This window comes from Ochlerotatus camptorhynchus, unplaced genomic scaffold (assembly GCF_037179485.1).
Source record: "Ochlerotatus camptorhynchus isolate MF236.1 unplaced genomic scaffold, CSIRO-AGI_Acam_v1.1 ptg000180l, whole genome shotgun sequence".
Classification (NCBI taxonomy): domain Eukaryota; kingdom Metazoa; phylum Arthropoda; class Insecta; order Diptera; family Culicidae; genus Ochlerotatus; species Ochlerotatus camptorhynchus.
This window is the reverse complement of record NW_027040670.1, coordinates 1,960,234-2,032,322: the sequence shown is the minus strand read 5'-3', so window position 1 is coordinate 2,032,322 and position 72,089 is coordinate 1,960,234. Positions and strand designations below refer to the sequence as shown.

Below are 72,089 nucleotides of genomic sequence, written 5' to 3'. Positions count from 1 at the left end.
CCACCAACTGTTCAAAAAAGAGCTTAGTTTTCTGTTAATTGACATTTTATTTCATAATCATCCTTTTAGTCCTTGATCTTAAATTCAGTGGGGAACTTGTGTACATTTCGTCTCATGTTCCTATTTTTACATTAATATTTGATTGCAATTTAGGATCCAAATGTAAAAGACTATGTATTCGCATTTTTATGAGGTCCTGAATTTGACCAAATACGAAATCCAAAATAGGACCGAAATTATAGGTTACTTATACTGTATTTTAAATCAATATTAAGAAAAATGCACGATAGGATCTCTAAACAGTTAAACATTGTCTACGCTAACCATGCGGTCGTGTCTTGTGCACAGCCCCACACATTTCTACCACGATTGTGTTTGGAACGCATCAAAGTTTGTCTCTTTTCCCTCGTTAAATGCTGAACCAAAACCAAACCAACTTTTACCGAGAAAAATCCAAATCTAACGCATAAAATGCCGAAGATCCAATGCGTAGCGATTGAAAGCCCTCGCGACCCGCCACCCTAATTACAGACCTCACACGCAGTTTCGCCTTCGGAAACACTATAATTTGGACAACTCTCGTTTTATATCGTTTGAAAGCAGAAAACCGAAATTTCCATCAAACTTCATTATAAAGGTCGGTACCTCTCCATAAAGAGACAATAGCCAAATGTCTAGAAGACTGTCATCATCATTGGGTTTTGTGTCCACCGGGGGGAAAGGGAATTCAAATTGATTGCTTCTCATCGTCGTCGACAGACCCCGCATCTCAATCATACTGATTTGAACCGATTTTATTACGTGCCTACGTGTCGTCACACTTTGAATAGTTTCATCAGTAGAGGAAGGTACGTGATTCCCGCCCGAATACCAGCATTGGTCGAATCCCTGCGCATCGGACGACATGGAGCGACCAACCGAGCGAGAGTGGAAAAAGTGACAATTTATGTCCTGCAGTGTATAAATCTAGCCATGATTATGTCAGGAATGTCTTCACGCGCGGCTCATAGTCCGGAATTCCAGTAGCTCCGGAATTCCTTTTTTGCAATAAGCGACCATATGGGCGCGTTCCTTTCTGCAGTCGTCCCGGTGGAGGCTGGGCTCGGTGGCTAAGAATGAGACCATATATTTTGCGCTCAAATTGCCCCTGAGGGCATTAGTGTCAGTGCGCGGTGGCCGGTTGAATGATAGTAAGGAATATATTATCTCATTCTCGCTTTAATGGCCCGCCGTTTTTGCGTATTGCTCCCGGGCGGCATCATCGGCGGTGGTGTCGGAAGTCTACGAGGGCCTTCCCGGTATCACCGGGGTCTCGGCCATACCGATGATGATGACCGGCATCATCATCAAGACGATGGCAGCTGCTTTGCGGTTGCTGGCTTGCAGATCCCTGGTCCTATAACTGCTGGTCGGTACGACATGGAGAGCTCCCGTTTTGCGGATCGTTCATCAGATTGGATTATGCCGGCCGGCTGGTCAGTGCAAACCGGGGAGCGCTTGGATAAAACATAGAAAAGCTGTGAAAAATAACATAAGTTGAATATGATGGCTCGGCGGCTTGTGTTTTTCTGCGTAATTTATGAGGTATTTAGGAAATAATATCAAAATGCCATTCGTGGCCTTCGGGGTGAGGTCGGTCGTCGGTTTATTATATTACGATTTTGTAGCTGAAGAAGGTGCTGTAGAGTCATGGAGATGTTTCACGAGATGAGCTTTTATTGCTTTGGTTATTGATTAGGGCAAATGACGGCTTCGGCAATATATTTAAGCTATTATCGTAAGGAGGTGAAGGAAGTCCTAGTTCAATTCCCGGTCCGGTCTAGGAAATCTTTTTCCTAGGCATAGAGTATCGTTTTGCTTGTTCCACAGTATACAAATTCATGCAATGTTTGGCGTAGAAAGCTTGTAATTAATAACTGTGAATGTGCAATAAAACTAAGCTCTCGCAGAAGATGTGTAGAAAGTCAGGATCGAACAAGAAGATTTGGTGTTGAATGCGATTATTCACTCCACGCAATTTCTCAAATTCGCATTCGATTAATACTAATTGAATACCCTCGGTGTAACTCGAAAATCACATTCCATAAAAAAATAATCTGGATGTCCTTTGGAACTATCTTCAAAGCAGTGAAGAGAGGAGATTGACCGATTCTGTCGGGAGATAACCATCCAGTAAAAGTGTGAAGAAATTTCCGTGGTAACTTGAAAAAAAAAACTTTCAGAGAAAGTTGGTTTTCTATCAACATGAAGCTTTAGTGTGAAAATTTATTAGCTAGCGAAAATTCTGAAGAGGGTAGGTTCATAGTTCCGCTAGAGTACGGCAGTGTGGAAATTGAATAGAAGTTGAAAATGAGCGAAGACTTCCTAAGAACATCCACCTTTTTCTAATCGGATCTGTAACCTCTGAAATATTTTGAGTAAATGTAAATTTGTAATGTTTGAATTATATAAATACAAAAATTCAAATAAATAAATATAATTTCGCTTGAATCTCAAGAAAATTTTCGATGTAACCAAGGTGCTGCAGCTACAAGGCACATTCTATAGATTGCCCCTACGCATGTGATCTGGTGGTGCATCGTACGATCCTTTTGTGCAGATGGAATCTGGAATGCTATATAAGAGCTTTCGGCCCAAATGGACGCTCTCTGATACCTGGAATAGCGCAGAAGATAAGGGTGATAATTTCGGCAAGTGCGAATTGGTAGTGAAACGTTTTTTATCGGACCATCTTAAAGACAGTGTTTCTAAATTCGGCAAGAAACTAAAATTTAATTGCGTTTGCAATTGTGGGTTTGTTTATGGTAAACTTGTTACAGTACGTGTAGTTAGTAACTAGAAGGTCTACTTCCCAGTAGCCCTGGTCCTCCTTATGGTCTACGCTGAGGCCAGCAATTAAGTGAAGAGTTCAGTTGAAGAGTAAGTGAGCTGAGACGGACATTGCCCGTAAAGTATTCCGACTGTGATTGCAAGGTGTCGCAAGTGAGTAAAACCGGGATAATTCCTCTCGAAGTTGTGCACGCTTTGCTATCCACCGCTATCCAGGTCGCCAAAGGTCGTCCATCAACATACAATCAGCCACCACCAACAAATCCTCCGACTGAAATCGGAACCGGAAACAGCAGAAGAAGGTGTTCCCCAGGCCGGTTGGGACCCGATGAAGCTCAGCGTAGCCGATTCCGACTGGTTGGGAACTGGTACAGCAGCCAATGGTAACCTCGTGGTGACGGTATCACGACCAGCAGCGGGAAAATAATCGTATAGAGTGAGTCCATTCTTTTTACACCTTTCTCTCAAATGTAATTGTTTAAATAAATTGTGGTTGGAATTCTAAATTAATCGATAGTTGATTTGCTTTCCGTAAAATATTGCTTGTGGTACTTTTATTTTGTGCGCCAAAGAAATTGATTTCAGCTTCGTCAGCTTTCGGCATCAAAAGGGCCCGGCTAGCTAGTAAAGAAGTCCACAAATACGGTTGGAAATCTTCAATCAACGTCACTAAGTAGAATCGTATTCAACTGAAGCTGTTCCTTTACGAAGTGGTGTCTTTAATCGTTGTACTTGCTTCTGGCTGAATAGCCGATTTATTTTTCGGCTGCGAATACTAAATGAATTCAAGCCATAGAGTGCTTATCGTAGTCGGCATACCTTCCGAGGAGCCTTGGTGATGATGATGATAGTAGTCTACCACTCATTGTAACACGGAAACTAGTCCGATAGCTGTGGGCTCTCCTCACTGTTGAACTTGATTAAGTTTAATAACCTCTTATTGTCATCAGAAAATCGCTGTATGAAGGGCCAAAAACGAATGGATGAATTGATAGGCAATTCACCTATTCATTTCCTTGGGACAGTTAATAATATACTTCCAACAACATGATCAACCAATTGGTCAGAAAATGAGTCATCCAAAAGGAATATGCCACAATGAATGGGGAGAAGAGGTCGCCCTTTATCAACGAAATGTTAGCAACAGGGAGTCGACATCTTCAAATCTCTTCAATTGGGTGGTCCTCCTCGTCCCGAATTTTTTATATGTAAAAATATTGAATAGGGGAAATGGCTCTAATGTTGGTCTATGGATCTAAGATTGGGCCCATCGCTTACAATCTGCTATTCATAAATTTTATCTAGATGAACGCCTCATTGGGATGGTACTAATTGATATTTTGGTCGCTATTGAAAATTTAGTCGATTCCTGCAATTATGTATGGGCCCAAATTAGGGGCATTTAGGCCGAAATAACATCCATTTCCCCTACTATAATCAGATAATGAGAAGCATAACGTCTACCAAAAATATGCGAGTCGATTGAAATCTGCCGAAAATAAATGAGGTAGATGTATAGGTGAAAGATTTTTTCCCCTCTGTTCGGGACATAAAACCACTGCGACCAATAATTTGATCTAGTATATCCCGTGTTCTTAGTTTAGTGCATGTCGTATTAATCAATTACTATTGAGAAATGATGAAGTATTCGGTTTCGATACAGTTGTCATTCTTGCCTTCATCGCAAGGAATCTATTCTAATTTAAAGGTGAGCCCTCTTGTCAGTCTAAATTGGCTTCCTTAGCAACAAAATTAAGAAATGACACCGATAATGACCATGTGTCAGAACCCTAGTTGTTGCCACAGGAGTGAAAATCGCTCGTCGAAGTTTCGGACGTCTATATAGCAAACACCAGATTTGCTTTGGGTTAGCTTTTAGAGATTTTAGTCCTTTTAACGTGTTCGATTCACTCTGTAGCCTGTATGTTTGTTGTTCGTTTAGGATAATACAAATTCAATAGAAATAACAATTTTAATTATAACTTCTGACATTAGGTATTAACTTTATATTTAGAATACTCCTGACTATATTTTGCGCTATTGTTCACATTTAGCTTTTATTGTTCATTGCCCAGATTGACAGGTCAACTTAACGTCACCTTCTATACCATTTCGCTACGTTCCGTTTTGAAGCGGCGCTGCAGCACAAGATGTGTGTTGGCTAGGTGAACATTTTCGCGAACATTCCCCGACCCGTATTGCTTGGGACTTCCATCAGCTATACCTCCTTCTGCTACATCCAACACTGCCAGTTTGGTTACTGGCCGCCGGAACACACCACTGCATGTCTGCACATCAACGCATCGAACTCTTCCATCCTTCCCTGGATGTGTCTTAAGAACCTTGCCCCGAACCCAGCTGTTCCGTACAGCTTCATCCATGATGATCACTAAATCTCCCGCTCGCACTGGTTTGACTTCGTTGAACCATTTCGTGCGGCGACTGAGGGTAGGGAGATATTCCCTAATCCACCTTGTCCAAAACCTATCCAAACAAGCCTGAACGTGTCCCCAGTTGGTTCGGAGTGTAGCTGCAACGTCCACAGGCTGGTTTGCTGGTTGTACGACGCCACTGGAACTTAACATCAGAAAGTGGTTGGGAATGAGAGCTTCCTCATGTTCTGCGCTTACCGGAACATACGTAAATGGCCTGGAGTTGACCATCGCTTCTACTTCGACCAATACAGTGCCAAAGGATTCCTCGTCCGGTTTCCTGGAGGTGGAGAGAGTGCCTAGACCAACCTTGACGGACCGAACTAAGCGGATTGAACCGCCACGACGTATTCCGGTTGGTGAATGTGTTGGCCAATGAACTGTTGATTTGGGCTATCTCCCGCTTCAAATCGTTGCTTGCGCCCTGAAAGTTCGTGCCCTGATCGCTATAGATCTCTTGCGGAGCACCTCTTCTAGCGATAAACCGCCTCACCGCCATTTTGCAGGATTCTGTAGACAATGAGTTCACTACTTCAAGGTGGATGGCCCGTACCGTCTGGCAAACAAACAGAGCCACCCATCTCTTGGCACTTGCTCTGCCAATCCGGATAAAGAACGGTCCACAATAATCCATACCCACGAAGGTGAACGGTCGAATGTACGCTGCTAGCCTGCATTCTGGAAGCGATGCCATACGAGGAGGTTGAGGCGTGGCCTTTCGAACGACACACCACTTGCATGTCTTTGCTACTTTGCGGACAGCATTTCGCAAACTGGAGACATGGAACCTCTGTCTTACCTCGTTCACCACAGTCTCAGAGTTCCCATGACCGTATTGTCGATGATACCAGTTCAGGATAAGATCAGTGACGTAGTGGTTTTTTGGCAGAATAACCGGAAATCTAGCGGCGTACGTTGCGTAATGAGTGGCACCAATACGTCCATCCATCCGCAGCATTCCTGTTTCGTCCAACATCGGTGACAATTTGCAGAGTGGACTGGTTCTCTCGAGTCTGGGGGCTTGGTCCGGAAATCGTTGATGTTGTTCTTCAGCTGCGATCATCTCGTCGGGATACGTTTCCGTTTGTATCCAGCGAAAGAGTGTTTCTTCCGCGAACTGCAGCTCTTCCTGCGACAAGACTTCACCGGCTTCTATTTTTTCTCCACGCACCTTTCCAGAACAGTTAGCACAGAAACGGAGCATGTACGCAGTTACTCGCTGGAGTCTTTCCCACTTGGAGAAACGTCTGTAGTCGATCAACGGTTCCGTGATTTCACGATGGTGTGCGTGGATGACTCTTAAGTCCTCTGGTATGTTCGGTTCTGGTAGCTCGTTTCCTGGCCATTCCAATTCAGCCTTGTACAGGAACTCGGGACCCGTAAACCACCGAGAACCGTTTTTGAAGCATGGTCCTTCTCCCCATTTTGTTGCCTCGTCAGCCACGTTCAGCTTTCCCGGAACTTTCCGCCATTCGTCTACACTGGTTTCGCTCAGGATTTCACCGACTCTCACTGCGACAGACTGTCGATATCTACGTTGATCCGACTGGATCCATGACAAGACCGTGCTTGAATCACTCCAGATCATTCGACGTCGAATAGGTAATGTGTGGCTCTCTTGAACAGACTTCATCAGGCGACTGCCAAGAACTGCCGCTTGCAATTCCAGTCGTGGAATGGACAGTGGTTTCAACGGGGCTACCTTGGACTTTGCTGCCACCAATGCGCAGCGTACTTGTCCTTGATCGATGATACGGAAGTATGCCACGCAAGAAAACGCTACTAGACTTGCATCCACAAATACATGTAGTTCTATGTTGTCCAAGCCGGCACTGCTGTATCCTGGAAAGTAGCATCGCGGCACCGTTTCTCGATCCAGTCTTTTAATTGCTTGCACCCACTGACGCCATCGACTGCAGATTTCCTCCGGAATTCGTTGATCCCATCCTATCTTGCTTCTCCATATGTCTTGCACTAAACATTTTCCGTGAACAACGTATGCTGCTACTAGTCCCAGTGGATCAAAGACGCTCATGAAGACTCAAAGAACTTCTCACTTGGTCGGAATCGTATCGCCATCCAACAACTGCGCAACGTCTTCCCGCAAGCAAAGTTTGAAGGTGAATTCATCTTTGATGGGCTGCCATCGCATGCCGAGGACTCTTTCGATCCCTGTAGACTTGTCCGTCGCGAAGCTTTTGCATTCGCTTGCAGAGCTTTCCCCGACTCGTCGAACAACTTCTTCCGAATTTGACAACCAGTTACGGAGCTCGAACCCAGCCTTTGCATGAACTTGCTTAACGTCTGACGCTATTCGGATTGCCTCTTCTTCGGTGTCCCTACTGTCGAGGTAGTCATCGACGTAGTGGTTGTTGATTATTGCTTCGACGGCTTCTGGAAATTCTGTTCTGTACTCCTCTGCATTCCGGTTCTTTACGTACTGCGCCGAGCATGGTGAGCACGTTGAACCGAAAGTGGCAACATCGATCACGTAGACTTCGACTGGTAGTGATGGGTTATCATGCCATACGAAGCATTGCGATTGACGATCCCAGGCACGAATGAGAAGTTGGAAAAACATTTCCCTAACATCCCCTACCACAGCTATCTGTCGCTGTCGGAAACGGGTGTAGAACTGACTTGAGGGATGTTAGAAGATCGGGTCCTTTCAGAAGCATGGAGTTGAATGACACGCCTTCCACCTTCGCTGCCGCATCCCACACGATACGGATCTTTCCTGGTTTGTTTGGGTTGATAACCAATCCCAACGGAAGAAACCAGGTTCTGTGCGGATCAAAGTCTTCCAGTTCCTCCTGTGTCGCCTTATGTATGTACCCTTTGGCCTCCAGGTCAGCGATGTGTAACTTCACTTTGTTGTAAAGTTTCGGATCCGCAGACAGTTTACGCTCGAGACACTAAAGCCGCCGCTCTGCCATCGGGCGGCTTTCGGGAAACTCGATACAGTCATAACGCCATAACAAACCCGTTTCAAATCTTCCAGATGGTGTATGTCTGCGAATGATGTGATCGATTCGTATGGATGCAGCCAGGTCGAGTGATCGCACTGTATCACTTGAGGAGCCATGTCGGAGTAAGGCGAGAACCATACGGGCACTCATCGGTTAGAATGATTTCGCCTCAACCCATACTACTGCAAGGAAGAGAACCGAGATCCAACGACGATAAACAGAGAGAATCAGTCTGCTTCTACCACAGCTCGCGAACGGTCAACGGAGGGCGAACCTCCGCACGTATCAATTCAAATAAATGTTCGATGTGAATTAGCGTAAATATATGTCTTGTAGTTTTTCGTTCAAATAAAGTGTTATTAATTGTAACCGGTGTTAACGTGCATTGTGCCCCGAAGAAGTCCCCGAATTGTGCCCCGTAGAGTGTAATCCGGAACTCCAGGGATTGTTCAGCCAATGCCAGCGAAGTACCACCAACAGCAAACAGCTGGTCCAGCGATGCGACAAGGTCACCCAAGGACGAACATCGAAGGTATCCCAACATAATTTGGTCCTTCGAGCCGGATACTAGCCACCGGTGAGTCTGGTTGGGATACAAGCGAACACCGCCATTGCATGCCATCGAAGAAGTGCCTTTGTGTCCACCTGAAAGGATTTGCGCCATCACGGAAGGCCGTCATTATTCATCAAAGGACCTACGCCATCGCATACTGTCCTTTATCCCTACAAAGGGCATCTGCGCCATCATTGAACGCCGTCAATACATCGATCGCCATCACGACCGCTACTAGATTGGCGCCACCGCCTTGTGTATAAGGCCTCATTGCGCCATTGCATATTGGACCCAACTATTAATCAGCAATACTAATTGGCATGACGATTGCCATTTTCAACGATTGGGACTAGTGACACCGAAGCTACCAAGGATTAAACAACGATTTCCAGACGTTGGACAGGATTTGCAGGCCCACATAGTTCAACCTTAGTGTTGCTCTATCACCGGTCAGGTAGGTTGAACTAGTGTATGTCCGGCCGAAGCCTTTTTTCTCAGTTCTAACACCGACATTTCGACCTGTCTTTTTAACCATTCGGGAATCAATCGACTGGTGTGCCATCCGTTGAGTGAGCTGTTGAGTCATCATCATACGATTCCTTTGGTAACTGCTGATGACGGATTGGTAGTGAGGAATCCGTGAAACGCTAACGAGGAAGAACGACAAGCTACACCACGACGTCAACAAACCCTACGAGCTTGGACAACGGACATCGAACCTCTCGTCCAGGTAAATTTACATTTAGATATATGCCCGGCCGTAGCTGGTTCTATGTTGATGCTGCACCACAAAATAAATTTTACCTTTTCGATGAAATTTGGCTAAATTTCTTACGGACGCAATCCCTATGCTCAAGGGCTTCATTGGACGAAGCATTGAGTCGTTTTTGAGTTGTACAGTGCCATCTTTAGATTCTCCAGGTGAGGCTAAAGTATATGTCCTGCCGTCGCAGGCATTCTGTCGATATTACATAGCTGTTTTTCCGTTTGTTGCACTGGATATTCCGCTTTGAGACAACTTGCTACTCTGTTGCTGTACATGGAAGGTGTGTTCGAACTTGGCTGTTGGCGTTCTCTGTAATTCTCTAGGTGAGCTTTACGGTATATGTACAGCCGAAGTTTTGGGTCTTTGAATACTACATCCGCTCTTTTCTACCCTTTGGTCATTCACTGGATCGTTTTTGGAGTCTGAAGCTACTGACATTCGATAGAAAGCACAATCATTTTCGAGTTGGTTCTGATCGGTTGAGGGGCACCGCTGTTTGAGTCTCACAGGTGAGCTGAACAGTATATGTTCACCGAAGCGGACCAATTCTTGAAACTACATCCACGCTTTTCTCTCGCCTTTCGGAAAACATACTGCGTCGGCAAGATTCAACAATGGCAACCAAGGGATCAAGACAACTGAAGTCTCTCACGACGAAGCTCAGAGGCCTTCGCACTTCGTTCAGCAATATTAGACGGTTTGTTAGTGAGTTCAAGGAAGGGACAACAGCAAGTCAGATCAATGTTCGTATTGGTCGTCTCGATGAGTTGTGGGAATCCATTAATGAGACTTCTTGGGAGATAGAATCTCATGAAGATTTTGAAGACAACGAAGCATTTCATAAGGAACAGGAAGAGTTTGAAACCCGTTTCTACGATGTCAAATCTTTCCTGATGGATAAGGCGAACGAATTGCAAGAGATTCCCTCCCAAAATCAATCTATTCGGGGAGGCGATGCTACTTTGCATGGTGCGGTTGATCATGTCCGTCTTCCGCAAATAAAGCTTCAGAGTTTCGATGGGAACATAGATGAGTGGTTGAGCTTCAGAGACATCTACACTTCTCTGATTCATCACAAAACCGATTTGCCGCCAGTTGAGAAATTCCACTATCTCAAAGGATGTCTGGTAGGAGAGGCAAAGGCTCTGGTTGATCCACTACAGATCACTTCGAACAATTATCAGCTAGCATGGGATACGCTGCTAAAGCGTTACAATAATAGCAAACTCTTGAGGAAAAGACAAATCCAGGCGTTGCTAAAACTGCCGTCTCTCGTCAAGGAATCCGTTGATGAACTACACAAATTGGTGGAAGGATTCGATAGAGCTACTCGGAACTTAGATCAGGTACTCGAACCTGCTGATTACAAGGACTTGCTATTAGTGGAGCTCCTCAGTTCTCGTCTCGATCCAGCTACGCGACGAGGGTGGGAGGAATTTACGTCTACCAAGGAAAAGGATACATTTAAGGACTTAATGGATTTCCTCCAACGGCGAATCAAGATCCTTGAATCGCTACCAGTGAAATCGGAAGCCAAACGTGATTCTACATCACAGGAAAGGCGTAAACCTGTCTACCAGAAGGTTAGCCACAATGCTACTCAGTCCAACAGTGCACAATGTCCGTCCTGCTCAGAAACCCATGGATTACACATCTGTCCAGACTTCGTGAGGATGTCGTTATCCAGTAGGGAGTCTTTTCTGCGTAGTCATTCTCTTTGCCGAAACTGCCTAAAACGAGGTCATATCGCAAGAGATTGCTCATCGAGATATTCTTGCCGAAAGTGTAAGGCCAGACACCATACGATTATGTGTTTCAAGTCAGACGGAGTCAGCTCGAACCAGAGGTCATTCGGAAGTGGAGTTTCGGGTGAAGGCGCAAGGCAAAACGTAGCTGCTCAGAGCTCACAGGAGTTGAATGCTGCTTCTACAGAATCTGCATCGTCAAATATGGCAAAGGCTACGTCATCCCAGATGCTTTTGGCTACCGCTATTGTTATCATTGAGGACAGTCAAGGATCACGCTATCCAGCTCGTGCCCTACTCGACTCTGGTTCGGAATGTAATTTCATTTCGGAAGATTTGAGTAGGTTGATGAAGGTACCCAGCTACAAGGTCGATATTTCAATCCAAGGAGTTGGGCAGGCAAATACGAGGGTCACACGAAAGGTTCAAGCTACGGTCAAATCTCGGATTTCGTCATATTCGCGAACTATGGACTTCCTAGTACTGACAAGGGTGACTGCCTGTTTGCCTACTGCCTCGGTGCAGTATAGCAGATGGGGGATACCGGAAGGAATCGAACTTGCAGATCCAGAGTTTTTTCGATCAAGAAAGGTGGATTTGGTGTTAGGAATCCAGGCCTTCTTCAACTTCTTCCAATCTGGACGAGAGATTCCACTAGGTGACGGACTGCCTACACTCACTGAATCGGTGTTCGGATGGGTGATGTCCGGAGAAATCAATAGAGCAACTAAGGGTTCAAGATTCTCATGTAACCTCGCAGTCTCTGAAAATTTGGAGGAACTATTGTCACGGTTTTGGTCCTGCGAGGAAGTGGGTGCTGTCAACAATTATTCCCCAGAGGAAACGCGCTGCGAGGAGCAGTTTGAGCGTACTGTACGAAGGGAAGCAGATGGTCGATATACGGTGACTCTTCCTAAAAACGAGCGAATCTTGGAACAACTGGGGGAATCTAAGGAAATAGCGCTGAAACGTCTACAAGGTGTGGAAAGAAGACTGTCGAGGGATCCTAATCTCCAAAAACAATAGAACAGCTTCTTGGCAGAATATGCTGAGCTCGGTCATATGAGGGTAGTGAAGGATACGGACGAAGAGGTGGTGAAACGAGTCTTTCTACCCCATCATCCAGTTATCAAGGAGTCGAGTACCACAACCAAAGTCAGGGTGGTGTTTGATGCATCCTGCAAAACATCAACGGGCGTTTCCCTAAACGATGCGCTATTTGCAGGACCAATTGTGCAGCAAGAGCTGAGATCGATCATCCTACGAAGCAGGTTCCGCCAGGTTATGGTCGTTGCAGATGTGGAGAAAATGTTTCGGCAGATGTGGGTCACTCTGTTGGATACACCACTCCAATGCATCCTTTGGTTTGGACCGGATAACGAAATTGTTACGTACGAGCTGATTACGGTGACGTATGGTACGAAATCGGCACCATTCCTAGCTACTCGTACGCTCAAACAATTGGCAGATGATGAACGAGAGAGGTTTCCACTTGCTGCTCAAACCGTTTACGAGGACGTCTATATGGATGATGTGATCACCGGTGCGGATGATATTGAGTCAGCTATCGAGCTGCCACACCAGATCGATGCAATGTTGATAAGCGGAGGATTCAGGTTGAGGAAATGGGCGTCAAAAGCAGCGGAAGTGTTGAAGGACATTCCTAAGGAGGATTTGGCTCTACCCAGTGCACAAGGGATTGATTGGGACCGAGACGCAGAAGTCAAAACTTTGGGACTAACCTGGCTTCCCAATACAGATTGCTTCAAATTTCAATTCACCGTTCCACCAGTCGCTGATAATCAACATTTCACCAAACGAAGTGTACTAAGCATCGTTGCAAGATTGTTCGATCCGTTAGGACTGCTGGGTGCAGCAATTACGACAGCGAAGATATTTATGCAGCGGCTTTGGAGTCTGGAAGATGAGCAAAATCAAAAACTGAACTGGGACGACCGTTTACCGAAAACGGTGGGCGAGGAGTGGCGCAAATATCAACAACAGCTGCCGTTGCTGAATGAGTTGAGGATCCCACGATGTGTCGTCGCCTTTGAAGCAATATCTTTCGAATTCCACTGCTTTTCAGACGCATCGATGCTAGCCTACGGCGCTACTGTCTACGTACGCAGCGAAAACCGAGATGGGTCATTCATGGTGCACCTGTTGACATCAAAATCAAAGGTCGCACCAATTAAGGTACAATCACTACCGCGCTTAGAGCTGTGTGGAGCACTCCTATCCGCTCAGCTTTGGGAGAAAATATCGAATGCCCTGAAGATGGATGTCAAGGCTTATTTTTGGACAGATTCAACATGTGCGTTGCAATGGATCAGGTCTCCACCTGGAACGTGGACTACGTTTGTGGCGAATAGGGTGGCTAAAATCCAAGCGTTGACGGAGGATTACAGTTGGAACCATGTGTCAGGGAGCACTAATCCAGCGGATTTAATATCTCGTGGTATTCTACCAAACGATATCTCAAATAATGAACTTTGGTGGAATGGACCACACTGGTTGAAGGAGCCTAAGGATCAATGGTTATCGGACCCTATTCCACAGCAACATCCGCAAGAAGTGCGGAAGATAGCTGTATCATGCACCGCAGAGAAGGTTACGTCATTTATTTCGGACTATCTCGCTAAATTCTCGGACTACAATAAACTTCTTCGTTCCACTGCTTACTGGCTACGGCTGATCGGATTCCTAAAACGAAACAGTGAAGAAAGGAAAGGATTTCTAACTACAATTGAATTGCAAGAAGCAGAAAAATTGATTACCCGTCAGGTTCAGCAGGAACACTTCCCAAAGGAGATCAAGGCGTTGAAGGAAGGAAGCTCTGTAGCACGGAACTCCCCGTTACGATGGTTTAATCCAAGGATCACGGATGATAGTATCCTACGCGTGGGTGGAAGACTAGGTCATTCGAACGAGCCTCCGGCTGCAAAACACCCTATAGTACTTCCAGCAAATCACCATCTGACTGAGCTGATTCTACGCTGTTATCATCATAAATTGCTTCACGCTGGGCCTCAACTTCTTCTTGCTTCAGTAAGGCAACGTTTTTGGCCACTCGGTGGCAGAAATGTTGCTCGCAAAATTGTGCATCACTGCCAACGTTGCTTCCGAGCAAGACCTTCGTACATAGAGCAGCAAATGGGCGAACTTCCTACGGCTAGAGTTACTATTGCAAGACCATTTTCGAAGGCAGGAGTGGACTATTTTGGTCCTGTTTACATACGAGCTGGTAGACGTCAAGCAGCGATCAAAACGTATGTCGCGATCTTCGTCTGTATGAACACGAAGGCCGTTCACATGGAACATGTATCGGATCTCTCCACGGAATATTTCCTTCAAGCATTGCGACGATTCTTCGCCCGGCGAGGCAGATGCTCTGACATATATTCCGATAACGGAACCAACTTCGTTGGGGCTAAAAATAAAATGAATGAACTTTCCATACTACTGCGAGATCGTGATCATCGTGAGACTGTTACGAAGGAATGTACACAACAAGGAGTGCAGTGGCATTTCAACCCACCAAGTGCACCTCACTTCGGTGGCTTGTGGGAAGCTGCAGTACGTTCAGCAAAATATCACCTACTCCGAGTAATCGGAGATAATCCCGTCTCTGCAGAGGACTATCGCACTCTCCTAATCCAAGTTGAAGGTTGTCTAAATTCACGGCCACTAACAGCAATCTCGGATGACCCCACGGATTTGGAACCATTAACTCCTGCGCATTTCCTGATCGGAGGATCCATGCAAGCATTGCCAGAGCCCGACTATGGATCGGTACCGTTGAATCGACTTGATCGTTGGCAACTTGTACAACGTCAATTGCAAGATTTTTGGAAACGTTGGAGGACCGAATACTTGTCGCAACTGCAGGGCAGAACAAAACATTGGAAACCAGCCGTGGAGATAACAATAGACAGCTTAGTAGTAATTGTTGACAATCTACAACCACCAATGAAGTGGAAAAAGGGGCGAATTGTCGAACTTCACCCGGGAGCTGATGGCATCACTAGGGTAGTCACGGTGAAGACCACCACTGGAATAATTAAAAGACCAGTCACTAAAATCTGCTGCTTACCAATACAACACAATGCAGCATAGAAGTTCAGGATTGCTTCCCAGAATATCCAGTGCGTCGAAAGGGTTTTTTTTTTGTATATTTTCAGAAGCTACATAGAAACTTCAGGATGGGCGAGGATGTCTGCGAATGATGTGATCGATTCGTATGGATGCAGCCAGGTCGAGTGATCGCACTGTATCACTTGAGGAGCCATGTCGGAGTAAGGCGAGAACCATACCGGCACTCATCGGTTAGAATGATTTCGCCTCAACCCATACTACTGCAAGGAAGAGAACCGAGATCCAACGACGATAAACAGAGAGAATCAGTCTGCTTCTACCACAGCTCGCGAACGGTCAACGGAGGGCGAACCTCCGCACGTATCAATTCAAATAAATGTTCGATGTGAATTAGCGTAAATATATGTCTTGTAGTTTTTCGTTCAAATAAAGTGTTATTAATTGTAACCGGTGTTAACGTGCATTGTGCCCCGAAGAAGTCCCCGAATTGTGCCCCGTAGAGTGTAATCCGGAACTCCAGGGATTGTTCAGCCAATGCCAGCGAAGTACCACCAACAGCAAACAGCTGGTCCAGCGATGCGACAAGGTCACCCAAGGACGAACATCGAAGGTATCCCAACAGTGTACGAATCGTGGTTTTCTCCATCATTTCCCGTGCCCGACGATCATCATCTGCTTCGACTATCGGTGCGACCTTGACACCAGTACTCTCAACAGTGAAGAACTCCTCGACGAGCGTCAATAGAAGAACATTACAGAACAAAATGAAACCTATGATGTTTTGTAGTTTGAAAGCGTATCTTTCGAATGGACACTGTTTGGTTTGCCGGTTTTTGCCGGTTTTTATGGTGTGTCGACGTGAAAAATGCGTATTTTGACTATAATATTGTTTATAACTTTGACAGTTGTGTGTTTTGTGATTGCAAATAACTTTTTAGAACAAACCTTGTTGATAAAACCGCGTCCAAAAAAGTTATTTAAAAAAACTGTTTTTGGGGGGTCATTTAAAGAAAACGTTCGTTAACTCGTTACGCAATCGTTTAACGAAGTTGATGTCTTGAGCAAAGTTGTTTCATTTGACATAATCTACAACTTTGCTGAAGACACCAACATGATTTGAGCAAGTTTGTAAAATTTTAATTTTGCCCTGCCCTTCTAGGTGGATAGATCAGCAATATCTCAGCACCAAACGATATTCCTTTGAAAACTCTGCAACTCTTCTCAAGACACCATCCTTCTAAAATGTCGTTTTCATACCAAAAAATAAAAAACGCACGTTTTGGGGGGTTTTGAACCACTGTGTATTGTAATAAAAGGAGCTTGTTAGCCTAGTGGCAAACGTTTTTACTAACTGAGCAGAAGACCGTTGGTTCAATGCCAAGCTTCTTCGCGTTATAGGATCATTGGAATATCAATTCAGCTTATCGTCAACCAATACGAATCCTACTGCAAACCCAACCCTCTTACCCAATAACCCAGTGATTGCTCGTGGAAGTACAGAGGACTCCTCGGCTTCTATCAAAGCGAGTGTCACGTCAACACATTCTTACCCAATCTTTTCCTGACCTGCATTCCGACGCGGCCAGCGCTGGTATTGCCTAGTTTGAGATCACCAGTTTTTACACATTGAGGATGATTGCTAGTCCCAAGCATAGTCCATTGGTTCGCTGTTTAATTACAGCTGATCTGTAAATTTCAGAATCTAAGTAAGTTCACCAAGATCTTGAATTACGAATCTTTAAGTCCAGGAGATTTAAAGCTTTTCTAAGTCAATAATTTCAATCCCTTAAATTTATTTTGAACAGAATTTCATGGATTTTTTTAATCATATATATTTTGTGGAGTTTGCATGAACTTTCTGATTTGATAAAACATATTTTAATTACTCAAATACTTCATTTGTCTCTAATATATATAAATTAGAATGTTTATGAAATGACTGTTTAGGAAGGATCTTGCAATTTTATCTTAGTTTTAGAAATATTACAATCGATCTAAATTCGATTACTTTTATTAAAATTTGTATTCTAAGAATTTATATTTACAATCTGTATCGGAGATATCTATCTTTTTAGATACAAAATCTTGAAAACATGTGAGTTTGCGATCTCAAAACTTTTTTTGTTTCAACATTCAGAATGTTGAGAATTGAGCCTGGACATATATCTTGAACATTTTCCTAAACCCTAAAAGAATAAAAAAAAATCCGTGTGCACTTTACCATGTTTCAACTTCAGACTCCTAGAATTTAATTTTGGTTCCTATGTCTGAGATTTAACTGATGCTGAAATATTCAAAATCTATAAAAAAAAAAGCTATTTACAAAATTCATGGAATAACCTAACGCTGAGAATTTTCTAATGTTTGAGATACTTAAATTTATGACATTTGGACGCTATGTGATTTCATTACAAAAAGCATGAACAAACGATCATTGCTTGTTCAAAATCAGTAAGCTTTTAAGGCTCCCCCAATCGAGGTCCCAATCGATGTTATGAAATAAATTCAATAAAATTTATTGTTTCACAATGAAAATTTTAATTTAATTATTTAATAATAGTAAGTCGCAATGATATATTATTGGTCACAGAAATAATGTACCCAAAAACAAGTTGTCTTGTCGAAATTTTATTGAAAAGCATCTACGCAAGTTTTTATTTAGCAAATAAAAAATGCAACAGATGAATTTTCGAGCTACGCCAATGCACTTCTGCAGTGCTGGCAATGCGTTTAAGTCCTGATATTGAACGGATTTTCCAAGCATGGTTCTCTTGTACCTCTACAATATTGCAAAAGATAAATGCTTCATTCACTCGAAGATATTTCAGCTTCTAAACGATAACGCACAAATTTGTACAGAATTATAACATGCTCCATCATGGCTGCTTGAAATCGAAAGCGAATGACATTTCTAGTGCTACTATCAATACAAGCTAACATTTGAACACACTTTAATAAAAGTAGTTGATCAGTTGAGAATTTCATACTTGTTAAAACGGTGGCAGTTATTTTGAGTCACCCTTATAGAAAAATTTAGGTGAGCCACGATCTTGAAAACATGAACCTAACTTATGTGATTCTATAAGTGATTGATTTTAGATTTTGGTAGAATCTTCCTCGAACATATTTAATAAAGTTTTTAAATTGTTGCTGTTCAGTTGAGATCATTTGGGTGAGATCCAAACAGCAAAGACGTGAATACAAATCCCTATACGCCCTATACCAGACCCCAAACGTCCTTGGATGTGAATAAGTTGTTTTGCAAAATATGATTCGTACAGCTCCGCACAGAGTTCAAAGGTTAAGTATGATAAATAGGAGGCACTTTTCAAAGGCATCTCCACTCCACGCATCTGCTCACCTGTCGGCATGGCAAAAATTCATCAAACTGCACCCAAGCGCATGCACTTGCTGTGGCATGGTGGCATGATGAGTTAATTAAGATGTTGGAATGAAGTTGCAAGTCCTGACTGAGCTTGTTGTTGAAAAATGCTAAAAATTTACTGACACTCTCTCATTTACTTCAACCGAAGAAATCACTGCGTTGAGCGCTCCGGAACGTTTTACATTACAACGTGATATAATTTTTATCAGCAATTTCCTCACTCACCCGGAATGTGCTGTATTTTTCGCTCGAAATCATGTAACTTCCTTCTTAGCCATCGTTCTTCCAGCCACGAACTGCCTTTTCTACCCCCCCCCCCTTTGTTTCAGAACGAACAAAACCCTGCTCCGGTGTTATGTGTGATTCTTATCCTTAATTTATGTTTATTTTAACACATTTTCGTAACCAACAGAACTGAACCAGAAGCTCGGGGTAACAACTCCGAATCATGGAACCAACTGAGACCAATTGGTGATGCTCGTGCTTCTTCGTCTTGTTTTGTTTTTTGTTCGTCCTGTTCGTTATTTGCCCAAATCGAACACTCGCCATATGGGTGCTGACTTCGGTGGTGGTGGAAGCTGATTGCGATAAGCATCGGAACATGTTGGTTGCTTTTCTCGTTCTCGGTCGAATTCACGATCCGTTGGTATGAGCCTGTTGTTCTTGCCCTCTACTAAATCCAAGAATTACACATCCATGGGAGAGCAGATTCCCGTATTTGGGAGCACAGTTGTTCGTTTTGGGACTGACGATTTTCTGGATCGGTTGTTCGTCTCCTGTTATTATCCGTTCTGTATGTTTGTTTTTGGCTGTGGCAGTTCAGGAGGTCCTGATCTGGGGTGCTGTGTGTGAGAGAGAATAATACGATTAATCAATTTTTATTGGAAGAGAATTCAATGCGTACCGAAATAGGCGGTTAATACATATCTGATGTTCGCTGCAACGGTGGAATGAAAGAAGAAGCTATTCGTTACGCAACGTGTGTTATAAATGGGATTACTTTGGATTGCGAATAAATGACATTTTGTATAATTTGGTAGATGCAGAACGATGCATTAAGCATTAACGAATATGATGTTTGAAATGTGCAAACTGAAAGTTGAAATCATTGATTGAGCATGGAAGATTAAATCTTACTGAACACGATAGTGATCTAAGACAAAACAGCCATTCAAATCACATAGAAGAACACGATTGGCTGTACCATAATTTATACTTTATTAACGAATTCTGCCTCCGAAATGCGGAGCCCTGGGATGTCATGCTTAAAATGTGCTACTTCTGGTCCTGCCCCTTTCGCTTGAACTGCTGTCAAATATTAGTAGGTCTTCTCGATTGTTCCACGGTACCTAAATATTGCTATCTGACTCTAGGTTCTGCTAGATCTTTCACCGACAGGATCATCAGTGAAGCAAATGAACTGACTAGATTTACATTTTGTGAGGCAATCACAATGATACCCCATAACCAAGGAAGTCAAGAAATATTCCAACCTATAAAATTCCATGACAGGATCGGAAATAGAACCAATGGCCTTCTATGCCTAGATTATCGAGAAACCGTTAATAGAAAAATAGTAGGAACTTGAAGTTTGCAGCAATGTTTGAGGATTTGTCACAAATACTTGATATAATTTCGATCATTTGATTTCAAGTGGGAATAGACGGTGGAAGATGATCTAAGAAAGTCTCGTTCAAATTATTCGAGCAAAATTTTGACGTAGGACTACGTCTTTGCGAACTATACTGGGGTGTCAATCAAACAAATCTTTGACGAAATATTTTCAGCTTATTGCATGGTCATTTATGAATAAATTTTTATTTTTATCACACAATTTGATTCAGATTGGATGGAAGACTTGTTTGGTATAAAAATAATAGTTGTTTATCAACGGATATTTTTTGAAAATTGATCAAGTTTTTTTGCCGTAATCAACCAATTGCTCATAATGACTATCGAGAGAACCGAGAGACAAGGAGTGGTGCCACTTATACAGATTTATCTGTAATCATACAGATTTTATTAAATATTTTGATACAGCGATCTGTTATTACAGATTACAGATCTTTAGAAATTTTTTGATTTTTTATTTTTTTATTCTTCATTATATGTATTAATCCCGATAACTAATCTTTTCTTCTTTTGACGTAGACTTTGTCTTACGGGAAGGTACTGGGGCCGCTGGAGGTAAATCGAGAATCTAAAATTGCGATCACGAAAAGTTGTAAGGTTTTGAACGCTTATAACATTGCCATTTACAGATGAAACTAAAATCCAAATACACCAATCGAAAGAAAATAACTCCCAAAATCTGCTACAAAAAATGTTTTTTTTTTCAATTTTCCATTAAAAAAAACTGTTGAAAAATGAACATATAAAAAGTGATAATTGTATCACTGTTTTCATGAAAAAAACGTTCTCTCCAAACCCAGTCGTCATAATCGAGTACCATTTGGTTGCACATCGTGCTGCTTGAATCTGAAAAGTCATAAAACACCTCTGCTTTTGTGCCGCAACGCATTGTGCCGAAGAAAATTACTTGTTACTCGAAGAACAGTTTGGTTTTCGGAAAGGTCGTTCGACCGTCCACCAGCTGACTTGAGTAAGAAAAATTCCCAGACGGAACAAGTCTGTTTCGAGAACATCTGCCATGGCGTTGTTCAACGTTGAAAAAGCGTTCGACAATGTCTGGCATGCTGGCCTGGTATTCAAATTGCAGCAGTACGGTCTTCCAATCTTCCTAGTGAAGATAATAAACAACTATCCATCGGAGAGGACGTTCCGAGTTTCTCTGAATGGTATCACATCGGATGCTTTCAACATCGGTGCCGGGGTTCCACAAGGAAGCATCCTTGGCCCCATTCTATTCAACCTGTTCACCTCCGATATGCTGGCTCTCCCTTGTGGAATCCTGTATTGCAGCCGGAAGAAATCGGCCCAGCCCAGGAGACAGACTGACGCACGACTTATTCTCACGGTGGTTTGGGGAAAAAAGATGAAGAGACACGATGCAACAGTCTCTTGTGTCGTTGGTTGGTTCGGTGGAGGGTATGTGGTTGTGTGAGTGTGTTCCCTCAACTATTCTTTCAGCAAGGGGTGGAATCAAGGTGTATCCCACATCCCTGATGGTGGATTGTTGTCTCTGTTCGCAGATTACACATCCATCGTCTACAAGGGTAGGGTCATCGAAGCTCTGACTGCCAAACATCAGAGAGGCCTGGACGTCCTGATTGAATATTTCAACAGCTGGGAGATCCGTATCAACGCGGCAAAAACCCAGGTAATCACACTTTTAATCTCCCAGACTTGTCGGAGAATAATAAGATCTGCCTGAACGGCACAATGGTGGAATGGTCGAAAGAGGTAGTCTACCTCGTCTTAACACTAGACAGCAAGCTGATTTTCAGGGAGCACGTTGACAAAAGGAAAAACCAAGTGAAACATCTTAATAACATCACTGTATCCACTCATCAACAGGAGGTGTACTCTATCCCTGAAAAATAAGCTTGCTGTCTACAAACAAATCATTCTTCCCGTAATCGAGTATGGTATGCCAATCTGAAAGAGTTGCGCCAAATGCCGTCACCTCAAACTCCAAAGGATCCAGAACAAGATCCTTAGGATGATCCTAAACAGTCCCCCGTGAACTAGAAAATCTGAGATCCATCTCCTAGCTGGAATTCAGACATTAGAAGAACGGAGAGTTTTTATCCTGGAAAGGTTCCGAGACACACGTCTAAGATCAACTCATGAGATCATAAGTGATCACGTTAGATTAAGTTATACTCGTAGTTAGGTAGGTTATCACTTTTTTCAATTCAAACATAACACTCCCCCCCCCCCCACAAGGGGTGATCTGAAGATTAGTAGATAAACGTGAATACGTAAATTAGAATAACAAATTAAACAAAGATGAAGAGCCTTATATGCTAATCAATTAAAATGTAAAAACAATGTACAATCATATTTAACAGAAATAAACGTAATTTTAATACTATTACTGTCGCATCGCATTTTCGCTTCGGATGGCGGGTGAGCAGGTAGCAGCAGCAGAAGCAGTAAGAAGGCAGAGGTTCCTGTCAAACGCACAGCGTTCGAGTTTTGCACCTCAAGCCTTGCACGTCGTTTCCGTCGAGATCACTGGTTGCTGTGAGCGCCGTCGCATCGATGGCGCAAGCGCTTCAAAGTGGATCAACCTCCTTGCCTGAATGATAATGATCCCGCGTTCTACAAATCTCGATTACTTTTTCGAAAGGACATATCAGCTTTTGTAAACAACGCATTTTATCGTCAGTTTGGCGTAACTGATAGCTCGCCCACGCATACTAACACCACTATATCAGGTAGGGGAAAATTTCTCCTATCTGATGGTAGTGTCAGTATGCGTGAGTGAGCTACCAGTTACGCCAAATCAACGATCAAATGCGTTGTTTACGTCCCTTCGAAAAAGTAATCGAGAAATAATTCTTGGGCTGTGTCCCAATTGCCAAGTTAAATTTAACTCGTGGTAAAACGTGACATTTCGAAAGTTATTTTCAATGTTCGAAAATCCTGGAAATTTATCGGTTTTCAAACAGAACTCAGCCACGATTGCCAAAATTTAACTTCTAGTCGGTCAGAGATAACCACGCTCAGATGGCAGGGTTATTCGATAGCTCATCTGTCACTTTTAACTACGAGTTAAATTTAACTCGCCTTTTGGGACACAGCCTTGGCAATAAAATTAGGGACCATAAATGACGTAGTTTTTTTTTTACCTACTAACGCCCCTTCCCCCCTCGTAGCGTGTTATGCTATATCTAATACATGGCCGGTCACAACTTCTAAAACCCCTCTCCCCCCTCAACTACTACGTTATTTATGAAAGTTCCCTAAGCATTGGGCAACAGCGAAAATCAGTAGCACACACACAAAACGGGTGTAACGTTCTTGGTTACATTCGTTTCAGTGTCAGAAGCAAGTGAACATAGCCGGCGACGGCGCCGATCGAATTATGAATTTATTGTCATGATAGTATATAGGTAAACAAAGAACAGATGATTATTGAATGCTGTTTATTGTTATGATCTGATATAAATAGTTCCTGAAATAAAGATCACTGAGTTCATATTCTTTGCTCGACTGTTGAGCTGTTCAGTCCGTATTTTTCGCTCGAGATCTCGTTTAGATTTTGTTTCGCTTTGTGCTGTCGCGTTGCGCCGTGGAAGTGTCGCCACCTTCTCGCGTTCTGGCAAGTTTACTTGAACTTGCAAACACGAAACAAATGGTGCGTAAACGTGCCAATGAGTCAACAGCGGGCCCTTCAAAGAAGGTGCTAATCAAGCCCAGCGCGTCGCAGGATGACGCCGGAAAACGAGTACTGCAAGCCAACCAGTATGCAGTACTCCCGGAAGAAAATGGCGATGGTGACGCCGCTCCCGTTGCAAGAAAAGAGCGAATTCCCCCGCTTTTCACGCCAGTGAAGGATGTTGCCAAGCTGGGTGCCGAACTGGCAAAACACAAGCTGCTGCCTCGCTTCAAACTTTGCAGCATCGGTACCAAAATCATGTGCTCCAGCCTGGAGGAGTACAAACAAATAGGATGCTTCCTAAAGGAAAACAACGTGGACTTCTTCACGCATGATCTGCCATCGAGCAAGCCACTGAAGGCGGTTTTGCGTGGATTACCGTCGTTCGAGGCGGCTGCGGTTAAGTCCGAGCTGGAGCGGCTTGGGCTCCAACCTGAGGCCGTGTTCCAGATGAACCGCCGTTCCATCAACAATACCAGCTTCCGTGACCAGTTGTTCCTGGTGCACTTCACGAAAGGATCCACCAGTCTTGCGGCTCTGAGACCCAAAATCCGGGACCTGTTTCAGGTCATCATCAGTTGGGAGCATTACAAACCCCAACATCGTGATGTTACGCAGTGTACGAACTGCCTCTCCTATGGTCATGGCACCAAAAACTGCCATATGAAGACAAACTGCGGCAAGTGTGCTGGAACTCACTCAACTGCGTCCTGTGAGCAAGTTGATGACATAGAGCCAACGTGCGTCAACTGCGGTGGAAACCATCAAGCCTCCAATCGCGGATGTCCCAAGCGAGTGGAGTACATTAATATCCGTCGGAAGGCTACAATCAACAACCAGGTCGGTCGCCTCCGTAATCATCGTTCGCCTCCTGTACTCACGGAAGTCCAGTACCCAGCTCTCCAGCCCCGTCGACATGTTCCGAACCTAGCCCCGCTTCCGCTCAACAACCAACAAGCCAACCATGCGAGTATCCAAATGATTCCCAACAGTCGCTCGTGGCCGAGGTCATCATTGTCATGCGCACCTGCAAGACTCGATCTGAACAGCTACATGCTGCCCTGTCCCTTGTCACTAAGTATGGACCGTGAAGCCATCAAGATCGTAAATTGGAATGCTTGCTCCTTGAAGAACAAAAACATCGAGTTTGTTGACTTTCTCAACGAACGGCACATCGACATAGCCGTCATCACCGAGACTCACTTGAAGCCCGAGCTAAACGTCTTCCTTCCCGACTTTCGGCTCGTAAGGCTTCACCGCACCAGCTCCGGGGGAGGGGGAGTGGCCATCGCTGCGAGGCGGAACATCAGCTGCCGGCTACTACCAAGCTTCCAGCTGAAAATTATCGAAGCCATCGGAATTGAGGTGAGCACATCGCTTGGTCCAATCACCATCATCGCGGTCTACTGCCCCAAGCAAACCAACATTAGAGACGGCTTGGCCGCAGACCTCCGAAGAAACATCATCAAGCTAACACGACGGCGGCAAAATTTCGTCATCGCTGGCGACCTGAACGCCAAGCATCAAGCCTGGGGCAATAGTCGGCGAAATCAGAACGGCAAAATATTATACAACGATCTGCAGCAAGCCCACTACAATATTCTGTGTCCGGACACTCCCACCTGGTTGAGTCGATCCGGAGCTCATGCCACCATCGACATCTTCATCAGCAACATTGGCGATAACATCTCCCAACCTATCGCCTATCAGGAACTGAGCTCGGACCACTATCCGGTGGTGGCCGAAGTAGGTTCCTCGGCCAATAGGTTTCAAGTTTCCCGGCGAAACTACCATCGTGTCAACTGGCAGCAGTATCAGCGCTGTGTGGACACTGCAATCGATTACGACGTTCTACCGGAGTCGTACGAAGAAGTCGATCAGTGTCTGCAAGCCATCGAAGAGGCCATATCCCGTGCCAGGGAGCAGCACGTACCAGCATCCAGACAGGTGAGTCATACTCTGAACCTTGACAGCCCAACCAAAGATCTTATCAGGCTCCGTAACACCATCCGTAGGCAGTTCCAGCGTTCTGTTCTGCCCCACTTGAAGACCAATGTCAATAGGCTAACCAAAATTATCCAGGCCAGGATGGTGGAACTCAGAAATAACGATTTTACCAAAAAGATTCGCTCTCTCGCAGATTGTGCAAAACCATTTTGGAAGATGACCAAAACATGATGAAACATAAGTCGAGACCGATCCCTCCGCTTTCCTCTGTTGACCACTTAGATCCATCCCTACTGATAACTCCAGTTGAAAAGGCCAATGCTCTTGGCCAACATTTTGTGATTTCACATAATCTTGGTCAAACCATGGTGAGCCCCCATGGGCCTGCCGTACTGGAGGCAATGACTAGAGTCGCTGACACCCCCGTAGTAGTGCATGATCATAGTAGAATATCGGCTGATGAGGTGATAGCAGCTATTAGAAGTACTAAAAACATGAAGGCTGCGGGTATGGATGGTGTAGTCAACCTCGAGTTGAAAAACTTGAGTATTGACTTCTTCAACCATCTTACCATCATCTTCAACAAATGTTTGGAGCTTGGCTACTTCCCTGAATGCTGGAAGTTAGCCAAAGTGATTCCAATTCACAAACCTGGCAAAGATCCTACCAGTGCCAAAAGCAATCGCCCCATCAGCCTCTTGTCCTCCATCTCGAAGCTGTTCGAAAAGTTGATACTCAGCCGTCTGCTGGTGATAATAACATCTTTCTCAAAGAGCAATTCGGGTTTAGGAAAGGCCACTCTACCATCCACCAACTCGCACGGGTTACTAACATCATCAAGCGGAACAAGTCCGTTTCCAATACATCTGCCATGGCATTGTTGGACGTCGAGAAGGCGTTCGACAATGTCTGGCAGGATGGTCTAGTGTACAAGCTGCATCGATACAACTTTCCGATCTACCTCGTGAAGATCATCAAAAACTACTTGTCGGGCAGATCATTCCAGGTCTACTTGAACAATGTCTCCTCTGATACGTTCAACGTTGATGCAGGGGTTCCTCAAGGCAGCCTGCTTGGGTCTATCCTATTCAACATTTTCACGTCAGACGTTCCTCCCCTGCCGGGTGGTGGTATCCTGTATATGTTCGCAGATGACACCTCCATCATCTATAAGGGTCGAGTGATCCGTGCTCTGGCAAGTAAACTACAATCAGGCCTGGATGTTTTGTCCGACTATTTTAAGAGCTGGAAGATTTGTATCAATGCAGCTAAAACACAAACCATTCTGTTTCCACATTCGTATTCACCTCGGCTTGTTCCGCCTGCTAACGTCAAGATCCATCTTGATAGCACTCCCATTGAATGGTCGAGTGAAGTAGTCTTCCTTGGTCTCACCCTCGATAACAAATTGCTATTCCGATCCCATGTGGACAAGACATCCACCAAGTGTAACATCTTGATCAGGTCGCTCTACCCTCTGATAAACAGGAAGTCCACCCTGTCCCTCAAAAACAAGCTTGCTGTCCACAAGCAAATCATTCTGCCGGCTATTGAGTATGGTATGCCAATCTGGGAGAGTTGTGCTAAGTGCCACCACTTAAAGCTTCAGAGGATCCAAAACAAGATCCTCAGAATGATCCTTAACAGTCCCCCGCGAACTCGTAATTCTGAGATTCACCACCTGGCCGGTCTTCAAACACTCGAGGAGCGAAAGACTTCCACGCTGGAAAGGTTCAGAGTCGCCTGTCTGCGATCAAACCACCAGATCATTCATGATTTGGCAACCTAGTTTAAGTAGTTAGGTGCTCAAGTAGGTAGGCTATCAAATTTTTAAATTCAAACCAAAACAATCCCACTAAGGGTATCCTGTAAATTAGCGCTAAACGCAATCATCACATTAGAATAACCAATTGACTAGAACAAAGATGAAGAGCCAAAGGCTAACCAATTGAAATGTTAAATCAAATGTTGAAACATAAAAACCCAGAAAATAAACGTAAATTTTACTACTACTAAGATCACTGAGTTCAGTTTGATACCAGTGACAACCGTAAACAGTCCTGTTTTAAAGTTATTCAAACAGTAGTGATCACAACAATTTGACGACGAGGAGAAAGTAGGGAAAGGTTGCGTGCGGATTAGTGGCCTAAAAGTTGGCAATTTGCGATTGGTGGCAAGAAGAAAATTAGGACTGTCGTTATTTATTGAACCCGGGATCAGAAGGGATCCGTAAAACAAGAGTGGATTACCATTTTCTACAGTACCGGTTGATAGAAGCGAACGCCGATGTATTATTGTAATGACATTGTGAAAGATAGTGATTGAAAAATAGAAGTTTGAGTTGGTGAACTTATGTGCATAGGTTAATTTTGGAGTCCCAGTCGAGAGACTAGCTGTTAGTAGAACCATTGTTGGCAATATCAGAAATCAATTGATATTTTTTCGCTCTCATGCGCTCGCAATATCACGCGTGATATTGGAACAAAATATCATGCTTGATATTGATTTTACAAGCTCTTTTGATATTGCGAGACTATTCACAACGTGCAAAAATTAAGCTAAGAGTTGACTCGACACAAAAATGATTGCATTGCACATCGTTTTCTTTGAAAGAGAAAGTATAGTTTGCTATCTCTTTTTAATCTTCACCGATGGCAGACGCGAAGGGACTGCTGCAAGCCGTTATGGAAGTTTCGGTTGCAATCCACAGTTTGGTGAGATTTGCAGTTGGTGAGTTTTGTTAACTTGATATTTTGAGCTGCAATATCACAGCTTGCTAAATCAACTGCAGTTGTTTGCTTGTTGATTTTTGTCTACGAAAATCAAGAGTGATCTTGGGCGTTTGTGAGATTTGATTTTTTGATATTTTCCCAACACTGAGTAGAACCGGCTGCAGCAAGGTAAACGGACAACGGCTGGCTGCTATTGGATTGTATCGGACGGACCTGGAGGAAGTTTCTGCAGCGAAATTCAATGCACGTGATTTTTTTCCTTTGCTATTTAAAAAAAAAATGGTGATTAAAAGTTCGCACATAATTTTTGATTCGGTGCAGCCAAAAAGGCGTTGATTGGCACAATCGATCCATACATGCCCGGCACCAGTTTTTAAAATTTTGTAGAGTTGATTGAATATTTCTTCAAATGATAGGGTAGAGCGCTACTTCGTCGTAATCGCCTATTTCCGTTCTATCGATCAGAAAACATCATTCATATCAATGATTTCACCATGCACAAATCAATAATAAGGTTGATCCGATGCGTTAGTTCATTAGCTACAACATAAATCCTGTTAGAGCGCATTGTATGAATATTTACGCTCATTGTTCTCAAAACAAAAGAAGTGCTCCTCGTGAATCCCCTTTTTCTACGTTTATCCGTAGGACGAAGAAAATCTTATGGCGTTTCAATGCATTAGGACGGAATTGAAACTCGTAGAACGAATTTAGAATCAAGAAGCAGTATTAGATTTTAAACAATATCTCAACAATTTGTGACTCTTTTTCAAATCTAATGGAAAGGTGACTAAATTTAGAAGTCATCTTTGACAGAAATGTTCCATTTTTTGTTTTAACTCATTCAGAAAAAAAGGTAAAGCGCGGGTTGTGCTTAGTAGGACGGAAATTACATCAAAACCCTATTGCGGAAGACAAAAATGAGCAGTGCAGGACTAACGATTTTTGAGGAGTTAAAGCTTTTATACCCGGCTACAGATCTAAAGACGTTAAAGTATGTGGACATAACGAACAAGCTTAAGGATTGCTTTGACAAAATCGATTCGGAAATAATGCTACGATACAAATTTCGTTGTAGTAAACAAAATTCTACTGAGAGTGGTGAAAATTTCGTTTTAGCGGTGAAGGTTTTGGCCAAATCCTGTGATTTTGGCGCGTTTCGTGACTCTGCTATTCGCGATCAGTTGGTTTTCGGAGTGTACAATAGAAAATTAAAAGAAGAGGACCTCAGCTGATCGTGAAAGGATTATCAAAAGTTTCGAAATGGCGAACAGTAACACACAGTACATACATTTAGAAACAGGAGTAAACTCGGTCAGACACCGTCTCGGTAATAGGCTATCTAGGATCGATGGACGGGATCGTAGTCGGAGTAAATCTAGGGATTCTCGTACACATTACAGGAGGTTTGGTCAAGGTCAGGCCAACGAAACTCGAGCCGAGGCAGATACGCCAATTTTGTCTGTCATTTTTGCAGGAAGCGCGGGCACATTCAAAAGAATTGTTATCGTTTTCTGGAAGGTCAAAGGGATTCTGTTAAGTTCGTGAAGGAGGAAACACATGTTAACAATGTTCACGACTATTTCAAAAGGCTTCGAATTGATTATAGTTCTGACACCGAGGAAGAAGGTGATTATCCCTGTCTTATGATTTCTACTATTAGAAAAGTAAGCAAACCTTGTCTACTCGAAGTCAAAATAGAAGGAAAAATGTGTGTAAGGGAGGTCGACAGTGGTTCGGCCGTTTCTGTAACAAGCAGAACAGAATTTATGGAGACATATCATGGTGTCACTTTGAGAAATAGTAACAGAAAACTAATTGTGATCAACGGATCAAATTTAGAAATTTTTGGAAAAGCATTTGTATCAGTCTCATTGAATGGATTTGTAGCAAAATTTGATTTTGAACGGGGAGCATCAGTTCACTTCTCTTATTGGTAGAAACTGACTGGATGTATTTTTCAACGGTTGGAGAGATAACTTTATACGACTGTCAAAGTCTTTAAGCTTGTGTGGAGTAAGCAGTATTGGGGAATATCAAGAACAAACTTTGAGCATCATAAAACATCATAATTCTAACATTTTTAACAGAGATTTTTCGACACCTATCATTGGTTTTGAAGCGGAGTTGGTATATTAAAAGATGATCAACCAATTTTTAGAGAACCGTATGAAGTACCCTACCGACAAAGAGATAAAGTGTTGAACCATTTGACTTTGCTAGAAAAAGACAAAATAATTACTCCCATCAAAACCAGTTTATGGGCTTCCCCAGTTGTGGTGATCATCAAAAAAGATGGCGATATCAGGCTAGTTATAGACTGCAAAGTATCTCTAAACAAGGTTTTGATAACACCTATCCTTTGCCAGTAGCTCAGGATTTGTTTGCATCCCTGGCTGGCTGTAATGATTTTTGTTCCCTTGATTTAGCTACGGCTTAAACACAACTGCAGTTGTAAGAAAATTAAAAAAAAAATATTATCAATACAATAAAGGGCTTTTCATGAGTGATGTCACAACCATCCAAGATTTGTGCCCTAGAAATCTTGAAGTGATAGGGAATATCAGCCATCATGACGGTCATTGTTGGACGCTTCAATGAATCACACGAAGAAAGCCTTACTTATTGTAATTTAGGAGCCAAATGTAATAGAATATGTATTCGCAGTTTTATGAGGTCCTCAATTTAATCAAGTTTTACTAAGTAGAATATCCTAAATATGTACATAGAACCGAAATCATAGGTTACTTCTACTGAATTTTAAATAAATATCTAGAAAAAAGCATGAGAATGTCACTACTCAGCTAAACGTAGTCTACGTCAACCATATGGTCATGTCTTGTGCACAACCCCACCAATTTGTTTATTCAATTTTTTTAATCGACTCCAAAAATCTACGGCAATGAGTGGTTCAGTAGATTTATGGTGTGCTTAAAATCGATTAACAAAAGTGATTAATCGAACCAAAATAATCGATCTTCCATGTTTCGAAAAAAAAATCACCCATTACTAGTGCAAATTATATTCATAATCTTATCCATCACGGCATCATATGTTACTCAAACGGGTGAAAATGCCGACCATTTCAACTTACCCCGATCATGTTAAGTTTAAACAAAAATCTCAATAAACCTGAAGCTTGCAGAAAATGGTCAAATTAACTGCTACTTACCAAAAAAGTTCATACTATATAATCAAGTTAATCGAGACTGAAATCATTCCATCAGTCAACGAGCCTTCCCAAACAATAGCCACCGTAATTAGCCCATTTTTCTACGCAACCCCACACACAGAGTTTGAAAGTTGCCCACCGCTCCACTCTCCACATTTGTCACACCAGGAAAAATGCACCCCAGGCACAACCCAAAAATCAATCTTCTACCTTTGCCAAAATTGCGCTAATCTGTCATCATCTGATTTCTTCCAAAATTGAAACTGACGATGCCTTCCGGACGCAATCAGCAGTCTCTGTGGTCGGTCGACTAGACCAATCCGCAGCGCGCCGTCGCCGGTAGCATTAATCCCATCGTGGGTAGCGACCAACCGACAGAGAAACAAAAAAAAAACAACAACATCTGGGGCCCAGCAGCGTGTTAAACACAACCCGCCACCGGAACCGAAATTAAGTTATCATTCCAAATTACATCGAACGAAATCATCTCAGGGCCCGGGTCGATTTTCGTCATTTGGCGACCCACACCCCATTTCCTCTCTGTCCGCGCCGCAAGTTCCGAATCTCCCGGGTGGCTAATTGATGTTTCTCGTGGTGAGTCACTGATTCGATGCTTGATTAGAGCATGGTAGGTATGTCGGTAGTTGGTAATGTTTGTTTTGTGCGGTTTCTCAAGGTTCTACTTTCATCTCTCCGGTCGAGGAAACAAGCAACCGACAAATAAGTCATATAATCATCATTAAAACAGGTCAAAAAATTGAAACAGAGACCTATCCACCGGCCGTCAACAATCCAAAGATGCCTCCGCTTTGACTTGAGCCGAAAGGTTAATAGAAAAAAAAATGGAAACAGAACGGACAAGATGTAGGAAATTAAAGTTGCATTTGCACACACAGGTTGAAGTTTCCCATCGCTTCCCTCTATTTCGCGGTCTGTGCCGGATCGTTCCTCAAAGAATACATATATCTTCTCACTGCTTCCACTTCGAGCCATGTTCCAACATGCCGTATGGCTAACTGTTTTCAAATAGCTGGAATTCTTCGATCAATTGAAATATCAAAATCCAATAAATTAAATTATATTATTTGCATGTTCCCTACGGTTGGCTCATCGTTTGTTGGCATCAGGCTGTGCCGAGTACCGGCTCCTCAACAAATCCTAGCCTGAACACGAGAAGTGCATCTTCCCTATTGACCTGCAATTGGGTCGTTATCGGTTGGTCGCCGTGTACTCTGTACCCACTTTCCGGGATGGGCTTTCGTCGGGTCGCTTGTTCATATCGATAGCGACCTACTCATGAAACCTGTGTGCCTCTGGACAGTACGATATGCAGAATAAGTCCTCGCCTGACAGAACAATGGGGAATGGGAAATTCCAGCCCATTGGGCCGAATAATGGTCGGTGGTGGTAAGTGGAAATCATTTTGCTTTCAAGATTAATGTCTGACAAATTTTCTGAATTGTTTGTATGAAATTGAGCGGTGAAAGGTATCCAAGTGTGGTGGTTGAAATTTTTAGAACTGGTTTTGAATAGACCAAATTCTGCCAAATCTCCCTATTATTCATGAATAGCACTTCAATTCTTACTTAAGGGGGGAAACACAAGTAATTTTTTTTTTTTTATCGATTTTTTATATATTACTTTATTTTTTTTTAACTCTACGTACACGAGGAAGGAGTAATCTATGGCCCCAGTATCGCCGATGAACCGTAAGTTCCAGAAATCATGTTTTTACACAACCCAAAACTTTAAACGCGTTTTTCTCGAAACGGTGATTTCCAAATTGGCGGGAAAGATAACTCAAAAATTTCTCATTCAAATGACTTGAAACCTGGCGCATTTTAAAGGAAATAGATGTTTACTCTATGCCACTGAAATCATGAAAAAATTAACAATAAATAATGTTCAGGTCTGCCTAAAGTGGAAAAAACAGCGAAAAATCACTTTTTTTTCAGATATTTTTTTCTAAATTGTTGAATTGTTTTTTTTTTTGGGTTTTAGAGGTTCACATAGAACAAAAATCTTTTCTGAATAAGGTCCAATTGATAAAAGTAAGTTTTGTCCATTTTTCAGGTCTCTAGAACACCCGCCAATTACCAATCCCCACCGGAGGCAACCTCCTTCCGATGTGACCCCAAGGAGCCACAGAGGTCACACACCAATGAAAAAAATCTCAAATGTAGAGGAAGATTTAAGAAATTTAATGCAAAAAACACCAAACCTCAAAATTCCGAAAATCGTCGAGTTTTTGTGTTACTTGTATTTCCCCCCTTACTCCAAACATCCTTTAACCACTTAACATTCCTTAAACAAACTTTTTTTCGAAGGCCGCAAAGACAATATTAAAAAACGTTGGATTTTTAATAAATCTAGGTCAATTTAACTTGTTTCTGAAAAAAATATATATAAATATAAATAAACATCAGATATCTTGAAGTCTGGTGATTTTATACGATAAATGAGGGGATGAAAGTGTAGAGTCGATGGTTCCGTTAGAGTACGGTAGTGTGAAAATTGTATATACACTCAAAAAAGTAGTGTAAATTTCTGTTCAATATGATGCACATAAATGGAGTGGCACAAATCATAAACGTTTACATTGTATATCATGTAAAGTTCTGAATGTTGTATACAAAAGCCCATCTTTGTAAACAACATTGTTTGCAAGTTGCTCGGTTGCGTGAAATGAAATACAAGTCTACGTGAAGGAATGTTTACTTCACAATTAAAAATCAGAATTTTGAACTGTGTAGAGAATAGAAAGCGAGCAAAGGTAATTTTGAGGAAGGCACGAATCGGGATGATCATCTCCTTTAACAAACTCCCCTGTTGGGGAAGGATGGTGAGGAGTATCTCCCCCGCCACCACTGGCAAAATATCAATATGATCCAAAACTTCTTAAATAAAATATTAATAATAATAATCAATATGATCCATATGTTATGTAAAATTTAGCAACACAATTGTAAAAATGTACCGCTAAAATTCTAAATAATGAGCATTAAAATTGTACGAATTACCCATAAACATAACGCAATTGATCCATAGCACATTCAGCAGTGAACCTTAAACTAAAGAAAATAATCCACAAAAAATCAAGTTTGCGCACTTAAAAATATAGCCATGTTTGGATTAATGAAAGCCACTTCCTCATGGCAGTCGCGTTTTGGATAGCTTGAAGCTGAAATAGGTTTTATTAAACTAATATAAAATCTAACCCAATCTTAATGCTTATAATAAAACCTATTTCAGCTTCAAGCAGGCCAAGCAGAACAACATCGGATATAACCTCAAAATGTCAGAGGGATCAACACCACCGTCGAGTGAAGATCAGAACAGCGATAAAAAATTGTACGCTTTGTGAAGGCCATGACCACGTAGATGATATGGTCTAGTGTGATGTCTGCAATTTCTGGATCTATTATATTTGTGCTAGTAAGAAAACAGCTGTAAAGGAGATTCCGTAGACGTGCTCGAAGTGCACAAATATGCTGAAGGTGCCAAAAGGAACCAAGAAGTATGTCCCAAAGAAACCACATAGCAGAAAGAATAGTACGAGGAGAGATGCCGGATCCGAATCTGGAAAAGGAAGTACCAATGAGGTCAGCCTGAAGCAATCCCAGACCACTTGCAGCAGGAGAAAAGCGCAAAGGAAAAATCACTGGAGGAAGATAAATTCCTCCATGAAAAGTGATAGGAGGCTGAGCGGGAGATTTTTCAAATCAAGAGTTATCTTCCGTCACTCTTTCAACAAAGATTTTGCTAGATTTAGGATTAGGGATTCAATTATTTTTTAGTTAGGTACGCAAACGATGTATGATGAGCTACTCACAAGTTACTTAGGGTAAATCAAGTATAAATATAACGTTTAGGAACAAATGGTAGGTTACCAGATTTTAGGATCAAATTGTAGTATCTAGATTAAGCAAATATAGGGTTATGAAATTCAATTTTTTTTTCACGAATTCCACCTCCAACTAACCTACCTCATTAGCTTGTTCACAACAAATCACTATAATTTAATTAAACGATAGGTATAGTAACAAATTTAGGCAATTAACTTAATTTAGCTGTAAAACGTGTTGGAGATGGTTTGGAATTGTAATTTCTTATCCTCTTTTTTTCTCGTTCTTTCTCCAACCTATCGTAACTCACAGTTCCGTTGAACCAAACCTGACGTCTGCTATTTCTGACAGCGACCGTTACCGTAGCTCTTTGAATCTTCAGGGTTATCCCGATATTCCGAACAGCCATGATTCATAAATTAGACGTGTATTATTCACGTTTTGGACACTATATTATTAATTTTGATCCATAAACCATGAAAAATTGCTCCATTACTGCGTAACTACTTAGATTTACTGTTAATGTTAATTTTATGGATCATACCTACACACTTCGAAAATCCTAATTTTACACGTGACGGAATCCATCTATGACATAAAGCATGACACGTAAACAAACATGTCATGTAAAATTAAGTGCTCCGAGACTGAAAAGTTTGTTACTCGACGAAACGTACGCTTTATTGAGCTGAATTTCGTGTCTAACATGACTTAATTTTATGTCAAAATTGACGCTCGTATAAGTTAGTCTTAGAGCACCTAAATTTACATGAATTTTTCTAAGTGTGTACGGTAGGTGTTCCAGTTATTGGTAGACGTTCCTATTATGATGTGTTCCAATTATAATCTATGGAATATACATATGTTTTTCATGTTTTGGACCCTTTTTTTTAAATTTGATGCATAAACCTTGGAAAATTGCTACATAACTGCGTAGCTACTCAGGTAGCTCCTTTCCCTTAAGAACCCTCATTACATTTTGTGAATTTTTGGCCACTTTCATCCATTCTTTCTTCAACTCCAGCTAGTTCTTAAACACCTTCGACGATTTTAGAACTTTGGCCTTCATTATGGCCCAAAATCTTTCCACCGGACGAATCTCTGGTGAATTTGGGGGTTGGCGGTTTTTTGTACAATAGCAACGTTATTGTCTCTGTATCAATCCAACGTCGAACGCGCGTAATGGCATGATGCCATGTCCGGCCAAAATAATGTCTCGCTTCCGTGGAACCGCAGGAAGGGCAACAGATGCTTCTGGAGGCACTCGGTGCGGTAAATTTCGCTGTTGATGGTACCTATTACTCAGTTTACCGCATTGGCATATGGCCTGCCAGAGCAAGTATTTTTTGGCGAATTTGTTCACTTTCTACTTCCTTATGTCTTCCGGAACATCAAACCGTGATTCGGCAACGTAGAACTCCAGCCCCGGTATCTGCTTTGCGTCTGCCTTGATGTAGGTTTCGTCATCCATAACCACACACACATCGGTTCCTTTAACCACTCTCGATACAGCTTCCTTGGGCGGGATTTGGCCGCCGTGTTTTGTTGATCACGCCGGTTCGGTGCCTTCCGGACCTTGAATACAAGAGGCCCAGCTCGTTTCATGGTTTGCTGAACGAACCAGGCGGAACACTTTGCCTTCAGAGCCGAGTCGCGAATCGAAAGGTTCGGATTACGCTTGAAATAATCCAACACCTTCCGGGCCTTCACAGGGTCAGCTGTCTTCGATTTTCTTCCACTTCCAGCCCGCCGCTCGGTCGTCTGGGATTCCTTAAACGATTTTACCACCTGAAACACAGTTTTATGGGTGATTCCCAGTTGTCTTCCGATCCATCTCATGGTCGCAGTCGGATTCACCGTAATAACAATTTTCATCAATTTTTACCCACGGATAAAAAAGTTACACACGGATAAAAATGGTGATTTTTTTTTCGAGTACAAGCCTTAAACGTCATTACGATTTAATTTTAGATTTGAATTTAGGGATTTTTTCAATAAAATATTTTTATTCTGAAAATTATAGAATCTTTTTTCCAGCATAACTTTGCATAAAGCCGTTGGTCCCCAGCCCATGAGTTGCTGGGTCCATAGGTAGGATACAGATGTGGGAGCTGCCTCCCTGGCGTCAGTAGCATTGGTACTCAGTAAGGAAAACAAGATCGACGGAAAAGAAATCAAGGAAAAAAATGGCTGTTTATTAATTGATTTCGAAGCGGCACCGGTGGTGTAGCGGTTAGCGTGATTACCTCTCACTCCAGCAGGCCTGGGTTCAATTCCAGTCAGCGCCACCGGGATGTTCTGAAGCATAACATCTCTGATCACGCCTTCCTTGGGATGGGAAATAAAGCCGTTAGTCCCCGGTTCATGAGTTGAAAGCAAATCAAGGAAAAAAAATTGATTTCGATGCCGGTAATTTTCTGATATGATTAATCGGCTGCTTTATGGGTAACACTGCATCTTGCACTTATGACATAGTAGCCCGGGTTGTTTGCCCTATTTTTTGCACCAAGTACACCAATGTTGCCTAATGAGCAGTTGATGGATCATGTCAGAAGAACATCATCATCGTAATCAATTAACCACTAATTATTCTGATGTTCAATTAAAATATGTTCTTCAACAAAAATGTAGCTGGAGAAATTATACATAAATACAGATAGCTAAGTTTTTCGTAGATCATAAAAGTGAAAGTCTAGAACGATGTGCACCAGTGTCTGTTTTTATCAGCAAGAAGCAGCGTTTCAACCCAGTGTAGATGAATTCCCGAGCAGAGAATGAAAAGAAAATGAAAACTAATTTTGATATTTTGATATAAGCGTTTGTGATAACATATTTTGCCTACCGTGTGGTCGAGTTAACAGTCATCATAATAAAAATGAGATCTAAATGGTATATAAAGGAAAACAAATCATGTTTTTTGATAAAAAAAATCCATGTATGCGTTTTGATATCAGTAATTTCGTTAATTGTAAACAAAATAAGTAATCAATATGTTATTATAACTATGGTAGGAAAACAAAAAATTAAAAAAAAAAACTAAATTAGTTATTCTTTTGCTTTCATGATATCAAATTTAGTAATCTGAATGTTTTGAAATCGATTGGTTGATATCAAGATTGAACATCAAAAAAATTTATCAATAAGTTTTCATTTATTCAAAATAAAAACAAACCTATATTTCAATCAGTTCTATTAACATCTATATTTTATTTATTTGTAAATTTAATTCGCAGGTATATTAGGATCAATAAATGTTGTAAAATATAACTGATCATAATCCAAGCTGAGCATTGCATTAGGTCTTAAGTAACATTGGTAGATTCTCTTCGTTACAAGCAATTTACTCGGAATGAATTTGCGGAGTTTTCAATATTTTTAAATTTGAGCTTTCAAAATTGTCTTAAAAATAAACAAAACAATTTTTATAATAAGTCTTCATGCAGAACAAATCAAAACTTCCAGCTACAAATTTAAATTCCGTTAGTTTGTCAATTTTGTTTAATGTAGAAAGTTATTTATATATTTACATTATTAAGTGATCAATTGCCTCCGGATTACTGAATCTGTTTTGGACATTCCCTGGAACTCAAATTGGAAATTTTATATTATAAATAAGTTACACATAATTATTTTATTTTTTTTCCTTAATTTGTTTTCCATCGATCTTGTTTTCCGTAGCAATACTAAAAACGCCAGGGAGGCAGCTTCCACACCTAGACCCTACCTATCGACCCATCAACTCATGGACCGGGGACCAACGGCTTTACTTCCCAACCGAAGAAAGGCGTGATCAGAGATGTTATGCCTCAGAACATCCCGGCGGCGTTCACTGGGATTGAACCCAGGCCTGCTGGGGTAAGAGGCAATCATGCTTACCACTATACCACAAGCGCCACAATATAGACAGAGCTACTTCTGTCACCATTATCGGATGAGCAGACGATGATAGAGATTTTCTTCAACATCTATTCGATTTTTTTGTCATGACAGAACGTGACAGTGTTGTAAACATCGCAATTACTAGCTCGTTTATTAATTTTATTGTTGCTTGTATCGCGGAAATCCTAAAAATATATTCACTTTACCGATTAAATGCTATTGCTAGTCTTGATTCATCTAATTCAGACAGAACAAACCAAATTTGTTAAAATTTGACATCGTCGTTGGGGATTTCAATGCACATCGGGAAAACAGTGGGGAACAGGGGGTTGTGATACACCATACAAACTTGACCCATCCCCAATGATTATCCAAACTGGTTTGGTGACAATTTTTTAAATGAAGGGGATTAGGCCAGATACCAACAACTTGAACACAATGTTTAAGTAAATTTAAAAGCATCTTTTGGATACTTTTGCGATTAATTTTATTTGTTAACACCAATAGCTTGGAAAGGGTATCATGTAAAACATCCATAAGTTAGTTTAATTCTAGGTTAACTTCAGTGAAACACTAAAATTATAAATTAGATATAGATATTTTTCAAAATCAATCAATAGTAATTGCAATTCAATGCACATCATTATCGACATACAATTATCATTATCACATATTTAGCTTTGCACTTATTTCGCATACCCCGTGCGATATAAAATGTCAGCCAGTTTAATCGGAAAGAAGCATCCGCCGAATCAGTTTTTTTTTGCACAAGTTTTTCATAAATCCTAAATGAAGGTTACATTTATTTTCTTACTACTTGCAGCCTTTTTCATGCGTTAGGGGAAAAGGGGACGTCAATAATTTGTGGAAATTCAAAAGCTGTTCTTTTTTTCGTCTAAAACCGAAATTCTGTCAATGAAAATGCGTTCACTGTGTTCCGGTAGGCAAGTAGAATGCAATGAACACATTTTCATGAACGTAATTTTGGTTTTGAACGAAAAAATTGCTTTTGAATTTTTGAAAATTAATGACGTCCCCTTTCACCATAATATTTCAACCGACAACGGTGGATGCAGCTCTGCAGAGCATTATTAACTACGGTGATCAGACAACTGTCAGCAAGGATCTGGGAAATCCTCGTTTGGTCATGACCACGGATGAAGCGGATTCGGAAGAAGAATTAATGGACCTTACTTCGAGGAACGCAGTGGAAAAAGTGGTGGCCACGGAAAAGGCAAAGGCAAAGGAAAGAATAAAAAGGACGGCTCCTGAAAAATAAGTGACAAGGGTTAGTAAGGGTAAAGATAACATCAAGGGAACATCACAGCAAATGAAATAATTAGAATAAAAATAATAAAAAAGTTTGAGTAAAACGAAAAACCGTTTGAAACCCCATTCGAAAGATATAAAAGATGAGAAAATGCCTTTTCAGCATCATGTTAAACCATCAACCGATTCGATCCCCTTGAATATCTCATCCCACCAAACTAGAAAAAAGCTCAGTTCAATTATTTAGGCTTCATTAATAAATCGAAACACGGGTGTTTAACCCACTCGTGCAGCATAAATACTCCACCTACAACATGTAACATGCTACATTTCTTGCTGCAAATTGAACTCCTCCGGAAAACTCACGGCACACGGAGAGCAAGGTGAGTGGATACCAACAGCGAAGTTCGCGTGGAGAAACCTGGCAAAAATAATGCAATAATAATTAACCTTTAGTCATCCACTTCAATATATCTTCCATCGATAAGATGGTCGTCTTCTACCTTCACTGTGCTCTATGGGGATTGTGCACACACGAAACAAAAATCCGATCTCATTTCGTGCGTTGCACCGACCACGGCCGGCGTGTTCCGAGCGATACCGTGCAGCAGTGGGTTGCCCCGGACATTCGCCAGCAGGTTTGGAGCTGAATCAAAGAAAGCAAATGTTACGATTTTTCATATCGCTCCGTTTGGCTTGGCGAGCGTTCCGGACTGCGGTGGTCAGAATCATCGATCGGTACCTACTACCTTCGGGAAAGACCTCGAAACGAAAGTAAAAATATTGATCAACCGCCCACGGCGTTTTGAGGGCCGAACCAGAAGGCGGGAGTAATTATATCTTGCGGACTAATTCAATCCTGTGGGAAGATTTGCGATTTGTTTGGTTTTCCTCTGTCTCTCGCTGTTGGAGCGATTTTTTCTTCTTGTTTTGCCCGATCTCATTGTGAGCCGATGCGTGTCGATGAAACGGAGAAGCCCGATGAAATCGATCTCCGATTGTGGGCGGCTCGAGCCTTCGTCATAGGCGTGTGCAGGTGGGGGAGTAACGGATTGTCGATTGAAATTGCAATCGAATACCTTGAAGCGATTTAGCGTGATAGGAATTTGTAATGAAAGTTTCGTGAAAGAGTTACAGGAGTCTTGTTATTAATAATTAAATTTGTCATGCTTTAAGATGCTTAAGTTGGATAATAGGGTATATTGGTGAGCTTAGACATAGCGTTCTACCAACCAATTGATTGGTCAACAGAAGTATACCCAACTGAACTGGGAATATATCCATATCCATCATTTTTTCATCAACATTTCAAAAGGTCGAATGTAAACATGTAACACCATTAAGAAGAGAAATATTTCATCTACCAGTTGCAATAGTTGGTTTGCAGGAGTGAGTTTTTATGCGAGAAATCGGTGGTTGAAGTCATTTTTTATAAAAACAGTTTCGTCCTAAAGAATTGTCGGCACCGATTTGATCTGCCATTTCTAAAGTATTCGGTCACCTTAGGTTTTGGTACTCTAAATAAACTGCACTTGTGAAGGTATAGTCGGGAAACTCGTCGAACATGTTTTGCAAGCTTTGTGCAGGTCCATGATCTCTTCGACGTAGAATCTACCTGTAGAAATTTGCCGTTTCGGATCCAGCCTTCAATGTAATAATGGACAAATGTGGTTGTACTAACAGGTGAAGCTCTTCGAATCGAGTCCAATTCTCCATAATACGAAGCCAGATTGTTTAAAAAAGTTACCCCGCAGCGAAATATGTAACGTTGAGTAGTAATCTTACGACGTACACGCAGAAGTGCAGAGGGTCGACGTGAATTACTTCCATGTTGGGCATCTGCTTGCTTTTACCTTTCTATGGTAGAACAACATTTTAACAACAATCAGCATCGCTGAAACTCACACCAAACGGATTCTGCTCCTCTTTCATTGGATTTTTTTGGGCTGAAATAGGCTTAAAGTTAAATTCGAAAGAAAAAAAAATTGCTTTAGACTCCTCGATAGAGCATTTCGATAAAGGTCTCATATGAAAGGGAAGAACGTAAGCTTTCATTCTGTGCCTGTTTTCGCTATACTGATTTTGTTATAATAATGTTTTCTTTCAGAGCCATATTTAGGATTTTCATTTGGCATATTTAGAATTTATGGCAGCTATATTAGATAAGATTTTTTCGAAGATATTAGTTTCTCATAAGCATACTTTCCACCAATTTAAAAACTAAGCACCAGGCCTGTCATGGTAGTTACTAATGGTTGCTCCATGAGTAATGAGCTCTGAAAAGGAATTTGTTATTTAAAACTAATTTTGCGCAAACATTTATATGTTTCTACACGTGTTTCTCTAATAAAACACTGTGCACCAGGGAAATTTTGGACGCCCATTCATTCCTGTATGCTTATATGACCAAATTGCGCTGTAAACATACACACTTAGAAACAACTAATTTTACACGTGACGCAAAGATGAGACGTAAACAAACATGTTATGTAAAATTAAGTGCTCCGAGACTGAAAATTTCGTTGCTCGACTAAAAGTACGTTTCATTTAGCTATATTTTGCGTCTGTTATGACTCAAATTTATGCCAAAATTGACGCTCGTATATGTCACTCTCAGAGCACCTAAATTTACATGATTTTTTCTATGTGTGTACCTAACATAACATTGATTTAATTAGTGCCCTAAAATGAGGAATTAAATTATTACAAATTATTACAAGGCATGAACGTGTTCTGCACTCGTCAGATATATCATTTGTGCGCGTATAGAACTTAAAAAAAAACATCCAAGAGCTACAGGAAAGTCCAGAGCATTGAGAACTTCAATGCAGTTTCATGCGCTTCATGAAAAATTTACGTACTTTGGATATCACATAATTTCACAGTTCCGTTAATTTCATGAACATTTCTGCAAGTTTTATAAAAAATTTCAGAAAACTTTCGGTAAGTTCAAAGCACTTCGGAAAATTTCAGATAACTTCAGGGCAGTTCCATGAAAATTCTGAAAATTGTGGAAACTTTAGAGAAATTCTGAAAACTTCAGGAAAAGATTCAAAACTTCAGTTTCTTGCGATCCACTTCAGACAAGTTTCAGGAACTATCAAGAACGAATTCCCTGTCAAGAAAATTTTGGGAACTTTAATTAAAATCTAAATACCTAGGGAAAATTTTTAAAACTTTATGTTAGTTGCTTTAACATAAAAGAGATCGCAGAAACCTTCAAAAAGTTCTGATCTTTAAATAAAAAACCTTATAATTTAATGGAAGTAAAGAAAACTTCAGAGTTATGGCAAAGGAAAACTTTTAGAACTTCAGTGGAGATCAAAGAGCTTGATGACCAGGGCTCTACATTTTCGAAGTTCTAAAATGAATTCTAATTTTGTTTCTTTTATACAACGTGTTCAATGCATCATTTCTAAAACGTCTAGCTATATTATCAGCACTAAACGTCGAGCCAGCCCACGGCTGAAAGTCTCCATAATAAAGATATAAAAAAAAAAAAAAAAAACTAACGTCGATGCTTTCAATGAATGTAACGTCGATTATCGAGTTGAGCCGAAACTTCATTATTGCTTTCAATCCCTTTCGCCGACACTCTGTCGCTGCTATTTCGATTTGTTTAATATGCGATATGTCCCGTTTTCGTTACTTTTGACGTCTGATTACGTCTTTGGGCAACATATTGGGGGTGTAATTTAAAAAAAAAACCAAAATCGACCGCATTACCAAAGGAGGTCAGGTATTGACCACTTATAACTCTGTCAATAGCAGATGGATTTTAATTCTAAACGAGCCAAACGATTGGAAATTTATCTACCAATCTGCTAAAATGAACACTTTCTTAATTTTCAATAGGTCACTATTGAAAAATACAGAAATGTCCAACTGTTTGATCGTAATGGTGATCAAAATTATCACCAATTGCCTGCAAAAAGCGCTTTCCCTAACAAAGATTTAAAAATCGAATTCGATGCGGTATCACCACCGTGTGTGGTGGTGTTCGGTCGTCAGTGTCAGCAGCAGCAGCAGCAGTAGTGCTTTCGGCGTGTGGCGTTGAACATTGTTCTCCAGTACACAACGAAAGACAGCCTGTAAGCAGCATGCACATGAGCATCCATAGAAGGAGGAAGAAGCCGCACCGCTATGGATCAAAATCAGTTTCTTCGTGAGTCGCTGTGGGTCATCTATGCCAAGCGCGACACTCTTGCTCCAAACAACATACAGCTCGCCAGCCTCATCCGTGTTGAACACCCTAATAGCTCAGCATTACTCATATAAATAATAAAGAGTCTTTTTTGGGCATTTTTAAGCTGAGCATTGCATTAGGTCCTAAGTAATATTGATCGATTCTCTTCGTTGACTTTCTCTTTCGTTAATAACTTTAGCACATAACCATTTCTTTTTCTGTTTGTTGTAATAGATGCTAGATGAAACCTTCTATAATCGATAAGTGTGCTGAAAATACCTGGGAATGTTGACGAAGATAATCTGTCAATGTTACTTAGGACCAAATGCAAAGTTCAGCTTGATTTGTCAAGGTCATCAATCGAATGTCAGTTCCCATATGTTGAAATTTAACATACCATATATTTTTAAGGCAACATTGGGGGTGCAATTTCAGAATCCAAAGTCGGTCGCGGCATGAAAGTGGTCTGATTTTAATCTAGAGATGATGGATTTTAATTCTGAATACGCAAATCAATAGGAAATTTTTTAGGAATCTGTTAAAATTAAGGATTAATCATTTTTAAAATGTCACAATTGAAATTGCACAGATGTGCAAGTGTTGGTATGATCATAAAATGGTAACCGATTGCCTGCAAAAAGCGCTTCCCTAACACAGATTTCAAAATTGAATTTCATCCGGTCTCAACAAACGCTGTTCATTTAATCACCGCGTGTGGTAAGTGGTGGTGTTCTCCAGTACACAACGAAAGGCTCCCCGCAAGAATCTAACTATCAAGGCTGCCCTGAACCACTGACCGGATTCAGTTGCTCGTCGTGTTTCTGTGATTGATGTGTTTTCTCTAATAGTTATTTCATTTCCGCACCGCTATCATCTCCAAGAACATCGAAGACAAATTTCTACAGCATTGTTCTTAACTGGCTTCCAAGCTTCCAACCCATCAATCCTTTTCAGGACCACAAATGACAGATAAAAGAGTTAACTGATAAAAGAGCTTGTATCCAAGACATACCGTCCAGGATTGACTTGTACTACATGCACCTCACAAACAGAATTCTCAAATTGCATCCGAATTTCAACCTATCGAACTTTTTTATGATAACGAGTTAAGAAATCAATTTAATATATGTATACTATACTTTTGCTGTGACATCAAAACTACCCTTCGTAATCCTAAGTCAAATCCACGTTCGTGTCTTGGATACAGCCTCTTACTTTTTTTTAGATAAATATGTGGATGGATGATAAATTAAACAAATTACGTGTAATCTTCAAGTGTTTTCACATGAGAAATGTGAAGGGGGAGTTTGTATTACCTTATCGGATAGCTCAGCAGTGAATAACGGATAATTCCAGCCCTCAACATCAACGGATGAATTGGCTCCAATCACACAATAGGTTCCATGCACATCACAATGTCTTCAATTGTAGGATGTTTCCTCCAGCATTCGAACAGCGAAGTTGGGAATTTCCATAACCAGGTTAGCAATTTTTAACTCGGTAATGTAAATATGCCATTTATTTATAACACATGATGGAACATGCAAACTAGTTTATTCACTTAACTCTACTAGAGTAAGCAATGTATTTGGCTTAAAAACTACTACATTATACAATACAAGAAACGAATTAGTCGTGTGTCTTCTGCCCGTGTGTCTCGGTGACTAGGTGGATGCAAACTGATCGTCGGTCCGTATCTTGCAGTCCAACAGACCTTCATAGATTTAAAAACCTCAGGTAAACTACACCGTTCGGCAAAATTCATGTAAATTTCTGCGAGAAATAGCGCACATAAAATTAACGCTAGATTTGGCAAAAATTTACGCGATATTTCGTGTAAATTTTAGCGCAATGTCGCATAAATTAGCTATATTGTATGCAAGCTTGTAAACGATTTCGCTGTTTATGCCAAGTTTAGCTCAACATTAAACGAAGGGAGATTTTACGCGATAGTTAAAATTCAGAATTTTTTCTGTGTAGGTCTGGAGATCGTCAGGGGGCTCAGAGATCTTAAGCCACAATAACTTCAGATACCTTTTGATTTTCGAAAACGTTAAAAGATCTGTGAAGGTTAAATTCGATAAATTCAGGGCAGCACCATGAACATTAGTAGAATTTTGAGAAAGTTTATGAAGTTCCAATCATTTTAAGGAATTGTTTTGTCATTGTTTAGGAACATTATGGATTTGCAGATAATTTCAAGATTTTTAGGATAGTTGAATTAATTGCAGGGCAAAGAACTTCAGAAGATTAGTGAGCACTTTAGGATAGCTTTGAGAATATCAGAAAGTTCAGTGAACGTCAGTACAGATCAGTAAATTTCAAAACAATTCAAGGACCTTTACACACGTCCCAAGAAATTTTGAAAATTTACGAAGACTTTTGCAATGTTCTGAGGTCTTCAGGTTTATCTAGAGAACTACAAAGATGTTTAATAATTTTTAAGCAGTTTCATTAGATTCTGGAATGTTCTAAGTATTAGGGGAACATCAGAAAACTTAAGATCAATTCCATTAATTAAATGTAGGAACTTTCAAGAAGTTCCAAGAAATCATGGAACATTCCGAGAATTTCATGAATGCTCCGAAAATGGCAAGGAATTTGCAGGTCTTCAGGGAAGATCGATCAACAGTTGGAAAATGTGTGAATTTTAGAGAAATTCCAAGAACTTCTTGAAAATTCAAAGAACTGGGGAAGTCTAAATATTTTAAAGGAAATTTTATGAGCTTCAAGGAAGTATCAAGAACATCAGGAAAACTGTGAGAGCTTCAGATTAGATCAATGGATTTAAAAGCGAGGCAAGGACAATTGTGGAAACTTGTTAAAAGTTTTAAGTAATTCAGGGTTCTCTAGACAATATAATTGAAGTTCAGAGATCTTAAGTGCAATCTCAATTATTTCAGGGAATCATCGAAAACTTTAGGAAATTCTTGACATTTGAGGAAGTTTATTGATCTTAAAGTATTAGTCATTCTGGTTCAGCAATTCGGTAATCAAGAAATGTTACTGTAATGTTTTCGTTTGCGGCAAATGGCAGAATAATCCCGCCTGACATTATTCTTGCACGTAAAAGATTAGACCTTGAAACCTTGCGATGCTTTCCCAGTGACTGGGGACTGGGGAAATCGGAGAATGGATGGATGGATACGCATAACTTTGTGCTCTACATCAAAAAAATATTGCATCCAGCTCTCGTCAAGAGTAATACTACATTTCCCATAATATACTTTGTAGATGGTCATAGTTCCCATGTCGCGTTGGAGGCCGCAGATATGTGCCAGCAATTGGGGATAGTGTTAATCGCCTTATACCCCAATGCGACACGCATTTTACAACCTGCTGATGTGGCTATCTTTGGTCCATTGAAAAGCAGCTGGGGAAAAGTAGTGGATCTATGGCGATCCAACCATCCAACCGAACGGATGTCGCTAGCTACATTTGGACAATTGCTCCAAGAAGCAATGAATAAAGCATTGAAACAATCGACTATCATGAATGGATTTTCGGCGTGTGGATTATATCCCTTTAATCCAGATGCCATTAACTATTCTAAATGCATCGGAAAAAGTTCAGATGCTAATCCATATGATCTTGAAATCACCAACGGAATGGTAGAAAGCGACCAGGTAACAGTTTTTGAGAGTCCGATAAATGTTGCATTTGATGACCCTGTCGACTGTACTGTAGCTGAAGACAACGTGACCGAGAAACACTTACTAGTGCCAGAAAACGTGATGAAAACTTCTATCCGAATGTTAGGACCCTCGAGACTCATTCGCTATCAATCAGGACAAGGAGATCTTTCGGAAGAAGATAGAATATTGTCATATGTCTATAACAACATACTGATCATAAGCGAATATCCTACTGATATTATGTATCCAGAAGGTGACATAAACTACGGTTCTCAGAGTCTGGTTGAAACGACCTACGATGTGTTGGACATTCAACAAACATTTGCTCAAATGGAAGAAGAGACGGTCGAAGGTATGCTTGATGCACAAAGTAATCAAGTTGATTGCAACATGAGCTACATTGATGAAGCTGGAGAAACAAATTCACATGAAATGGAGTATACTACATGTGCTGAAGATGGAATCCCCCAAGATGGAGGAAGTGGTAACGATAGTAATGGTATTGATTGATGTAATGTTGTCCTTATACAAATTTATCGGTTCCTTCGCTCAATTTCTATAACAAACAATTTTTCTTATCTTATCTAGATGTCATACCCAAAATTGTGGATGTCACGAATACAAGAAGCCAACAGCAGAGACTTTTTTACAACACCACCCACTCCAAAACGCAACCCGAAACATCGCAACTTTAAAAACCGCACTGATTCAATTCTGACTGCAGCCGAATGCATACAAGCACTGCGTTTGGCTGAGATCAGCAAGGAAGAAGCATTGGCGTTAAGAGTAAAAAAATCTGAACTGAGAGAAGCTCGGAAGAAGGAGAAAGATAAAAAAGCTGAGGAAATTAAATTAAGAAAAATTAATCGAGAGAAAGCGAAAGAAGAGAAGGATAAACAGAAACAAGAAAACGCGGAAAAAAAGAAAGATAGGATCAGAAAAGAAAAAAAGCAATCAAATTCCACGACTGATTTGATAAAATGACTCAACTATAGAGGAAAATTTGTACTCCTTGATTTTTTTATATTTAAAAATAACTGATCTTCAGAAGTGTATTCAACTATCGGAAAATAAATGATAATAACAACAAACCCTATTCGATCCATTGAGTTTTATTCGACAAAAAGCTGTGTGTGTGCGTATGTGAGAGAGTGTGTGATTGCGGGAGTGGGTGTGTATGTGTATTTATGTGTGTCTGCTAGCTTCAACTGGCAACATATGATGAAAATCAGCGAAAATATTGATTTTTTAACAACAACTGCTATAGACAATCTTTATTCATCTAGATGAATAAATTCCATATTTTTCATATCACCTTGAAGACGTTTTGAAATAATGTATGCAGAATCAAAAAAAAAAAAAAAAAATGGGCGTTATAGGGTAAAGAATGGAAAGGACAATGTCGTTATCAACAACCAAGAAATTATTAATGACCTCCTCACCCTCCCGGGCCACACCGGATTTTTTTTTTTTTTGCATAAACTGATTAGCCCATTGTCTGTGTCTCAACAATTAAGCAAAGCTTATTGTCCTAATTCTTCAAACCGTGTATATAATAAAAATCTAAATATGTCTCAAATAAGAGTTAGTCACACCAAGAAAACAAAAGCATGCAAACCTCACATGATATGGTTGCACTATTTCTGGAAACGTAGATGTACAGAACTGCTTTTTCGGGTAATCTAGACTAACGGATTTATTATTTATGAATTTTCTCAACCGCCTTTTCAATTATTATTACATCCTTTTTAGCCGATGTGTTTATCGATATTCCGTTTATTGTTGTCTTCAGATTTGACATTTCTACATCATATGTTTCACACAGCAAGTGAAGTTTTATTGTAAACATTGAACGATGTTTTGTGTAAGCCGAAGACAATCTAGATAGGCCGAGTTTACAACCCATAGGCCGAATTTAGGCGCTGGAGAGTTATTACGTTTTTCGATTTTTTAAGGTAAGAAAGATTAATTCAAACTGATAGTTACCTATAAAGCAACAGGTTTTTAAATTTAGAATAATCCTGTGTATAGATATGTGTGATTTGGTAAAAACTAAACTATCAGATACCGTCATGAAATTTGCTTATGCTTAATAGGCCCAAAATGGGATACTTAACCCTACCTATGAAAATCAAAACTCGTTGAGGTACCAAATTTTCAATAATCATTAAAATTTCAATTTAAAAGTTTATCATACTTTTTATAATCTCCTTATACTTATTGCCAAGAGTAAATAATGTATAGAAAACAGTATGAGACCATTGATTAAAAAAACAGCATACGTCAAATAAAGATCCAGCTCATAAAAGCAGATAACTAAATCACAACATATCAAATCGATCAAAGGTAAAATTTGAATACGCAATCCGGGAAGCCACGATCCAATAGAGAAACTGTCAAAAATGTAAAGAAGCAAATCTGTCCATCCTGAATGGAGGTAACGTGCGAAGACTTTAATTCAATTAGACCACGCTAAACGCACCTTGAAACTTTTCACCGCCTGTCATTTAATTTGGATCGTGCTCTGATAGAATTCCCCCCGTCGTGTGTCCATCCGAAGCATGTTTAGCGTACAAAGCAAAGCAAAGCCCAATTGTGGGTAGTTTCTTTCCACTTTGTCTCGCTGACTGACAGATCAACTTTTCTGTTTCATCTTTTTCACCTTCCTCCGTCCATGCACCGTGTGATCGCGTTGCTGTAGATGCCTCGAAATAATATCGAACACAGCGTGCTGGTTCGCATCCTCAGCTCGCTCTCATCCATCACTCACTCGTTCACTCACAAGTCCCAGTAGAGCACGCGTAGATTCCTCGGCTGCCGGCGTTCCCCCGAAGAATAGGGGGGAAATAATCAAATTAATAGCGATTCGAAGAATTGGAAACGGTAATTTTCGGAGCAATTTTGATTTAATCGAGTCACATCGCTTTTTCGGGTGATGGATTCGTAGATGGGCTCTTGTTATTATTTAAATATTCCCGGGGTCATTAAACGCGTCGCCATCGTCGTTGGAATTCCTGACAATTTGTGCATATTTGATCACGACCCTCGCAAAACACACGATCTGAAATGTTTTGTCATATTTCAATTAAATGATGCCCCATTAGGAGCAGTCATAAAGCAAACAGTATAAACGTTTTAGCCTCTTTCTGCGTATCGCCGGAGAGCGGGCGGGAGTGATAAAAGACATTAATATTGTCTCCACTTGTTCTTCTGCATCCGTGGGTTTTGCCGAGCATATTTCCCCCTAGGGGGGAGAGGGGATGATGATCGTCTTGTGTGGTCGTTTTGTGATTGTCGTTTGGGTTATCTAAGCAGCAATGTGCACTGACAACACATCAGCAGGTTGTGTTCCGATATTGCCGGATAATAGATGGCAGCCAGGGATTGCCGGATTCCAGGATGTATGTCTTACAAATGGTGAAACTAGGCATTGTAAAATAGTTTTACATTTTACACTGCTTGCATAACAAGCTGTTAACAATGAGTTGATTGATAGTTGAACATAAAAAAACTTGCATTAATGCCGCCTGTTCGATTAATTTGTTAATTACTCATGAATTTCGCATTTGAACGTGTGGTCTAGGAAATGATATCTAAATTGTCGAGGTACCGTTCTGATTAATATTTCAAACACTCAAGGCATGTGCTAAGGAAAATGGACACATGAATTATGGTAGCACATCATTAAGTTTCGTTTCTTCGATACATTGCTGAAGTATCCATAAATTGGCCTTGCTGAAGTGATATTTTTAAGTTAATATCAAGCTTTTCGGAATAAACTGTTATTTAACTAGGGCTTGCAAGTTTCCACCTTTGGACACTTGTCTTTAAGCAGATTCAATTTGCAGACAGCAAAAAAAGTAAAATTTTTGGACACCCAATTTGTTTAAGTTTTTTTTAGCTACGTTCGCTAAAGTAATCACTATTTGATCTCATTTTAATTGTTTCATATGCCGACGTTATATTTGAATTCATGTTTAATATCGTTTAACCTTATAAATTAACTGATTTCATCAATGCCATGCCCATCGTCATGGTGAATGGTTGAACGTTATAGTGGAGGCGAACCAGCCCAAGGCTGAAAGCCTCCCTAATAAAGATAAATTAATTAATTAATTAAACGTTATAATTGAACAGACTGCCAATCATCCATGTGTACAACAATTGCCTGCATTGGGAAGCAGTCCATTGAGCATTTCCACGCCAAATAGTGACATTTCAATGTAGTTCCAAGAACATCAAAAACGTCTAAAACTAAAGGGTGTCCCACATCAAATTGTATCATGGAAAAAACACTGTAGAAAATTACCTAGTTGACCGATCCTTTTCAAACCTTGAGACAATAAATTAGTATGTTTTTGACATATTTATTTCATTCAACTTCAAACCCAAAACCGTACGCTCGCACCTTACGCTTAACTCCACTCATTAGATTCTGTATAACATCTGGCTGAAGCTTATTCTATACGGAAACCCACTTTTTCTTCATGTCTTCCTCAGACTTGACCTCCTTGGGATGCTTCCGTAGTGCTTGCTTCATAATAGCCCAGTATTTTTCGATTGGCCTTAGTTCCGGTGCGTTGGGGGGTTTCATTTCCTTGGGTACGAACGTGACCCCGTTGGCTTCATACCACTCCAGGACAACATTTGAATAGTGGAACGAAGCTAGATCCTACCATAAGATCGTAGGGCCTTTGTGTTGCTTCAACAGAGGAAGCAGACGCTTTTGTAGACACTCCTTGAGGTAGATGTCTTCGTTTACAGACGAACGGCGCACTCCGTTTGCCACATGAGCAGATTGCTTGCCAAATCATGTATTTCTTGGCAAACTTTGAAAGTTGCTGCTTCCTTACTTCCTCCGGAACATCAAACTTGCGCTGGGTGGTGAAGAACAGTAGCCCGGAAGCTGCCGGCTTTTTAAGTCTCATCATCCATGATGAGACAATGAGCCTTCGTCAGCATCTGGGTGTACAGTTTCCGGGCCCATGACTTTCCCACGGTATTTTGCCGTTCGTCACGATTTGGAGCCTTTTGCAGTTTGAACGTATGCAGTCCCTCTCGGTCCTTGGTTCGCTGAACGAAAAACTTGTACAGATTCAACTTTTCGGCCACATCCCTGACCGAAGCATAGAGATTCTGCTTAAATGCTTTCACGACACGCTTGTGATCCTGATCACTAATAGAACATCCATTCTGATCGCATTTCTCGTTCCGTTCGATGCTCAGAGTTTCGTAGTAACGTTTAATCACACGATTCACCGTTGACTGCACGATTTCGAGTTGTTTTTCGATTTCCCGATGAGAGAGTTGAGGATTTTCCAGGTGCTTGCGTAAAATCAATTCGCAACGTTGCTTTTCGGTATGACGCTATTTTTTTTCAATTTTCGAAAAAACTGACAGCGATAAAAATACAGTGTTAACAATACACTCTAAACTACTTTTACCCAAATTTTCAAGAGAAAATACCCAACGGGTAATTTTCTACAGCGTTTTTTCTGTGATGCAATTTGATGTGAAACATCCTTTACAGGGAAGTTCAAATATTATTACAGTAAGTTCCGACAGATTCAGAACAGATTTCAAAGATTTCAGGAAAATTCACTTCAGAGCAGTTCCATTAGCTTCAAGAAAATTGCAAAAACTTTTCAGGGAATTCCGGGGAAGTTCTGAAAACTTCAGAGATGTTCTGAGAATTCCCGGTTCATTTCGCAGCTCCATCAATTTCAGGTAAATAAAGGTTCGGAAAATTTAAGGATCATCCAATTTAGGGGCGCTGGTGGCATAGTGGTGAGCGTGATTGTTTCTCACCCCAAATGGCCTGGGTTGCATCCCAGTCAGCGACAACGGGATTTTCTAAGGCATAAAATCTGTGATCATGCCGTGCTTCGGAAGGGAAAAAAAGCCATTAATCTCCGGTCCATGAGTTGATGGGTCGATAAGTAGTGTTCGGTGATGGCAAAATCACGAACTTTATTTAATTGTGTATAAACTATTGACTTGATATAAAAAATGTCTTTAGAAGAGTTGTTGATATAAGAAGTGTCCACAATTCTACAAATTCAACAATTTATCGTGGCTAACTATAAAAAATCGAGTAACCTATAACATAAAGAGATGAAAGTATACTTTCTTGAGCAAAGCTGCAGAATTTCTCAAAATATGAATCTTTGTTCAATACCCAAATTTTATATGCCTATTAACTTAAAAGATATGGACCGTTTTCTATGGTTACGCATTTAAAATTAAGTTTTCCAGCTTTAAGTTTTTTCAAGCTGATAATATTCTCAACAATTCTAAACAAAGTGTAACTACATGTTTTTGCTGAGGACAGTATGTCTCTGTCCAATCACTGCTCGTTAAACTCGCATTTCTTTCGAATCGGGCTCGCAGGCAGCAATTTGTGCACTTGTGGTAGTGGTTATCACGAGATCGACCACGAGCTATCCGCATCCCAAGTAACATTGCAAGTTTTATAGAGGTTTTATAGAATTCTACAAGTCTGAATCGTGGTCTACAGAACTCTCATAAAACCAAAATTGTTACTTGGGATCGTTCCCTGCCCAAGGAAAACAACCTATGCGGCCCGTTAGAGACATCTTGGTGAGCCGAGATCCCAACTATCGGAATTTAATTTATGTGTTTTTTTAAACGGATAGATCTGAGGATTTAGTAGTAAGTGACACCTTGTGTTCTCCCAAGTTGTTAGCTGCTCATTGGTGTACCCCCATGTTTGTTTTTTCATCAGTATTTCGTTTGGTTCGAGATCAAGAGCACATTGCTCTCCAAACCTTGTGTTCTCAATCCCTACCCTGCCATCCATTTGTTACAATTTGTTATCCCTAACCTCGAGATAGCTGCGAATAATCGACCCCCGCTTTTCTAACATTAGTTTTAAGTAATTTTGTAATCCAAACAAATACTATCGGCTCCGCAAAGCAACGGCAAATGAGCTTGGAAAAATAAACGCATTAAAAAACTGGTAAACTTAAAGCGTTTTTTAATTTTATTTTTCTCTATGTTGACAGCATATAGGGGAGAAGGTGGCAAACCGGGACACAACATCAACTTCTTTTTCAAAAGTTTAAATTTTGTCATACAACGTAGTTAAGGTTTGGTTAGCGCCAATTCATAAATGAGTGAACGAACCAAAACCAGTCAACGTGATCCTATTCACTGATTTATGAATTGGCGCAAACCAATTCATAACTATTTTGTAGTACATAGTCTAAGCTTTAAAAGGAGTAGTTGGTATTGTGTCCCAGTTTGCCACCTTCTCTCCTATATGCTGTCAAAATAAGGGAAAATAAAGTTTAAATGTGCTATAACTTTGCAAAGAATGCACATATGTAGTTCCATACTGTCTTGAAAAAAACATGTAGTTGCACTTTTTTAGATTTGTCTAGAACATTATTAGCTTGTTAAAATTGTATATGAAAAGTAAATAATTTAAAACTAATTGAAGGGGTAGCCATAGAAAATTGTTCATATTTTCAAAATTATTAGGCAAAGAAAATTTGTATTTTCAACAAATTTCATATTTTGAGTAGTTCTACAGCTTTGCCGAAAAAGTAGTCTTCTATGTCTTTATGGGAAAAAGTAAGGTTTTTAATTTTTTTAATTGTAGATCATGGTAAATTTGTGAAAATATAAGATTGTGGGAAGTTATTATGCGAACAATTCCTCTGAAGACACCTTTTTTTTATTAAGTCAGTAGTTTATCTACAATTCAATTAAGTTCATGATTTTGCCATTTGCTGTGTCCAAAATGCTGGATTAATCAAATTTGATATACATTGGGTTTTTCTTCACCAAAGTTTTTCCACATTCCTAAATTGGTTTATTTAAACAATTTCTGTCGGGAGAAAGTTTTTTTTTTTTTTTTTGTTTATCAATTTATTTGATAAGGCTCAACCGAATTAACTTTACAGAGCCGAGGATTCTTGGTCACTATACAATACATCTTAAAACTATAGTCAAAAGGTACAACGCAATAAACACTTTATCTTCCGCTATCCAAAAAGCCTCCTCAATCAGAACTGGAGCCGCTTCCAGTAGTTTCATTGTGTGGCAAATTGTTGTACGCCAACGAGGGTCAGAGCGCGTCCATTGCAGCAATGGACGCAAAACGTGGTCAGCACTCACACACTCATCACGAAACGGTTGCTTTCCAAAGTCGACGACGCATCGACCGAAAGAACTACTGATGAAGAACAATGAGGAGGACCACACAATGGTTGCTGCCGAGTAAACAGACGATCGCGTAGCACACATCGAGAGTGGCCTGCTTTTGTCGACAGCCGAGTGAACACTGGGGAGAAAGTTGAATTATTAAATTTTATCATAATTTTCCAAACAAATAATACACACTAAAAATACCTAGTCTAACACGTAACGGGATCCATCTTTGACATTAAGGATGAGAAGTAAACAAACATGTCATGTAAAATTAAGTGCTCAGCGACTGAAACATTATTTTTTTTGTTTCTAAATGTGTAGGTTATGGCCCTGAAAAATCCAAAATCTCCCAACAATTTCCTTCGACAGAATAGTTTAAAAACAAACCGCACAGTTCGCAAAAGTAGTGTAAATTTCTGTTCAATATGATGCACATAGATGGAGCCTTACATATCATATAAGTTTATATTATATATCATGTAAAGTTCTGACACATTTCATGCAATGTAGCAAATATTGTATACAAAAACCCATCTTTGTAAACAACATTGTTTACAAGTTGCTCGGTTGCGTGAGATGAAATACAAGTTTACGTGAATGAATGTTTACATCACAATTAAAATTCAGAATTTTTATCTGTGCTATTTAGAGATGTTAACACTCAAACTAACATTTGGTGAAGAAAAATCGTATTTACATCAAAGTTCATTAATCCGTTAATTTGGAAATGGCGTTTGACATCGTGACTAACGTTCATAAAAGGTCTAATATAATGGTAATAGGGAAAAAGTTGGCTTCAGCAATACCTTAACCAATTATCGTCAGGGGGGTAAAAAACGTCCTTGAGAGCTCAATTTTGGCATGTGAATACATTGTGTTTCAGAGCAACTATTGGCCAAATTTGAGTGCTCTAGGACTTTGTTTACCCCCTGACGATAATAGGTAAAGGTATTGCTGAAGCCGACATTTCCTCTATATAATTTCCTACTTTTAAAAATCGCAATAAGTTTGGAAGTGGTGAACTTAGGATAAACATTTATATAAGTTAATTCATGAAAAATTATGCGTAAAGTCAATTATTTTACTAGATAATGCAGGATTTGAATTTGAAATAGTTTTAAGCATTTACCATCCAATGCTCTGCACCAGGTTTGAAGGCACAGCTTTAGCTTTCTTCGCACAAACTTTTATAATGATAGAACACGTTTATAAAGTATTATATCAAGACATTAATAAACAATTGCTAATGACGTTTAAGCCTGAATTACAGAACAGTTTTAAGGAGGGATTGAAAACTGTTTTAAATTTATGTTTAAAACAAGATAATTTTGATTTTCTTGCTAGACTATTAAAGGTTTTTAAAACAGCAAAAAGCTGAATTACTAAGCAGTAATCTTTTTCACTTTGAAATGCTATATTTAAGCTAAATGGATTGTTTATTGCCGTTATAAACCTATCATAAATCAGAGTAGATACCAAGAAGTTACTGAATTGTTACTTGGGTAATGTACCATAAAAATCATTAAAAAAATTATAAAAAAGCCAATGACACGAAAAAAGCCTTGAAATTTTGTTCTTATAGTTTGGGACCTTTTGACGTAGGACTACGTCTGTGATTTCTATATGGGGGTACACTTTGTGAAAACCGAAAATGGAACATGTAACGAAATTATGAAAGATTTTGAACGTGAATAACTCAGCTACCCCTGTACCAATTTCAAAAATTTTATCGCCAATTGATCAGAAATATTTCTACGTATCGATAACAATGCTTTCGACTATTGAAAAAGTTGTAAATGTTAAGCATTTTTCAAAAGCGTCGAAATAACTGACAAATCCACCAATTATGTGATATGCATATGCTGCTTCCCCAACTCAGTCATCAGAGAATCGTTTATAGACGAAACATGTCGATGTAGCATTGCTGCTTACCAAACAGAGAGTCGTTAATAAATGAAACAAGTCGAAGTGGCATTCGCCTCCGATCTTTGGGCGTATGCGAATAGGGAGAATGCAATTGCGTAACATTTTGCACACTCATCGCCATATTCAGAGCCACACGCCTACAACGACCACACCAACTGAGTTGTATCCAAACTTGGAAGCAAGGGTGCAAGTGATTTTGATCGACTTTATCGACTTTCTGTTTCGTTAATGATAGAAGAGCATAGCCGAAATAGTGCGAAATAGGTTAGTGAAGCCATGGTCATCGATGAAGATAATTGACTTTCATCCTTCTGCTTCTAAGCCCTTTAATAAAATGGGAGGAGCTTTAGTATTGATATTATACCAGCTTTGTCTATACAACGCATAATTTAGTGTAGTAAGGCACAGCAGATGAGTGTATGATAAAATACCCAAAATTAGTGGGGCATGATTTTCTAGCTTTCGAAAAATGATTATCTTCTATGTCCGATTGACAAGCGACAAAACCGTAAAAAAAGGAGGAACTTCAACTGATATGCCTTTAATTGTTGCTTTTGTCCATACAGTAGCTGACCGAAGCTCCTCCCATTTGGTGGTGTCGTTAGCATCTAGTGTATCGCCGAATCTATGTGTGGAAGTAGAATCATCGCGACCAATGGCGTAGCCAGGTTTCGAGCTAGTGAGGGGTGAAAAAAAAATTACTATGGAAAGTTTGGCCAAATGCCATTTCACCGAACGCCATTTCACCGAAAGCCTTTGTGTTGCTGAGTTTAGTTGGGAGCAGTTGCCCTCCCCTTTCCCCTCTGGCTACGCCTATGATCGCAACAATCAGCAAAACGGTAGCAACCAAGCTTCTAATCCTTAATCAACTGGGCCGACACTCTTCTGAGTACCCATTTCTTGCAGCAAAGTTGAGGTATCCTTCGCTGCGCCTTTCCAACCACCGGGTAAACCTGATTCCAGCAGTAGCCGCTCTGGGATTCTTCTAAGGCTCTGAACTATTTGGTGGATTATTTTAACTTTTGGTTAAAATTTGACAGATGGAAAGTTATCGATTAACCCTGCCATCCGAGCGGGGTTATTTCTGACAGACAAGAAGTTAAATGTTGACAACCGTGGCTGAGTTCTTCTCGAAAACCGGTCGATCGACAGCACAGGGATTTTCGAACATCAAGAATAACTTTTGAAATGTCACTTTTAACCACGAGTTAAATGTAACTCGGCAGATGGTTCACAGCCTAAGTGCCCATTCGTCGTTGAGATATCCTTCACTGCGTCCTTCCAACCCGTCGAAGCCACCTAGTCAACCCGTGTCCAGCAGCAGTCGCGCTGACACTCTTCCGAGTGCCCATTCATCGTAGCAAGGTTGAGGTTTCCCTCGCAGCCTTCCAACCTGTCGCAGACACCAGTTTAACCCCTGTCCAGTAGCAGACGGCCCGAGAATCTTGTAAGTGCGCATTCATTGAACTGAAGAATATGGGATTATCCGGTCCGATTTGCAGATCCAGCTGCCTACACGTCATCATCATCTTCCAAAGGTTTTAAGCCTGTACTACCAGATTTTCCAAAAGAGTTAAATCTCTGAACATGTCTCAACTAAAATTCTTATCAAAAGATTCATTTCAGGGCAATCATAGTCATACTAGAGAGAACCCCACTCAAATTCTTATTCCTACACGAAACACAAGTTCCTGCTGTAGTTAACAAATAACATTTATTATATAAGACCACGTAGTCCTACGCCCCCATTGCGTACAACCCCATAGGGCTGTCCCTTGTAGTTTTTCTTAATACTTTATTCATGAGATTTTTGGTGGGACGTGGGACCTAAGTAATCTGTAAAAAAAAGCGCAGCCAAAATCAAGGAAATCTATCAAAATGTGTTACTCTCATTTTTTTGGAAATTCTGGCAACTGAAACAAACTGGGATGAAAGCGTACAAAGTGAAGAAATCTTTGAAAAATGCCTTTAATGTATTCAGAGACGCTTAATTTTTCGTGCGTCTCAGAATAAGTCAAGCGGTGGGTTCAACAAATTATTAAATTCAAGGGAAAGAAATCGAGCCCAATTCAGGCGTCCAAGGATCTCATTTGGGACCTCTTATTTTTTATTCTATACGTTAACAAGATTTCATTCATTCTAAAAAAACTTAAATTGCTAATCTATGCTGTTTTTGGAAATAACAAATTAAGAAGACATTAATATTTTCCGGAATGATATACACATATTGTACGTATGGTGTAAAAAAAAGTCTACCAGGATTGAATATTTAAAAAAAAATGCAAATTAATATCATTTAGCAGGAAAAGAACAACATCAATCATTTCAATTGCACTAGGAAATCAAAATGTAGAACAATGAGCTAGAGTTAGGGATTTTAACTTTCATTAACCATTGCTACACAATTATTCACTGGGCAAATAACATGCTGGGCTTTATCAAGCACGTTTGATATAACTTTCTGGACCCATTCACAATTAAAACACTATATATTGCCTATGTGAGGTTTCCTAGAATATTGCAGTTTTGTATAGTCTCCTTTTACAATCACGCACGAAGAAAGATTTGAATAAGTACAAAAAAAATTCTATTATACGCTCTTCGTAAATTAGGTTGGACATAATTTCCTCTTGCACCTTATGAAGCACGCTGCTTGTTTATGAACATACAAACATTAAAATAGCGTCGTGAATATGCAATGCTTACATTTGTGAACGATATAGTTTCGCAATGCATTGACTCAACAAAACTTTTATCAAAATTTAATTTCCTTGCACCTACTCGGCAACACCAAAATCTAGATTTATTTGCCGTAAGCCATTATCGCACAAATTATGCAAAATGTGCAGCAGATTTTTAGCGATGGGCCCCATCTTAGATCCATAGGCCAATATTAGAGCCATTTTTCCAGCGTGCCCAACAGGAACATTCGAGTAATTGGTAATAGTGTCGAGTTAAGATCCAATTGTACTTATCAGTATCGCTCTGATATTCTCAAAACAATTCTTTACTACTGGCTCAAAGTTCCAGCGTCAATCCATCAAAATTCTAACTTCTCTAGAACGTAATTTAATAATGTTCTCAACATCCATGCTATTCACATTACCGTGTGTATTTGCAAAGACCACGACTCGGGTTGACAACAATTGCACCTGACCTTGGCGCTGATTTCGTTTTCCACGGTTCAGTGCACGTTCCTCACACGGCACGGGACTTCGACCGAGACCGCGACCACCTACAAACACGAACCGAACGACTGGCGGCGGCGTTTCTTTATGCGTATTGTCTCGGAACGGAGCGGAAAATTTGGCTTCCTAACCACCCCAAGTGTGCGCCTAGTGAAAACAATAGCGATTCAAGGTCTTGGAAATTTCTTACCCTCAACCGCAGACGTTGAGCACAAGTCCCATGCAGGTAGATTAGTGACTGCTGCAGTAGTAGTCCTACTCACACCTATCGTCCAACAATCGGGGTGCGGAGAATGAGATAGGCGGAACAAAACGCGTGTGTGACTTTATTAAATTATCTTGTTCATACATTTTTTGCCACCCTCCTCTGCCGGTGGCTGCGCTCTTGCTTGGAGGTTAACCGTGCTCCGAAGAATAGTCGGGTTGTTTTTCACGTCGTTACCTTTTTTCCGCTCACATGTTAATTCAAAGTGGCGTTTATGCTTATTAAATTGCTTACTCCGCCCGACGACGACTTACAATGCAACCGAATCGGATTTGCACGCAACTAGGCGCCCTGGCAGGTCTAATGAACAATTTGTTTCTTGCCGTTCGGCATGCTGTTTCGAACATCGAGCCGAGTGATGCGGAGAATGCGTATATGTACTTAATTGTGATGCAATTTCCACCGAAGCAACATTGTGCTGTTTTGTGTAAAACTTAAAAAAAAAAGCAACATTTGCATGTTGATAAACGACTGTCGATTTGAGGTCCGTCGGAAAACTTATCTTGATTGGGCAATGAGTGTCATTCGTGCGGATTCGTATGGAGAATTTTCAGCCCAAAACGGCAAGCCACTCTTGTCCCGACCCGTTCTGATTTGAATGCAACATCGTTTGCGCAAATGTTAGCTGCTGCCCAAGGTGAGATTTTCCATAAAAAAAAATTAAGGGTTGTGTCCTAGACACGACCGCAGTATGACGTAGAACCTATCTATCTATCTCTATCTATGATGCAGGATATATGCATTTACGTTAACATCCGACGTCCCTCCTTTTTTACATATTCTGCACAAAACATACTTTCTAAGCCAGGATTTCCCGCCTCATAGCCTAGTCAGTAAAGGCACGGTATTATCAAGCCGGAGGCGGCGGGTTCGATTCCCGGTCCGGTCGAGGGAATCTTTCGGGTTGGAAATTTTCTCGACTTCCCTGGGCATAGAGTATCATTGTGCTTGCCACACAATATACAAATTCATGCATTGGTATTGGCATCGAAAGCTCTCAATTAAGAACTGTGGAAGTGCATTTAGAACACTAAGTTGAGAGCACGCAATAAGCTAATATGCGCTAAGCAATAAGCTTGAAATGCGAACAAGAAGAAGAAGAAGGGGGCGGGGCAGAACGTTTCTTTTGTGCAGAATATGTAAAATAGGATGGACTTTGGATGTTAATATAATTGCATATATAGAGGTACCAGATATGTTTTACCGTCAGTTGTGTGTAATTCACCAACTTAATATCATTGAATATGTCTTTCAAGCAATTTTTGTTAAAGTTTGAAAGTTTTGGTGTGGGAAGAAATTAAGGTTTTCCTTTCTGTTTTTACTAATGATTGTGACTTGTTTAAAATATATTTCCCGGAAAAAAGAGATCCTCAAAGTCTATGTTTTTTCGGGTTATTGTTGAGGGGGGGGGGGGGTAAGAGAGTTTGTTGATGGGGGGGGGGGGTTAGGAGAGGTTTTTGATGGGGGGGGGGGTAGGAAAGGTTATTGATGGAGGTAGGAGAGGTTGTTGAGTGGGGGGGGAGATTGTTGTGAATGGGGGAGGGGGAGGGGTTAATATGAAAGGCAGAGGGGGTTTACATATTTTTTTTTGCTCATTGTGGTCACGCCGCGATCCACCTTTAGCCGCTGATTTGGTCCTGCTTACTGCAGGACCAAGTGCCACGCCGTCCGAAGCAACAATGAGCAAAAGCATTTTTTTTTTGCCATTTAAATGATCTTTACTTCTTGTGATTGTGTGGTTTACACGCATGATTTTTTTAAGTGACACAGATGCGTCTTTTCAACTTTAGTACATTTGAGATTTTAATTATTATTTACAGTTCCTAGTCCTATCAGGCCTATTTTAAAGTATGACCACCTTGGTGGGATTGGTTTGATTTGAATTGGAAAAAGGAGACTACTTATAACTACTATTTACAACTACAACTAACCTACAACTACTATGTACACCTAACCTACTATATACAAATTGCTTATCAAAGCATGTTCTGATAAATTACATTTTTCTGCAAATTTAGTCTTAATTTCGTTAATTTTGGAATCTATTTTGGCAATGCCTGCCTCTTCATGTAAATTTGTTATTCTAGTGTCGAAAGGACGATCAAGAACCATTCTCAGCACTCTATTCTGAGCTACCTGAATTTTGTTCCTGTGAGTCTGTGCACATGATTCCCACACCGGAGCTGCGTAGAGGATCGCAGGTGTCACGATTTGTTTGTAGACGGCCAGTTTGTTCACCCTTGAGAGGCGGGATCTGCGGCAAATCAGTGGATACAGACACCTAACCAAGGCGGAACACTTGACTACGGTTTTCTCCACATGCGAGCGGAATAGGAGCTTTTCGTCAAACAACATCCCGAAATAGTTTACTTCGGCGGACCACTCAACCCTTGTGCCATCCATGATTACAGTACAAGAGGGAGCCGGTTTTAGTTTGGGTGATTGTCGATGGAGGAACATGATTGTTTGTGTTTTGGAAGCATTGATTTTGATTTTCCACGTGGTGGCATAATCAGCAAAGGCGTTAAGGCATTGTTGAAGTTTGTTCGTTATTTCGCGAGGCATCCTTCCTTTGACGGCTATTGCGGTATCATCTGCGAACAGGAAAAACACGCAACCGTCTCTAAGGGGAGGAATGTCGGAAGTGTAAATGCTGTAAGGGGCCCAGCAGACTGCCTTGCAGGACTCCTGCTGAGATGGAAAACGTGTCTGATAGACAACCATTCAACGATACCTTGAACGACCTTTGCTGGAGGTAGCTACGGGTGATTTTAACCAGATGTAATGGAAAGTTGAAGTTACAGAGCTTGTATACATTCCCATTGTGCCAGACATTATCAAACGCTTTTTCAACGTCTAACAAGGCCATGGCTGTGGACTTGGATACAGCTTTGTTACTTCGGATGTTATTCATCACCCGTGATTGGTGGAGTGCCCCTTTCTGAACCAAAACTGTTCCGGAAGGAGAATGTTATTTTCCTCGACAAACTTGAGCAAACGATTGAGAATGAGTTTCTCGAACAATTTGCTTAGCGCTGAAAGGAGGCTGATTGGTCTGTAGCTTGAAACTAGCGTTGGGTCCTTCCCGGGTTTGCGGATAGGTATGATTTTCGCTGGCTTCCAGATACTTGGAAAGTAGTGCAGTTCCAAGCATCTGTTGAAGATAGCAGCCAGCAGAGAGTGAACCTTCATGCTGAGATTTTTCAACTCTAGGTTGAATATTCCGTCAAACCCGGGGGCCTTCATGTTTTTGGTGCATTTCAGCGCTGAGCAAATCTGTTCCACTGTGATTCTATCCTCCGGAGGGATGGCACAAGGGGAGGAATCAAGGTTGAGTACGCATTGCTCAACCTGAACTTCGAGCGGACTTTGGATGTTGGAGCCAAGCAAGTGCGATTTGGCAATATGCTCACCAATCGCATTTGCTTTCTCATGAGGGGTGATTATGAGCCGATCGTCATCATTTTCATCTTTTAGTGGCGGAATGGGTTTAGGGTGCGTCTTTAAGACCTTGGCAACTTTCCACAATGGTCTGGAGCGGTCGTCCAGATTCTGGACAAGCCGCTCGAAACTTTCGTTCCGGAGTGAGACCATTCTGGAAGCAATCTCCTTGTTCAGATCGGCCATTTCACGTTTCATCGCTTGATCTCCAGTCCTCTGAAACTGGCGTCTACGAACATTTCTCAGGCAAATTAAGAGTTGGGTGTGGGAATCAATAGCAATAAACTTTCCCCTCACAGGAACTCGTCGGACGCACGCCTCGTCAGCCACGGTTATGGCTTGGTGGAGTCCCTCCAACGCTCGGTCGATGTTCTCCACGGTATCAAGCGGCGGGTTGTCGATGATGTGCCTGTCTACCACGCGTCAAAACTGGGTCCAGTTTACGCGATGATAGTCCTTGCGCAGGCTTGAAGCAGGAGCCACGTTGCAGCCCAGCTCAGACACCACCGGTTGGTGGTCGGAGCTGAGTTCGTTCAAGGCTACCGGCTTGGACAAGCCGATATTTGTCAGGAACAGGTCTAGCGTCGATGGGTTGCCCGCCGGTGAGATGAATGTTGGCTCATCCGAAAACCAAACGGAGTACAGCCCATGCTGTGAGTGGCCGAACAGCAGACGACCGTTCTGGTTCTGCCTGTAGTTAAGCCTTGGCCTCATGGCGAGCGTTTAGATCTCCTCCTACTACGAAGCGGGAACCGTTACGGGTGATGGTGGAAAGGTCCTTCTTGAATTTAGCCGCTAGTCCACTGCTGGCGGCACACTGTCGAGGGCAGTAGACGGCGATGAACTGGACGTATCCAGTCGACGACTCCACCTCCACACCAAGGGCCTCGATGATAGTGGTGCGGATATGGGACAGAGTGTGGTATTTTATTCCTTTCTTGACGACGACCGCAACTCCACCCCCCCTGGAGCTGGTGCGATCAAGCCGGATAATGTTGTGGTAAGGCAACCAGAAGCTGTCGCCGGACTTTAGATGGGTCTCGGTTAGAAGGCCCACGTCGATGCTGTGCTTGCGGAGGAAGTCGGCAAGCTTAATCTCTTTTGCTCTTACAGAGCAAGCATTCCAGGTGACGATACTTAGCGGTTTATACGCCATACTGGATGATGAACTTACCGAGCACTTGGATCTGTTCGGGCTTATTGCGGCACTTACGAAGAGCACCGGACATGTTGACGAAGATTTCCATCAGTTCATCCGCTGAGAACAGATCGGGGTTGTTGTTTTGCGCTGTTGGTTGTCTCCAGAATACAGGGGGGATGGAGAGCTTTGGCCAGCAGAATCACCGGAAGTTGCTTGAGCGGAATGCACCCGCGAATTCACTTGCCTTTGCTGAGGAACACGAAGGGGCGGGAAATCCTCCGTCCGAAATGCCGGGACTTTGTCCTTCTTGCGTCCTAGTTGGTTGTTAGTTGCCACCTGTTTTCGGATGCGTTTGAAGTCCTCGCGTTTGGAGCACTGTCTGTCGGAACCTTGATGAGCACCACCACAGTTGGCGAATTTTAACGCCACGGCTCCATCCGCAGGGCAGTTGGAAGTGGCGTGTTCTTGAGCGCCGTTGCTACAGCGTGGCTTGATGTTGCAGTTGCGAGTGCCGTGTCCAAAGTTCAGACATCATTGGCACTGGGTCACATCGCGATGGCCTCCACGGTATGGCTCCCATCGTACGATTATGGAGTAGATTGAGCGGATAGCCTGCAGCGCATTCAGCGTCACCGTTCCCTTCTGGAAGAACACCAGGAAAAGACAATCCGGGTACGTCCTCCTCGTCTCGCCTCGTCATCCGAAAGACAGCGATTGGGGCCAGCTTGTACCGGTCCTTGAGTTCTTCTTCGATCGCCTTGGGATCAACATCCGGTAGACCCCTGATGACTACCTTGAAGGGCTTTTCACCAGGGATGTCGTGCGTGAAGTATTCCGCATTGGAATCCTTCAGGAATTTGACTGCGATTTCGTATTCCGCTTTCGTCCGGAGCATCACCTTAGTGCCGATCCTGCTGATCTTGTACTCAGCTGCGATGCCCAGCGATGCGAGATCGCCAATGAGCGTCTTGAGTGGCACTACCTTCACCACCAGTGGAGGAAGCTTGACTTTCGCCGCACTCGGGCCGGCAGAATTCTCGGTTTCGACGGCGTCGCCGAAATCACCGATGTCGCTGGCGTTCGTCGCGGTAACATCGTCGCGTCCGCTCGTACCATCGGACTGTCCTTGGTTCTTCTTCCTCTTTTTCGTCCGCTTCACCGGGACTGGGTTGGTATTTCCAACATCGGTGGGCAGAGTAGTGTACCTATTTGAGGTAGGTACCGAGCTACCCTCACCACTGTTCTTCTTCTCCGCTTGGTCACGAAGTCGGCTCCGAGAGCGCTGTCTTCCCATCACGCGATGCGACCGACACTACTAACGACGCGACGTGCAGTATATCTGCGAGCGTTTGTAATAAACTATAGATTTATCGAACAACTCGACAAAGCGAGCTAAGACCGAACTGAACTGCTTGACGTTCAAGCAGAGAATGGCTCATGAGCAAAAGCATGACAGCAGCGCTGTTTTATATCTTTTCAGGTTCAGAACCTGATAGGATTTCCCGCAGTTTTTATGAATGGGGCGGAGCAGAAAGTTTCTTTTGTGCAGAATATGTAAAATAGGATGGACTTTGGATGTTAATATAATTGCATATATAGAGGTACCAGATATGTTTTACAGTCAGTTGTTGGTAATTCATCGTCTCCTATTAAGCAATATTTTTTTTGAAAATGTTAGCTCTGCACGTAAAAAATTAATTGTTCAAACATTATTGGGGTTTGCCTAAAATTTATTTCCCGTAAAAAAATGATCGTCAAAGTCCATGTCTTTTTCGGGTTATTGTTAAGGGGGAGGGGGAGGGGGTTGTTAAGCGGGAAGGGGTTTTACATGCACACAGTTTCATTCCTCATTGTGGTGGATACGCTGTGATGCACCTTTAGCCGCTAACCTAGTCCTGCTTGATGCAGGACCTCGTGCCACGCCGTCCGAAGCGGTAATGAGCAGTGGCATGAGAGCAGCACTCATTTATATCTTTTCAGGTTCAAGCAGAATGATGTGCAACCAAGTGGTATTCGTTTATGATGACTGGGTTTGGGAAAAAGGCTTATTTCATGAAATCAGTAATAAAATTATCATTTGTACATTTTCGAAAGTTTAATTACAGAAAAAATGGAAAAATATTTATTTCAACAGGTTTGTAATGTAATATCCTATCGATTGGCGTATTTGGATTTTAATTTCATCTATAAATGACAAAGTTACAAGCGTTCAAAACCTAACACTCCTTCACCACACATATGTTTTGATTTGCACCCCAGTATAGTCGACAAAGACGTAGTTCTACGTCAAAAATTGTAAATTTTTCTTGCCTCATTTTCTATAAAGGCGTATATAAAAATGGGTTTTATTTTTCCATATAATCATAGCTTTGAAATGGTACTCATAATCAAAACGACGTTTGGACGATATTGTTGTTAATAAAAATAATCTTTAAAACAATAGAATGAGTGAAACGTCATTGTAAAATTTTGTTGAAAAATTCAAATGTTTTTTTTTTCTAAAGACCACGGTTGGAATTTCTTAACTTATTTATATGTAATCCAAGTATATAAATTACAAGTTAACTTATTTATATGTAATCCAATATTGTTATTTCGTCACTACTGTGTAACTAGTTTTGCAACATTGAATTGGTTACATATCAACTCACATCTTGCGCTTTTTTGGTTGCATTGCTGTTGCCTTCATGGTTACTGTAATGATTTTACGACACATATTTTGCTCACAATATAGTGACAGCAACTTTTATGTGACAAACATGTGCTGCTTGGGAACCCACCAAATTCATCGGAACTTCACCGAATTGGAAAATTCTGGGTAGTTATGAACATGGAACTTTGCAAACATCCCAAAACTATTAAATCAGAGCTGGAGTTTGGGTTAAAACAACAAAAACACTGGGAAAATCGGTTGTTCAAAATTTGATGGGTGGAGTGAAAAGGATGGTGCGGGCATTTGGGTTGGAAGACGGAATTGAATAAAACAAATGTTGTTAATCATAGCTCATTAGTAGTTTTTCATTCCCTGAAAATTTCAAGAAAATCCGATAATCAGTTTAATTTTGTTGAGTAAATATATGTGTGCCATGTTAATCGAATACACCCTTTAACAGGTAACTTACTCAGATCAGGTCAAACAGCAGAATAAAGGCTCATCTATTAATCACAATTAACATTTTTTCAGCACATAATTCGACACTCCGTGTTATTCAGCAATTTTCACTGAGTGCACAGCTCACCCAAGTAATCATCATTTAGATTTGCATCTTAGGCTTGATTTCTAGAACCATAATATATAATCTAACCCGCATATCATGGCGACAGGAAAGCACTAATTCCAAATCGAGGCAACAGTCCGAAATTTGCAATAAACTTCTTTGGGACCTAATTTATAACCCACAAACAGCTGCCAACCTAAGGGAGAGGGAGAACAGCCCTTTGCAAAACCAGAGTGCGACCTCCTACCGAGCAGAAGCCAGTAACAAATCTCTTTCCCAAAAAAAAAACACAACTGTCCGCAAACCGAGCTCTGCCCGATTCGATCTCCGCTGGTAAGTGAGCATGAAAAATTTGTCTCAATTTATTGCTGACAAACGGTTTCTATCCTTTTTGGGTTTTCCATGCAAGTTCCCTACACCAGTCAGTGAGATGCTGCCACCTCCTTCTCCGTTATGATCGTGTTATTCTTTGTTCTGCATATGGATTTCCCATGTGGAAAGACAATCGACCGTTTGCGGTGGTGTGGCGGACACAAAGAGCCATAATCTTCCCGACCTAGGTGGGTATCGTGGTCCGTGGTCAGATCTAATGCAATGCGTTCGAGGTGAGTTAATGTAGAATTAATTGTGCGGCACTGGTCAGTTGCATTGTGGAACTCATAAGTGAATAAATCATTCATCATAGGAAGAGGAGGTGTAGGCACGGACAATGTATTCGTGCAGAATTCATGGACTGCAGCAGTGGAAACAATGTTGGAAACTGCGATCATTGCGATGATTCTTTATTTTATGCTGGATATCATTGAAACCGGAACAAGCTGATTGCAAACTGAGAGAATACATTCATCATATCTAGCATACGAATACAAAATTCACACGCAGAGTTCATCGAACCAAAACTCATGGTGTCCCTCTACGATATAACAATAAACCAACGACCCGAAAGAGTGCATCCGCACTCTCTAAAACCCCAGAAGCTGCAGCTGCATACGAGACAGCAACAGAGGAACCATCATCTCGCGCGCCAACTATTTGACAGCGATTTCCAGTCAACAAAAGACCTTAAACTTTGCCCACCGGTGCAGCACAACAACCCAATTCAACCCAGCTAATCCCTTAGCCATTATATTGCTACAGTTGCATTGTTGCGGTAGATCGTGGTCGGTTGAACTTCCCACCCGCACTTTGCAGCTCAAGACAGCTCGTGACAGCAGCGGTGCTCGGTGAGCCACAACACAACTACTTGGTAGCCTTTGACTGATCCCTTGCTACAGCGTGCCATGCACTTACCATTTGGTGTGCATTCATTGTTGCAGCCGTCGTCATTACCTACCTACTGAGATAATGCAGTCAACCATTCCCGTCTCTCGAACGGTGTGTGCGCGTGCGCGCGTGGCTTTAGCTCGTGGCTCGGTTGGTTTTTTTTTTTTGGGATCTTACTAGGCTTTGCGAAATTATTCTCCATACGAACAATAGGGATCGTTTAATGAAATAATTAAGAAGTTGTTGTTTGGTCGCGGTTCCAAGATTACGATCTAGCCAAAGCTCGGGGGGTTCTCGTTATGATGGATGTGGTGTTCTGGGTGGAATATTTTAATGTAAATGTGTGATCCGTTAGATAATTACATTTAAATTTGTTTGTCTTGCACACGCTTGCATCGCATTAAAGATTCATCTTGATGACTTCTTTTCCTTCTATCGCAGAAGGTTGTTTGAACTCTGTGTGAATATTTTAAGGAACATCATTTTTGCTGCATCACTGCGGAACTGAACCTCGACTCGAATTAGAATTCCGATAATCGCAGTTTATTAAGACAAAGCAAAGGCATTCAATCGCATTGTTCTAGCTGCTTGGTGAAGGCTTCCAATGTTATGCCAGAACCGCCGCAGCTGGTCAGCAGAGATTTCAAGTGGCAACTCCAAAACAGTTCAATAGCACCGACCGAACCAAAATCTCACACACCGCCATCTGCCTTGATTTAGAATTCTAATTTCCATTCAAGATCAAC

The 72,089-nt window shown here is 41.2% G+C and overlaps 3 protein-coding genes across 3 annotated transcripts in view; 2 read left to right on the top strand and 1 right to left on the bottom strand.

Moving 5' to 3' along the window:
• Positions 1–8,346, bottom strand: part of LOC135701958 (uncharacterized) — a 12,599-nt gene extending 4,253 nt beyond the window's left edge. Inside the window, exons 1-3 of the mRNA XM_065222906.1 lie at positions 8,245–8,346; positions 7,319–7,875; positions 5,571–7,174 (exon numbers count right to left, since the gene is read on the bottom strand). Of these exons, the coding sequence (XP_065078978.1) occupies positions 5,571–7,174; positions 7,319–7,875; positions 8,245–8,346 (2,263 nt within the window). The remainder of the gene's footprint in view (positions 1–5,570; positions 7,175–7,318; positions 7,876–8,244) is intronic.
• Positions 8,347–12,356: 4,010 nt separating this feature from the next.
• LOC135701957 (uncharacterized) lies at positions 12,357–35,276 on the top strand. Its single transcript, XM_065222905.1, has 2 exons — positions 12,357–13,315; positions 35,165–35,276. The coding sequence occupies exons 1-2, from the start codon at positions 12,357–12,359 to the stop codon at positions 35,274–35,276; spliced, it is 1,071 nt and encodes a 356-aa protein (XP_065078977.1).
• A 12,826-nt stretch (positions 35,277–48,102) lies between these two features.
• LOC135701956 (uncharacterized) lies at positions 48,103–48,793 on the top strand. Its single transcript, XM_065222904.1, has 2 exons — positions 48,103–48,717; positions 48,779–48,793. The coding sequence occupies exons 1-2, from the start codon at positions 48,103–48,105 to the stop codon at positions 48,791–48,793; spliced, it is 630 nt and encodes a 209-aa protein (XP_065078976.1).
• Positions 48,794–72,089: the final 23,296 nt, after the last annotated feature.

Bases quoted from the DNA above. Each gene is read 5' to 3' on its own strand.
- LOC135701957 (XM_065222905.1), top strand. From the start codon at position 12,357: ATGAGGGTAGTGAAGGATACGGACGAAGAGGTGGTGAAACGAGTCTTT. The intron at 13,316-35,164 runs GTTGAGGATCCC...AACCTATTTCAG, and splicing joins CAGCTGCCGTTGCTGAATGA to CTTCAAGCAGGCCAAGCAGA.
- LOC135701956 (XM_065222904.1), top strand. From the start codon at position 48,103: ATGTTTTCGTTTGCGGCAAATGGCAGAATAATCCCGCCTGACATTATT.